The sequence below is a fragment of the Lemur catta genome, chromosome 6, assembly GCF_020740605.2.
Source record: "Lemur catta isolate mLemCat1 chromosome 6, mLemCat1.pri, whole genome shotgun sequence".
Classification (NCBI taxonomy): Eukaryota; Metazoa; Chordata; class Mammalia; order Primates; family Lemuridae; genus Lemur; species Lemur catta.
Genome location: NC_059133.1, coordinates 18,565,695 through 18,637,783, shown reverse-complemented (window position 1 = coordinate 18,637,783; position 72,089 = coordinate 18,565,695). Strand labels below are relative to the sequence as shown.

General features: G+C 35.4%; 1 protein-coding gene across 2 annotated transcripts; it reads right to left on the bottom strand.

Annotated features, from left to right (window-relative positions):
• Positions 1-18,106: 18,106 nt before the first annotated feature.
• Positions 18,107-71,752, bottom strand: WASHC3 (WASH complex subunit 3). 2 transcript variants are annotated; one of them, XM_045553109.1, is made up of 7 exons: positions 71,542-71,752; positions 70,869-70,967; positions 55,486-55,551; positions 53,443-53,550; positions 49,205-49,312; positions 32,023-32,087; positions 18,107-18,352 (listed from the first exon to the last, which is right to left on the bottom strand). In XM_045553109.1, exons 1-7 carry the CDS (start codon positions 71,590-71,592, stop codon positions 18,268-18,270), a joined length of 582 nt encoding a protein of 193 aa, XP_045409065.1. In that variant the 5' UTR covers positions 71,593-71,752; the 3' UTR covers positions 18,107-18,267. The 2 variants fall into 2 exon arrangements, with proteins under 2 accessions (XP_045409065.1, XP_045409064.1); XM_045553108.1 differs by having other exon boundaries at positions 49,205-49,315; positions 71,542-71,747.
• Between the last annotated feature and the right edge of the window lie 337 nt (positions 71,753-72,089).

The following is a 72,089-nucleotide window of genomic DNA, read 5'->3' as shown; positions in this document are numbered from 1 at the left end:
ACTCTATGTTCCCATGAGCAAGAGTAGAAAAACTTCCTAACACATAAGGAACTAAGTAGAGCCATCCAGTGGGTATTGTCTCAGCAGTAATGTCAAATTACCCCTAGACTAATGACTGTTCTGTACCCACCAAACAAATCTCAAGAGCAAGACTTGAAAGTATCAGACTGTTTCCAAGTACTATAACTGGATTCCAGTGCAAAGATCAAAACCATTTAAAGGATTACACATCCAGCACCCAAAAATATTAAACGTACAATGTCTGACATTAAATCAAAATATACTAGACATGTGTAGAAGTGGGGACATAAGATCGAGGCACTCTGATGAGGAGGAAATCAATAGAAATAGATTCAGAAGTGACATAGATGATGGATTTAGTAAACAAAGACATTATAGCAGCTATCATACATACACCTCATATGTTCAAAGAGTTAGAGGAAAGCATGAGCATGACAAAAAGAGAAATGGAAGCTATCAAAAAAGACCCAAGCCAAACCTCTAGAGTTGAAAAGTGCACTGAATATGGCTGGAATTAACAGCAGATTAGACATCGCAAGAAGAAAAGATCAGTGGACGTGAAGGCCACAATAGAAACAATACAAAATGAAACTCAAAGACTAAAAACACTAGGAAAAAGAATGAATAGAGCATCAGTGAGGTATGGGCAACATAAATCAGTCTAACATATCCGTAAAGTCCCAGAGGGTGAGGAGAGGGAGGTGGGGACAAAAAAAATATTTAAAGAAATAATGGCTGAAATTTTCTGCATTTGATAAATTTGCATCATGGCTTGAAAAGGCACTCTTTTTCATTACAAAGCACTGCCTCTGTAGACCTCTCGCCTAGAGTGCTCTCCCTCTGCTTTTTCACCTTCTCCACCTAACACACAGGTGAAGAACCATAGCCTCCAAAACACATTTCCAGACTCACACAAATGATTTCACCCCTTCATGAACACTGAACCTTTTTGACTATCAGCTGTTTGACAATTAGTCATGCAATGACTGATGGTCATTCCTTTATAGTTGTTTCTATACTTAACTTTTTTTTATGCAACTATTTCCACATTTATGTCCTTCTTCTACCCAAGCTTTGGATTCTGTCTCCTTCCCCATTCAGAGCATACTCCTTCCATCAATTCTCTCCTTTTCCTGTGTAGATCTCTACAACCTTTTGAAAAATAAAGGGTTTAATGGCCAAAAACTTCCCATGACTTTTCTATCCTACTTGACTTCTAGTTATTGTTTTATCCTTTCCCCTTTACAATCAAACCTCTGAAAAGATTTTTCTCTTTTTTTTTTTTCTACACTACAACCTGCTGCTCTATGGCTTCCATCCCCATCACGCCTCTGAAATTATTCTCATCAAGGTTACCAGTGACCCATTTGCTACCAAATCCAGAGGATTCTTTCAGCTTTAATCTTTGTTTATTCAATGAAACTCTTAAGCATCTTCTGTGTACCAGGTACTGTACCTGGAGCTGAGAAGATGATGTTAAGAAATACAAATGCCCTCTGAGAGCACAAATTTAGCAGGAAAGCCAATTAAGAAACAAAATGTGTAAAGTGCTACTTGGCATTTGTTGATGATGGCCACTTCCTCCCACTTGAACTTCTCTCTGATGTTGGCTTCTGTGATACCATCCTTTCTGGGTTCTCTTCTACTCCTGATTCTATGTCTTAGCAGCCTTCATCTTGCTGCCTTTCTTCCATTTGTCACATGAGTAAAGTGTTTTCCCCCTGGTTCCTTCTTCCCATTTTATATCTCAAGTTTCCTCCATGATCTCGTCCATGTTGATGATTTCATCTATTATAGGCTGATACTTCCAAATCTATATTGCATGTCCAGATTTTTCTCCCAAGCTTCAGACTTGCTCTATCTCCTGGACAGCTTCACTTGGATGTCCACAAGTGCTCCAAAGTAAACAAGTCTCACATGGAATTATTACTTCCCCTAAACCTGTTCTCCTCTGAGCTCTTTCATTTAGTAAATGGGTCCTAGTCACCATAGCCTTAAATCTTGGCATCATCCTTGATTTCTCTTTCAAATCCCACATATAGTGAGTCACTAAATCTTGTTCATTTTCTTGTAAGCATGTCTCAAATGGATTTCCTCTCTATCCTACAGCCAGTGCCTTAAATTAGACTTTATCGTTTCTCTTTTGGATCTATTAGTCATATCTCTCTGCTTCTGGTCTTGGTTCTTTCAATCAGTTCCATACTGCAAAAAGTGACCTTCCTAAAATAGAATCCAATTATATCACTTCCATGCTTAATATCTTTTGATAGTTCTCCAGAGACTTTGAGATAAAACTCATGCACCCTCTCATGGCCCCAATCTGCCAGCTTCATCTCTCACCTCACACTGAATTACTCAGTTCCCTGGATGCCCCATGACATCTCATGTACCCTGGTATTTGCACATGATGCTCCTTCTGCGGGATCTCACCCTTTCTACTAATGCCTCTTCATGGCCTTTTTTAAAACTTGGATCAAACACTTCCACATCTAAAAAGCTTCCCTGATATTCCCCTTCTCCAAGCTGAGATTAGATGTCCCTCCTGGTATATCCAAAAAATATTCCATATATGTTCTTTGTGAAGCAGTTTTATTTTTAAAAAGCATCTGTTTATGTCTTTCCTATCACTAGATTATGAGTCCCTCTCCATCCTCTGGCAATTCTCTGTCCTTGCTTAATTTTTCTTCAAGCACTTATCAACAACTGGCACACTATACACTGTACTTATGTGTTTGTTTCCACCCCCAATAAGAATATAAGCTACATGAAGGTGGAGACTTTTACCCAGTGTGTTCACTGCAATATCCTTGACACCTAGAACAGCACCTGGGATGCAGTAAGCACTCAGTGGTCATTGTTACATAAACAAATCTGTGCCATGAGCACTAAGAGCAGTATCTAGAGCATGGGATGGGTTGTTACGCTCTACTGCAACCTTGTTTATTCATCTCTCTCCCCTATAAGACTATAACTCTTCAAGGTGACTATATTTTATTTATCTCAGTATCTCTAGAGCCTAGCACAATTTCTGGCTTATGCTACGGTCAATAAATGAATCTCCCCACCACACTGCAAGTTCATTGGGGCATGAGTAAGGTCCCACAAAACCTAGAATAGTGCTTTCCACATAAAAGATATTCAGTGAATGTGTGTTTATTGCAAACTGAACGTCTACCGCAAACAAAATGCTTAAAAAAAACGAAGTGTAATACCAGGTTGTGTGAATAGCATTATAAATACATAAAAGATAGTTTCCCAAACTCAACTTCAGGGTCTTACCACTTTGAGTTAAGAATTAGTTGCTCCCACTGTTTAAAAAAAGTGACTATCATCAACAGGTTAGGGTATACTTTAAAATAACTAAAAGAGTGGAATTAGAATGTTCCTAACACATAGAAATATTAAATGCCTGAGTTGATGGATACCCAATTACCCTGATTTGATTAATTCACATTGTATGCCTGTATTAAAACATCACACGTACCCTATAAATATATACAACTGTTATGTACCCATAATAATTAAAAATAAAAAATTTTAAAAAATCTATGAGAGAAATGTAGTGAATTGGGATTGTTTCACAAATAATTTTATGTGAATAATACAAAGATTTATTAAGTGTTACAAAATGGTGATATTCTATCTCTATTATTTCTTGTAAGCTGAAATGTTTCCATAAAAACAAACTTTCCCTGCTATTTAATTACCCTAAGGTACAGTTTGTATGGAAAAGGCAGGCAGGATAAATTCTTTTTTTTTCCCTTTTGGTTTCAAAATAATGAGTTAGTTCATTTGCACCCTTCAAAGAGCATCAGCAAATTTTTATTTTAAATTTCTTGTACCATTGTGAAATAATGGATTTAAACATATTTAAAATGTTTCAACTCATTGCAGTTATTATCTTTATTGATACTCAAAATTTCTTATTTTTGGTCAGTGGAAGCCTATTCAAGCTGGTTCTTGGGTCTTTTTGACACTAGCCTCGTTTGTTTCTAATAGCTTCCTTGCTTTCTGATATAGAAACATCTTGTCTAGGCTCAGATTGTATATTTTCTGCCTTAGGCTTAAAAATCAACCATTTTTCTCAGGAATCTTGATTCCTTTAAGTAGGAAAGGGTAAGAAGTCATAATCTAGGTACCACGGATGCTCACTGATATTGATTTGGTCATGATTTTTAGGTCTTTCAGCAGATAGGGCAACAGTTTTCATGTCATATCTCTGCAGTTATTTTGGTAGTCTGCATGTCATTCTTCACTGGATTCCTAAGGAAGGTCTTATGGGAAAACTATTCTTTAATTTGGTTCTTACATACTCTTACTAGTTTTTTAAAAAAACTGTTGTAAGATATAAATAACATAAATGTTAATTTTTTTATTATTTTTTATTTCAAAGTATTATGGGGGTACAAATATTTTTGGTTACATGGATCACTTTTATAATGCTTGAGTCATGGTTATAAGTCACCCAGATAGTATTCATTGTACCCATTAAATAGATTGTAGCTCATCTCCCTCTTTCCCCTCCCCACGGCTTGATTTCTGTTGAGTTTTATTTCCCTCTATGCACATGTGTGCTCTTTGGTTAGTTCCAATTTAACAGTGAGTACATGTGGTGTTTGTTTTTCCATTCTTTAGATACTTCACTTAGGATAATGGTATCCAGTTCTATCCAAATTGTTGCAAAAGGCATTAAGTCATCCTTTTCAATGGCTAAGTAGTATTCCATGGTATACACACACCACATGTTGTTAATCTACTCATGAATTGATGGGCACTTAGGTTGATTCCACACCTTTGCAACTGTGAATTGTGCTGCAATAAACATTTGAGTGCAGGTTTCTTTTTGATAAAAATGACTTCTTTTCCTTTGGGTAAATACCCAGTATTGGGATTGCTAGATCAAATGGTAGTTCTACTTTTAGTTCTTTGAGGTACCTCCATACTGTTTTCCATAGAGGTTGTACTAATTTGCAGTCCCACCAGCAGTGTATAAGTGTACCTTTCTCTTTGCATTCACACCACATCTATTGTTTTTGGAATTTTTAAATAAAAGCCATTCCAACAGGGGTAAGGTGATATCTCATTGTGGTTTTAATTTGCATTTCCCTGATGATTAGTTATGTTGAGCATTTTTTCATATGTTTTTTGGCCACCCGTCTCTCTTCTTTTGAAAAGCTTCTGTTCATGCCTTTTGCCCACTTTTCGATGGGGGGTTTTGCCTTGCTGATTTGCTTGAGTTTCTCATAGATTCTGGAAATTAGCCCTTAATTGAATGTATAGCTTGTGACTATTTTCTTCCACTCTGTAGGTTGTCTATTTACTCTGTTGAATATTTCCTTTGCTGTGCAGAAGCTTTTTAATTTAATAAAGTCCCATTTATTTATTTTGTTGCTGTGATTGCCATTGGGGTCTTCTTCATAAATTCTTTGCCTAGGCCAATGTCTGGAAGAGTTTTTCCAATATTTTCTTCTAGTATTCTTATGGTTTCATGCCTTACACTTAAGTCTTCTATCCATCTTGAATTAATTTTTGTGAGTAGTGAGAGATATAGATCCTGTTTCATTCTTCTGCATGTGGCCAATCCAATGTTTCCAGGACCATTTATTGAATAGGCATTCTTTTTCCTGGTGTATATTGTTGCCTGCTTTGTCAAAGATCAGTTGGCTGTATGTGGATGGTTTTATATCTGAGTTTTCTGTTCTGTCCTATTGGTCTATCTCTCTATTTTTTTTATTTTTATTTTTATTTTTATTTTTTTTTATTTCAGCTCATCATGGGGGTACATAAGTTCAGGTCATATACATTGTCCCTGTCCCGCCCATCCCCCCGAGTCAGAGTCCCAAGCGCGTCCGCTCCCACTCTCCAGACAGTGCGCCTGGCACTCGCCATGTATTCATACCTCGATCCCCTCCCCCCCCACCTCCCCGGGTCTGCACCCTCAAGCATGACCATTCCCCAGAGGGTGCGCAATGCACTCGTCATGTAGGCATACACCCATCCCCTCCCCCCACCCCCCCATCCCAGTCTGATATCCAATTGGTATCCTTCCCTGATGTACATTTAGGTGATGATCAGGGAAACCAGAGAAGACCCCGTATAGCAAAAGCAATCTTAAGCAATAAAAACAAAATGGGAGGTATTGATTTGCCAGACTTCAAACTATACTACAAAGCTGTGGTGCTTAAAGCTGCTTGGTATTGGCACAAGGGCAGGGACACAGACCAGTGGAACAGAACAGAAAACCCAAATATAAAACCATCCTCATATAATCATCTAATCTTTGACAAAATAGACAAAAACATACTCTGGGGACAAGAGTCCCTATTCAATAAATGGTGCTGGGAAAACTGGATAGCCACATGTAGAAGACTGAAACAGGACCCACAGATTTCACCTCTCACAAAAATCAAATCACGGTGGATAACAGATTTAAACCTTAAATGGGAAACGATTAGAATTCTAGAAGAAAATGTAGGAAAGACTCTCACAGACGTTGGTCTAGGCAAAGAATTTATGAAGAAAACCCCTAAGGCAATTGCAGCAACAACAAAAATAAATGAATGGGACCTGATTAAATTAAAAAGCTTCTGCACAGCCAAAGAAACAGTCACGAAAATAAACAGACAGCCTACAGAATGGGAAAAAATTTTCGCATACTACACATCAGATAAAAGACTGATAACAAGAATCTATCTCTCTATTTTTGTGCCAATATCATGTTGTCTTGGTTGCTATAGCCTTGTAGTATAGTTTGAAGTCTGGTAAAGTGATGCCTCCAGATTTGTTCCTTTTGTTTAAGATTGCTTTGGCTACTCGGGGTCATTTCTGGTTCCAAATGAAGTGTAGAATTATTTTTTCTGGATCTGTGAAATATGACATTGGTATTTTGATGGGGACTGCGTTGAATCTGTAAATCACTTTGGGCAGTATGGACATTTTAACAATGCTGATTTTACCAATCCAGGAGCAAGATATGTTTTTCCATTTGTTAATATTTTAAACATTTTTAAGTGTGCAGTTCAGTGGCATTAAGCACATTCCCACTGCTGCTCAACCATCACCACCATCCATTTCTCAAACTTTTTCATCTTCCTTAACCAAAACTCTGTATTCATTTAACGCTAACTCCCCATTTCTCTCTTTTCCCTGTTCCTGGCAGCCAGCATTTTCCTTTCCGTCTGTATGAATTTGACTACTCTAGGTACCTCATAAAAATTGAATCATAAAATATTTGTCCTTTTGTGTCTGGCTTATTTCATTTTCTTTTTTTAATTTCTATAGATTTAGGAATACAAGGGATTTTGGTTACATGGATGAATTGTATAGTGGTGAAGTCTGGGATTTTAGTGTACCCATTACCTGAATAGTGTGCAGTTGTACCCAATAGGTAATTTTTGTTTTGTCTTAGGGTTCATTCATGTTGTAGCATATTCCAGAATTTCCTTCCTTTTTAAGACTGAGCAATATTCCATTGTAGCTATATGTCACATTTTGTTTATCCACTCACCTGTATTTTACACCTCTTGTTAGATTTATCCCTAAAAATTTCATAGTTTTTGATGCTATTGTAAATAATATTTTTTAATTTTGATCTTCAATTCTTCATTGCCAGTACAGTATATAAAAATGAAAATTTTTTTTGTATATTGATTTTGTATCATGCAACCTTGTCAAACTTACCTATTAGTTTTAGTAGCTTTTTTATGGATTACAATAGATTTTCAACATAGATAATAATGTCATCTATGAGTAAAGGTAGTTTTACTTCTTCTTCACAGTCTCTATGTCCTTTATTTCTCTTCTTGCCTTATTGTACTGGCTAGAATCTCCAATAAAATGTTGCATAGGAATGGTAAGAGCATCCATTGTTGGCTTGTTCTTGACCTTAGGGGAAAAGCATTCAGCTTTTTACCACTAAAAATGATGTCAGCTCTAGGATTTTTGTCAATACATTTTATCAGATTGAGGAAGTTCATTTCTATTTTTAGTTTATTGAATGTTTTTTTGAAAACATCAGCAGTAGATGTTGGATTTTGTCAAATGTGTTTTCTGTGCCTATGGTTTTTTTTAGTTTGTTAATATGATAAATTATATTGATTTACAAGTATTAATCCATTTTTGCATTCCTGGGATAAACTCCTCTTGGACTTGGTGTATTATCTTAAGACAATAATCTATTTTCTTTTTAGTGCTGTTCTAAATTTACAGAATAATTGAGCAGATGGTACATAGAGTTCCATATATCCACCTCACCCCACCACCCCATTTTTTTATTATTAAATCTTGCATTAGTGATACATATGTTGCAATTAATGAACAAATATTGATACATTATTAACTAGTTCATAGTTTACAGTAAGGTTCATGGTGTTTTACAGTTCTAAGGGTTTTGACAAATACATGAGACATACCCATCATTATAGTTTCATACAGAATAACTTCACTTTCCTACGAATCTCTTGTGCTTCATCTATTTATCCCTCTTTTCCCTCCCCTCACATCCACTGACCCTTTACTTTCTCTATAGTTTTGCCTTTTCCAAAATGTCATTTGTTTAGAAATGTGCACATTTTATGAAATGTGCAACTTTTTCAGACTAGTTTCTTTCAGTTAGCAATATTCATTTAAGTTTCCTCTGTGTCTTTCTGTGGCTTGATAACTCATTTCTTCTTGTTGCTGAATCATGTTCTACTGTATGGATGCACCAGAGTTTGTTTATCCATTCACCTACTGAAGGACATCTTGGTTGCCTCCAGTTTTGGTAATTACAAATAAAGCTGCTATTAAAATTCAAGTGCAGGTTTTTGTGTGGATATGTTTTCAACTCAACTGGGAAAATATCTAGGAGTATGACTGCTATATGGTAAACTTATGTTTAGCTTTGTAACAAACTGCCAAACTGTTTTTCAAAGTGGTTGTACTATTACCACAATGAATGAGGGTTCCTGTTGTATTGTATCCTCATCAGCATTTTAAATTATTAGTGTTTTGGATTTTAACGTTTCTAATAGATGTGTAATGGTATCTCATTGTTGTTTTACTTTATAATTCCTTAATGATATATGATGATGAACCTCTTTTCATAAGCTTATTGATGTCTATATATCTTCTATGATATTTGATTTGCTAAAATGTTTTCAAGAATATTTACGCCTGTTTTCATGAGGAACATTGGTCTATAGTTTCTTTTCTTGTCATGTCTTTGCTCTTGGTATCAGATTAATGCTAATCTCATAGAATGTCTTGGGAAATAGTTTCCTCTTTCCAATTTTCTGGAAGAGTTTGTGTAGAAGTGGCATTCTTTCTTTCTAAAATGTTTTGTAGAATTCACTACTGAAACCATGTGGGTGTCCAATTTTCTTTATGGGAATATTTTTAACTATACAGTCAATTTATTTTATAGATATAAGGCTGTTCAAATTATCCATTTATTTTTTAGTAATTTTTGATAGTTTGTGTCCCTGATGAAATTCTGTCATAGGTTTTACCCTTGGAGGTTCTGATTTTGCTATCTAGGTATTCTCTGTTACGGCTATTTTAAGTTTCCTTACCATACACGTGCATACCAAAAAAATGGTAACTACAGGTGATGATGGGTGTGTTCATTAATGTCTACCTATACCAAATTATCACATTGTTCACCTTGAATATATACCATTTTACCTGTCAATTAAATATTTTAAAATACACAAAAAACTGTTTCTAGCTTCTTAGAATTTTCTAAGTTTTGACTTCTAAAACCAGAATGACAGTATAACAAAGTATAAACCAATATGGTTAAGAAGTCCCTACGAAAATGTAGAAGTAGCTTTACTTGACTGTTGCAGGGTCACATATTTTAACGCAAATGAAAAATTGAGAGATCAATATTACAATGTCCTTAAGAGATGTATGATAAAAACATTTTCCAACTTCACTTTGCAGACTACAATGTGAAATTTTAATAAGATCAGTGAATGTTAAGCAATTTGGTTTTATACAGATAACTAAAATCATTAATATTTAATATAAAAATATTACTGGCAGATTAAGAATTTTTATTTATATTAATAAACCTCTTTACTTTCTTACATTTCTTGGGGGAATCATTCAACTCCTCTGGGCCTCAATTCATTCACTGGTAAAAATGAGTCAATTAGGCTAGATATATTTGTTAAGATTCCTTCTAGAGTTAAAAATGTTGTTATTCTAATTCTTAGAACTTATTTCAAAAAAGTTTGCAATTTTAACTGTGAAACAAAGTGTTTGATTCTAAAATGTTTTAATTTATCAGTTTGAACATAAGTATATGCAGATGCCTATAAATAATTTGTAGATATTGTAAAATGAACTTTTTCCCAAATTTGTTTATTTGTAAGGCGCCAATCTAAAGTAACATTGTTTTGGGAAGAAAGGAAATCGAATCACAAATAAAATCTTTATACTTCATGTTCCAAAGGAAGAAAAATGTCTCTTGCTGGAGCTATCTACCCAAAATTCAATTCAGAGTGAGACCTGCTTTAGTATTAGCTCTTTCATTTACTAATCTTACCAAAAAGAAAGGTAAAAGTGAATGTTTTTGAAAAGAGACCTTGGCACTGTTGCAGCAGCTATTAAAGTACAGGATTAAATTGTGGGAATTCAAGTTCTTCACGAATTCTGGAAATAAAGCTTGTTTTTGTGAAGAACTTGATCAGAAACAAAAGAGTTTTACTGAATATTACGTTGTCTGGACACTCTTCAACAGCACATGGACACAATTTATTCTTTAACAGGAGCCATGCTCTGGTTCAGATATAAAAGTTTCACAGTAAAACTCTTCTTGGGTATGTATAAAAGGAAACATTTAAAAATTGTATTATAATTATAACAGTCTATAAAGATATAGGTTTAGTCATTGTTGATCCTTTACTCACTCTCAGAAGATTTTAAAAACTAAAATTTTTAATGGAAAAGTTCTGGAAATCTGGAGTACGGCTTACCATCCAACTTGTCTTTATATCCAAGAAGAATATTGTACATTTTAAATAAAGGTAAGCTCAGGTCAATTTGGTGTTTTGGAAGCAGCACTGTGTGTAGGTACCCTGAAATATATCCCCAGGCCCACCTTGGATTTCAGCCACAGCTGTAGTGAAGAGTTCCACTCAATCTCAGATTCACCTTTTGGTGGTAGCAACCCACCGCAAGTGAGTGCCCCATTTCTCCACTTTCTGACCTGGTGTCCTTTCTAAGGCCATGGGAGGCCCCTAGTCCTGTTGAGCAAATAGATCCCACATTGTAGAGCAGTAATGCCTCCACCAATGGGTCAAAGCTAGTGGACAAATGCTTCAGGTTCCAGTTCTTCAGGTGGACAATTCTAAAAGCACTGCTCATTCCTAAGGAGGTGATGGTCCTGGAATCAAGTCCCAAGTGCCCACAATGGCAATCTCAGTGATATGTCCTTTATTGGATTTTATCCCCTCTCTCATTCTTCCTGCTCTCTCACTCCTGCTTCCTGGGATTACCTCACAAAAAAGCAACTTGCACCAACATGTTCGATGCATGCTGTGCTTTAGGAGGAACATACAACTTGGTATAAGGAGTGACCCTCAAAAGCAGATCCTTAGGTTGGGATCCTGGAACTGGATCACTCACGTTTATTGCTAGGATAAGTGGATGGTGATAACCCCTGGTACGCATCATTATTCCTACGAATTGCACCCCTGTGGTGGATCAGGATGAGGAGCATTGGGTTATAAGGTTGTTCTTCACTAGAATGGAATGGAGGCAAAGAATTGTGGTCTTGGCTAGCATTTGTTAACCACCTTGGAAGCCCTGAAAAATGAAGGTGGCAGGCCCAGATCAGCCAACTATCAACTTGGAGCACACTGTGAAAGCCAAAAGCCTCCTTGTCAGTGTTTAAAGAGACTATTATCCCCTAAGCCATAGAGTGGCTGTGCTAAAAATCAGACTCAGAGTGTAACTGTAAGGAGAGCAGGGTGGGAAAGGAGATGAAAGATGCAGCTTCAACACGACTCCTTTGCTAAAGTCAGGGCCCTTATATCAAATGAGAGGAACTCTGAGACCTGGGATGGGAAAATTTCAGTGAATACGCTTGAGGAGCTTGAATTCCTGGTTTCCTCTGAACCCTCCATCCCAGCCAAAGCAGCTCCATCTCCTACACCAGAGGGTAGCAGCCTCCCCTCGTGCAAAGTGTTTGCCTGAGGTAGATACCTTGTAAAATGACTCTTATCTCTTCAAGATATAATTCTGCCTCCCCCCATTGCTTTGAGATCAACTGATACAAGGTTTCGGCTGAGAGGAAAAATATAGTCCTTGACCTGGGAAGAAATAGCTTATTCACAGAAAGAGTTTCAGGTACTGGTTAATAAGCATTGGCAGTAAGGTGGAGACTATATGTGAGAGGTGCCCTTGAGGACGCTGGACCAGAGAGGCAGAATATAAGGCTAGCTGGAGGAGAGTTTGTTGATATGGGAGCATTGTTTTATGACAAGAGTTAGTGTCTTGGTGAGGACACACGAGCTGGCCTTAACAGGCTGTGGGGTTCATGGCTTCTTGAAACTTGCTCATGATGACAGCCTACACTAAATGAGGCAGAGATGCAGGAACTGCCTGGTCAAGGTATTAAAGAAGTGGGTCAAAGGCTCAGAAGTGGATATGTTAGAATGATTTATTTAATGTGTCAAGAGAACCAACCTATCATTTTCCCAGGAAGGGTCCAGAGAGCACTCTCTTTGCTAAGACAATAAAGGTGTACTAACAAAGGTGGCACCAACAACTTTGAGAAAATCAGCAGTAGCTGTACTCTGTAGGCCAGGATTCACAGTAGGACATGATGCGTAGAATTGGGCTCTCTAGTACTAGTTGAGATGATAGAGTTCCATAACGGCAGGGGACAGGTAGTGTTATTTAACCATCAGCAGCAAAGTAATAGCAAGGCTGAAGTGAATGCCACTTATGCCACCAGGAGTATATACAATAAACATTCACCCAATCTTTCTCCAAAGACCTTAAACCACTTAGCAAAGAGGGATTAGTGGAATACTCAATCCTTTCAAAGATTGCATACAAGGCTCAGTTGACTTGATATCAAGTGATCTAAAATGTCAGCATTGCCCCTCAATTAAAGTGGGGGCTTATGAATATCAGGTAATAAATGGAGGCCTGGCTCCAGTCAATGTCACAGTAGTTTCAATTGCTCCAGAGGGGTCCCTGCGATTATTTTCCAGGTCTCTAGTGAATAACTGGAATAAATATCCTTAACAGCTTCACATTAGTTTCCTGACCTATGGAATAAAATCCATTAGGGTAGGGAGGATCAAGTGGAAATCCCTAAAATTGAACCTCCCTACCCTAGCCAAGATAATAAACCAGAAACAATATTGCACTCTGAGTGGAATTTCAGAGATTAGCACCACTTTCAAAGACCTCAAGGATCAGCGGTAGTACCTTCTGTACTCACCTCTACGGCCCCTGCTAAAACCACACAGACCATGGTGGAAGACAAGGGACTATCACAAACTTAACCAAAGTGGTAGAGTTGACCAGGGATGCCATGCTAGATGTGGTATGTGTCCTGGAACATATCAACACAGCCTCTATGTGGTATGTGGCTGGTGATCTGGCAAACTTTTTTTCAATCATTAAGAACATCAAAAGTGTTTTTATATTTATGTGGAAAGGCTAGCAATACCTATTAACCTGATTGTCCCAGAACTGTGTTAGCTCTCTCTCACAGTGTAGTCTCCTGGGATCCTGTTCATCCTTACATTACACTAAACCTCATGCTGGTCCTCTATGTTGATAACATCAGGATATTTGTATCTGATGAACAGAAAGTGGAAAGGACTCTTGGGGTCCTATAAGATGCACACAAGCCAGAGGATGTCACAGTAGCAATCCATTATTCAATGGAAATGATACATTTGGGATCAAGTCTGGATAAGTCCAGAGGCACATGTATTATAATTCAGACCCCTGCAGATTTTAGGGGTCCAATAGTCTAGAGGATGCTGGGACATCCCCTCCAAGGTAAAGGACAAGTTATTGAACTTGCACTTTTACCATGTACCTTTACCAGTAAGAAGGAGACACAACATGTTAGGGACTACTTTGGCTTTTGAAAGCTTCACATACCTTCCAGTTATATTCTTATATAACTGGAGCTTCCCTTTATAACTTAGGTATTATCATAAAGTCAGATAGTCACAGTAATGATCCATTATTCAATGGAAACGATACATTTGGGATCAAGCCTCAAGAAGTCCAGAGGCATACGTAATTACAAGGACAAGTGGCCTGTCATTTACCTCCCATAACATTTACATCTCTTGCAAATGTCTCTCCTTCAACCTACTCTTGTCTCATGGGGAATCCCCTATGGCAAACTGTATCAGTTATTTATTGCTACAATAATGCTATAACCAAAACAACCAAAAAGTCTTTATGACAATTAACAATGAAAATTTATTACTCACACATCCAGGGGCAGCTGGGAATCAGCTAGGCAGATTTTCTGGTCTTGGTTCACCTATGTTTTGCATTGGCTGGTAGATGAATGGAACAACTCAGGTCTGTTCCACACATCTCTCATTTCCTCATTCTCTATCAGACTTTCCCAGTCATGTTCTTATGTCAATAACAGAGGCACAAGAGGAGGCAAGACCAATCAACTAAGTATTTTTCAAGTCTCTGCTTGGATCACATTTGCTTACATTTCATTGGTCCAAAGCAAATCATGTGGCTAAGTTCAGAGTTCAGAACTGAAAGCTGATGCAGAATGCTCTACCCAAAGTGGGAGGGCAATGCAACATTATAACTCATAAGGCATGGGGATAGGGAGAAATGAAAAACTGAAGCTCTTTTTGCAATATTAGCATATCACCCGAAAAGGAGGAAAAAAGTAGGTCTTGTTCATGAATGAAGCAGCTTGATATGTTGGTGTGAGCCAAAAATGGCTGGTTACTACACTACTGCCTCAGTAGAGGTGGCCCTAAGAATTAGTGGTGAGAAAAAAATAAATCTTCCTGACGGGAAGAACTTCAAACAGTACACTTTGTCATCACGTTGATGGAGAAAGACACGGCCTGAGTTAAGAACACAGACTTTTTGATCCTGGTAACTGGCTTGGCTGGTCAGGGGCATGGAAGGAGTAAGTTTGGAAGATTAGAGAAAGAGAAATCTCAATATGAGGCATGTGAACAAAAACTATGGTAATGTGCACAAAGTTTGAAGATTTCTGTGTCATGGAATGCCAAAAAGCGAACACTTACCTGAGGAGGCAAACATTAGGTGGACAGGATGATTCCTCCAGTAGGTTATCAGCCAGCCTTGTCCTTGGATCACCCCAAGCTCACACAATGAGCCCATGAATGGAGTAGTCATGGCGGCAGAGATGGAGGCCATGCATAGGCCCAACTGCTCCGGCTTCCTCTCACTGAGGCTAATCTAGTTACTACCACTGCTGAATACTCAATCTGTCAGCAGCAGAGACCAAGGATTTGGTAAAATTCTATGAAGAGATTAACTGGTCACTTGGGAGCAAGTTATTTGCATTAAATTCCTTCTACCCTAGAGGAGGAAGCAATTCCCTCCTATTGTAATTAATTCTTACTCTTAATATGGGCCTTCCTTCCCTTCTAGGAGTACCTCTGCCTACACTATTATCTGATAGCCTGCAGAATGCCAATGTAGTATACCAACATAGCATTACATTGCCTCAGATATATGGATTATTTTGTAGCAAATGAAGAGCAACAATAGGTGCACGAATTATTGGATCCACTGGTCTTACCACATAAGTAGTATCCAGAAGAAATCAAATAGAACTATGGAATTGCCTATCATAGGCACAGCACCAGCTCAGAGATAACATCCTGTAGGGTTGAGGGGTTGTTCTCCAGGATGTGGTACAGGCACTATATCAATGGCTAGTATATGATGCTTATCCTCAATTGCTAGAATTCATGGATCCATGGCCCTTCCTACCACCATTCCCAGACACCTACTTTCATAATTGTGTTTCCCATCCCTGCCACCTTAGACTTTGTTGGGAATCCTGGTTTCCAGACAGGGTAGGAGGAAGGAGCCAGCACACTTCCATGAAGGAGCACAGTGAAGATTCCACTAAACTGAAGCTACTGCTGCCAATTGGTCCCTTTGGACTCTTCATGCCTGTAAGACAACAGACAAAAAAATGAGTTAATATGTTGATTAACAGGAGGAGCTAGGATTGTGATTATAAAATGAAACAGGCAGAATGTGACTGGAACGTAGGTGATTCACTGGGGCATGTCTTGGTTCTTCAATGCCTGGTGTAAACAGCAAACAGATAATTCTGACAACCATAACCTAAAAAGGGCAAAGTAATCAAGGCCTTGGACACTTTAAAAGATAAAGGTCTGGCTCACTGTACTAGGGAAACAACCTGGACCACCCAAATTTCTGGCAGAGAGCAAGAGAAATCTAAAATGGGTGGTAGGAGATCATGAATATGAGTTTTGGCCTTGGGTTCAGTTGCAGCAATAGTAACTGTAGCTTGTCCCACTAATCCTCCCATGTAGTATTTTAGAGACTATAGCTGGCCATCACCTTGAAGATGTGGTGACAGAGTAGACTTAACATGGGACTCAAGCAGTTCTGAATAGTCAAAGGGTAGACAGCAGCAGATACCTCTTGTGTGTGGACATCACATCCCTTTGTTTACTTCTAATAACAGCCACAGCTGCACTGGACAGTTCTAAGTGACCTTAGACTTGTTCTTGTTGGTGAAATCTCACTGCAATCGTAATCCACACAGCTTTCTGCTTTCTGTTCCAAGTCCTTCTTCAATGTTGGAGGAGACTGTTTTCCCACACAGAAGCACAACCCAGAAGTTCAGGGGTAGTTAACATCCCTGGAGGCAACTCTCAACTAATGGGGGATGGAAACTGGTTAATGAATGATCCCAGCTCTATTAAGTGGACAATCTGGGGAGGCATTCTGAAAGCTTCTGAGGTCTTAGGACACTCAAGCCTCACCTTAATAACACACCTTTATAGTGGTTTCCTCCCTCTTGCTCTCCCTGTTCTGTCACTTCTGCTTTCTGGGACCATCTCACAAAGGACCATTTCTCAGGTTCTACTTCCAGGTGACCTAAACTAAGACGAGCAAAATTAATCAAATGCAATATATGTCTTTCCACATAAGATTTTAGGGATTTTCTATACTATGTGTAAATAATTACTATGAACAATTATTTGTAAGGTGAAGTGAGAAAATTTTAACCCTATGAAAATTAAATTGTTTTGCTTAGATAATAAAGTTGATGATAATGATTGTTGCTTATTCTGAACCACATTGTAACTACCTTCAATTCAATTTCCATCTGATAATATAGTCATGTGCCACATAACAGTGTTTCAGTCAATGATGGACCACAGATATGACAGTGGTCCCGTAAGATTAAAATACCATGTTTTTACTGTACATTTTCTATATTTAGATACCTAAATACTACCACTGTGTTACAATTGCCTACAGTATTTAGTTCAGTAACATGCTGTACAGGTTTGTAGCCTAGGAACAATAGGCTATACTATATAGCCTAGGTGTATAGCAGGCTATACCATTTAGGTTTGTGTAAGTATACTCTATGTTTACATAACAACAAAATCGCCTAATGACACATTTCTCAGACCGTATCCCTGTCATGCATGACTGTATTATAAGAATATCTGACTTAAAAAATATCTGAACTAATGGCCAAGTGGGGAAAAGTGGTATATGCTAGTAAATACTATCAATAAATTCCATATTCAAATAAGTTTCACATTGTCATAGATAATTTCAATTCAGTATTACTTTCTACCATAAATTTAACTCTTATGATATGAATGCACATATTTTTCATGCCAAAATATTTACAAAAATTGAATAATTCACTTAGCCAAATTCACTTCTTTGCATTCAGTCTATTACTGATCACTAAATTCACATTGACTTCATTTTTAAAATGCTCATTGCATCCCTGAAATATTTCATCTAAGTGTTTGTAGCAGTAATCATACTTTATTTAGGTTATTCTATTTTTCATTTCAGGGCCCTTTATTTTAGTAACAAGACACACTGGCAGGTTATAAATGTTTTATTATTTTGTTGACATAGAGGAAGGTTGGTGATGGATATGTGGCCATTGATGTTTTTATGCCTAAGTTAGAATTCAGGCTCTCTTTCTTATAGAATGCAAATGCTACATATATACATATGTAATTGTTATCAAAATTAAGCTTAGTCACTAAAAGATGATTCACTATCTGAACTTTCTTCTGCAGTTTTTTCACTTTCGCCATCAGGCACTGGAGCATCTGGCCTCCTGAAAGAAGAAAAAAAAATTTTAAGGTTTTTTCCAATTGAAAAACACATTTACAAACTGTAAATTAAGGTCATCTTAGAATATTGCTGCTAATAAATCTGCCAAGTATGTGTCTTTAACTGAGGGAGTCTCCCGCTCTACACCACAGCGTGCTTCTCTCTGGCTTCTTCGGCACCACGGGGATTAAATGCTATTCCTGTAGAGGCCACGGCACTATTTTCTCTTGCCAGTCCTTACACAGTATGCTATTTCAGCAACTTCTGCTTCTCATTACCATGGAGACCCAACTATAGACAGAGATGCAATCTGTAGAGGCTGGCATGAGCAGTGCTAAATCCCTGAAGCCTTGAAGTGTACATGAGGTACAGAGAAAGGAAAGCTAGAAATGGAAAGAAAAGGAAAATCTTCATGTTCAGGAAAGCTGCAGGGAAAAACTTAGAAACTGAAGAGAGTTCAAGAATGGCTATTAAAAAACATAGGCAATATAGAAATTTTGTGGGCAAGGAGAGTGCCTAGTCAAAGAAAGTTCTTCGTGTTTGAATGTTTTCATTTACACAGTTTATCTTTAGAGAATAAATATAAAAAGTATGAGTTGGCAAAAATACTGATTCCCTAGGCACAATAAGGAGACATGAGAATTGTTAAACTTCATATTTGCATGGATGTGCTATAATAAACCAAAATGAATTTTAATGTTGTTATTAAAAGTCAAATAGATAGGCCCCAACAGTGTTTGTGCTAGTAAATCCTTTAATCAATACAGTGGCACTATCACTCAGCTTCCATTCACTCTCACTAAGAAAGTAAATTAAGCTAGGAAAGTATACGTTGGGAAAAATTAAGAGGAAACAGAAGAATTATATAGCTACTATATCTTAATAACTAAAAAGTATAAGACTTATTTCTCCCTCAGGCTCCTTGAGTCCTATTAATGATTTAGGACACTCAACAAATAAGACTTTTCATTGCTACAAATAGAAATTACTATTTCTAAAATAAGAAAATATACAGTCTAACAGTTACTTTTAGGTATTAAAAATAATGGCTTATATTTTTAATATATTTGCCATGCTACAAAACAGAAAGAAATGCTGGCATTGCTCCCTTGCTGTCAAATATAAACCCATTTGCTCTGCTGAACAATTTTAGATTATGCCTATAAGGAAGCCATATATACCCAGTACAGTGAAAGTTTAAAGCTGGGCACAGCATTTCTAGGTTTTAATTGATGCTCCATCTGCCTAAAATCCTAACTTGGGACCATCATCCTCATCACTCTTCATTGGAAGTAACAACTCTAGAAGTAGTGGGCATGAATACTGGGCACATTTTTCCCAGTAAATTTCTCTTTGCTATATAGTTGATTTCTTACTGTCTCCACTTTGTTAAAAGGGAAAACATTACCAGAGGGAATTATTTCAAAACAATATCAAAATTATATTAGTATCTATGACAACTCAAACAAATAAAACAATGTATATATAACTCCCTAAAATAAATGCTACTTAAGGGTAAAAAAAGCTAGGTCTAGAAGGAATGAAACTATAAAACTCATTAATTTATGTGTGTAACTATTTATTGATACATGTGATACTGTATCACACAGCAGTTAAGAACATAAGACTCTGGGGCCAGATTGCCTGTGTTCAAATCTCAGCCTTGTTTCTTACTTGTTGGCCAACTTTGGGGAAGTTATTTAACTACTCTGTGCCCAACTAACTGATTGGATTTTTGTGATGACGAAGTTAATTAATAAATGTAAATTATACTGAATTATATCTGGCACATAATAAGTACTAAATAAATGTTACCTGTTCTATTATTATATTATTCTCATCACGATGCACCTATTATTTGCTAGAAACTGTGTTAGGTATTGGAGATACAGAAATGAATAACAAGTATCTTCTGCCCTGAAACACCTGATATTTTAGTGGAGGAGACAGAAACACAAATTCTTGTTATACAGTATGATATAGCCATGTGCCAAACAATGTTTCAGTCAGTGATGGACCACATATGCAACAGTGGTCTGTTAAGATTAATAGAACTAAAAAATTTCTATCACCTAGTATTTACTATACTATACTTTTAATTGTTATTGTAGAGTGGACTCCTACTTACTAAAAAAAAAGTTAACTGTAAAACAGCTTCAGGCCGGTCCTCCAGGCGGTCTTCCAGAAGAAGGCATTGTTATAGGAGATGAGAGCTCCATGTACATTATTGTCACTGAAGACCTTCCAGTGGGACAAGATGTGGAGGCGGAAGACAGTGATATTAATGATCCTGACCCTGTGTAGCCCTAGGCCAATGTGTGTGTTTTTGTCTTAGTTTTTAATAAAAAAGTTTAAAATGTAAAAAAATAAAAATTTTAACCATAGAGAAAAGCTTATAAAGATATAAAGAAAACATTTTTTGTACAGCTGTACAATGTGTGTTTTAAGTGTTATTACCAAAGAGTCAAAAAGGTAAAAAAATTAAAAATTTATAAAGTTACAATAAGCTAAGCTTAATTTATTATTAAAGAAAAATATTTATTTTTTAAGGGACAAGGATCTTGCTCTGCCACCCAGGCTGGAGTGCAGTGGCACAATCATAGCTCACTGCAACCTTGAACCTCTGGGCTCAAGTGATCCTCCCACCTCAGACTCCCAAGTAGCTGGGACTACAGGCATGCACCACCCCACCCAGCTAATTTTTTTTGTTTAAGAGACAGGGTCTCACTATGTTGCCCAGGCTGGTCTCAAACTCCTGGTTTCAAGTAATCCTCCTGCCTTGGCCTCCCAAAGTGCTGGGATTACAGGCATGAGACACCATGCCGGGCCAAGAAAAATTTTTTTTTTATGAATTTAGTATAATTTAAGTGTACAGTGTTTATAAAGTCTATAGTAGTGTACGGTAATGTCCTAGGCCTTCACATTCACTTACTACTCACTGATTCAGCCACCACAACTTCCAGCCCTGTAAGCACCATCCATGGTAAGTGCCCTATGCAGGTGTATCATTTTTATCTTGTATACCATATTTTTACTGCCTATCTTTTCTATGATTAGATATACAAATACCTACCTACAGTATCGGGTACATAACATGCTATACAGGTTTACAGCCTAGGTGCATAGTAGGCTATACCATCTAGGGTTGTGGAAGTACACTCTATGATGTTCATACAATAACAAAATCGCATAACAACACATTTCTCATAACATATTTCTGTTGTTAAGCTGTATATATAAATACAGTTGAACTAACAATGTTTGTGTGAAAAGAAAAAGTAATCAACTCTGCTAGAGTTGGTCAGAGAAGACTCCAAGGAGGTAGAAACATTTGTGAAGAGTTTTGAGATATGAACAGGAGTTTGTCAGAAACAGAAAAGGTAGAAATGAATGAGAATGAGAGTATTCTGAGCAAATAAAAAAAATGGTAATGGTGTGGCATGCTGCATTTGGGAACTGTAAGTCATTTGGTAACTAGAGTGTAAGGTATATTGGGATATAAAAAATAGATGAGCTTAGACCATTTGGCAGGAGCAACAGGTGAAGTGTGGGCAGAAGTTATATAAAACGTTAAGTTTTTTACTGAAATGGCACAACTAAGCTTGGGATTCTTAAGTACTCATTTATTTTTAAAATTAAGATATATAATTCATAGCATAAAATTCGCCATTTTAAAGTGTATAAATTAGTGGTTTTTTAGTATATCCACAAGGTTGTACAACCATTACCACCACACAATTCCAGAACATTTTCATTATCCCAAAAAGAAACCTGTATCCATTAGAAAACACTCTCTATATATTCCCCTTTAACCCCAGTCTCTGACAACCAATAATCTACTTTCTATGGATATGGATTTTCCTATTCTGGACATTTCATATAAGTGGGATCATATGATACTTGGCCTTTGTGTTTGTCTTCTTTCGCCTAGCACAATGTTTTCAAGGTTCATCCATGTTGTAGCATTTATCAATACTTCACTATTTTTTATAGTAAATATTATTTCACTGTATAGATATACCACATTTTGCTTATCCATTTATCAGCTGATTGGACATCTGAACTGTTTCTATTTTTTGGCTATTATGAACAATGCCGCTATGAATATCTGTGCACATGTTTTTGTGTGAACATATGTTTTCAATTCTCTTGGGTATATACCACTTAGGAGTGGAACTGCTGGATCACATGGTATCTCTGTTTAACTTTCTGAGGAACTGTCAAACTTTTCCACAGCAGCTGCACCATTTCACATTTTCACCGGCAATGTATGAGGGTTTCATTTTCTCCACATTCTCATCAACAATTGTTTTTTTCTTAAATTTTTTATTACGGTAAAACACATACAACATAAAATTTACCATCATAAGCATTTTTAAGTGTACAGTTCAGTAGTGTTAAGTATATTCACATTATTGTACAACCATCACCACTCTTAACAGCGCATGAGGGCTTCAATTTCTTCTATTATTTTTTGTCCTCATTCATTTAAAAATAAATTTTATGTTACTTTGAATTGGAATCACCAGGGAACAAAAGAAAAAGTGCACACTAGTTCTCTTTGAGTATAAAAAGAGAAAAACTTCAAAAAAAATGACAATCAAATGAGGTAATATATAGGAAAGCATTTTATAAGTTATAAAGCCTTACAAATGTTAACAGTAATAATAAAATTCACAGCAATGCCATCATTTCCAGCCTTGATATTCATATGTCTGGGGGAAACAGAAATTTGGCTCTTTATATATTATGATCAGAAGTACCCTTACTTGATCATAGATAGATAGATAGATATGAAGGATATATAGAGGATATTAAGAAATTGGAGCTCCTGTACAGATATAGAAATATGCATATATCTGTATGTGTGGGTGTATGTGTATCTTTCATTTTAACTTGTTTTTCATGGAAAGAAGTTTAAATACATGTTTGAAAAGGTTGCTACTTTAAACTACTGAAGTTTAGCTTTTCCAAATTGAAAGGAAACACACTTCACTACTACAATCTGGAAATGAAGACTTTATAATAAACAGTCTCTCACTACTTTAAATATGTAAGTGAATTACTAAAAAAGAGTATATCAGCAAAATAAAGAAAAATATATAAAGTCATAAGTATATTCATGATGTATATGCATATTTTTAACAATCTCAATCATTAGTGGTTACAATAAAAAACATTATCTTGGTAGATACATTTTTAGAAGCATTTTTATATTTATGACACCAAGATTGTCAATAAAATTCTGAATAAAAGCAAATTTTTAAAGTTTACATTTAAAAAGTCAAATTATCTCAAAAAAAGATCTTTTCAAAGAAGTTACTAGGTTGATCTCAACTAAAAATGAGCTAAAATACAGAAAGGAAAGGAGCAGTAGGAGGGACTAAATAATACACAAATTGGTACTTTTTAGCATATCAGATACTGTGTGCATGCTAATTTTGACACCCATCCTTCTCCCATTTATGTGAATTAAGGAAGGCTGCCCTCACCCTTTCCCTATCCACTTCTTTGTTTTAGTCACATAATCCAGGCCTGGCCAATCACAGGAAGCTATTTCCTTGGAGAGATGGATTCAAGGGAGGGCACATAACACAAGAAGGGCCAATCAGACTGCTTCCCTAGAAATGAGCTATGGGTTGTGGAGAAGGGGTTGCTCTCTTTCTGCTCAGTTGGAAAAACTAGCAATATCAAAGCCTGTTGGGGGCTGTATTCCCTGGCTTCAGAGAGGAAGCTCATTAGCAGTAGGAGAGACATGGTTTACTATACCAAAAAAGTAAAGATGGAATGAGGTGAGGGGAGAGAGAACTTCAGCCAGCCAGCCCAGGTGACATTTAGACCCTAGATGCTGTCTTACACCTAGATTTCTCAGCTATTTACGAGACAATAACTTCCCTTTTTGCTTAAGCTAGTTTGAATTGGTTTCTGCAATCCTGAACATGAAGAGAATCCTAAAATACAAACATTGTTGGTTTAATTTGTTTTCATTAAAGGAAGATTTGTATATTTGTGTTTAAAGACATAGTCTCTTTAAGGATACAAAAACCAAATCAATATCCTTTGGGAAAATATTTATTTTTGTAGATAAAGAGTTTAAAAACAGTTTTCATTTTCTTTACATTTAAAATAGCTGAATGTTAAGCAGATTAAGTACCAGAAACATTTGTTAGTAAAAATATTTCTGAGTAGGAGGTGGTAGGGAGAGGGTGTAGCAGTTATTCAACTCACTTTTCAATGTAAACTACAGCACACATAAAATTATTAATATGTCATATGACACTGTTATATTACTGGTGGCTTGTCAAAGGTCTATGTGAAGGCAATGGGTAGTGTTAAGAAAAAAGCAAAACACTAAAGTTCCTGACTAAGATTGTACCTACTTCATAAAGACCTCTGGGGTAATTAAAAATATAACAATTTGAACTTTGATATTATATTAATAGTAGCTAGTGAGACTTATTTCATTTACTCAAACTACATACACTTTGGTCTTTTCCCTTCTGAATTCTTATCAAGACAGGTATATCCTGTTCTTTGTCTTGGTAAGTAGGCTCCTGCAACCAGAACAATTTAATGCCTAATAAAATAAAGAAAAAGAAAGCCAGCTGTTCTAGGTAGGATGGGCTTCTGCTATTGATCTTGGATCTTTTACTTCCCAGCAGTCCCCTGTCTCTTGCTTGTTAGCTACTGACAGACCACACTGTTTTTTAACACCAGCTCTTCGATATTTCTATTATCTCTCACACTTTTGTGATCAAGGTCTCCAGCAATGACCAATCACAATTTTTGACATTTCTTATTTGTCCTATATTTTCTAGCCAGCGTCTGCCAGCCAGTGACTTAGGACTAGTAATTATACTAAATGGAGAACCCAGCTCAGCAAAAACTAAAAACAAACAAACAAACAAACAAAAAAAAACCAAAAACATCCAGTGGCCAGGCAGTGGCTCACACCTGTAATCCCAGCACTTTTGGAGGCTGAAGCAGGAGGACTGCTGGAGGCCAAGAGTTTGAGACCAGCCTGAGCAACATAGCGAGACCTCATCTCTACAAAAAATAGAAAAATCAGCCAGGTGTGGTGGTGTGTGCCTATAGTCCCAGCTACTCAGAGGCTGAGGCAGGAGGATTGTTTGAGCCCAGGAGGTCAAGGTTACAGTGAGCTATGATAAGGCCACTGCACTCCAGCCTGAGCAACAGAGTGAGACCCTATAATGATAATAATAATAATAATAATAATAATAATGATAATAATAAATAAAGCCAGTAAAAAAATCTATTTTTTGAATTGTCCAGTTGTGGAATTGAAGTCTACTCTATTCTCAACTAGCTGAAACTCAATCTTTAATCCATTATGCTGTTGTGTAGCAGGAAGTAGATAAAGATCATTGGCAGATAAGGAATTCCCTTAGAGCTCAGGAAAATCTGCTGGACATGCCTTGTAAAAGAAAGTTTTGCTTTCCAGTATTCTTTTGTTTAACACTAATAAATCCTCTCTTGTCTCAGTGATAAGTAGGCTGAGGTGGTTGCTTTATTTCTGGCAACCATTAAGAGTGGTCATTCCACTGTCTGGGAAGATGGTATAAATGTCTTTTGAATAGATATCTCTAGGACAAATGCCATCTGAGCTGGTTCTGTTCAAAGCCTGCGTAGTAACTTAGTTATATCCTTTCTTTAGCCAAATCAATATACTGCACACTGCACCCTCCCACTAAGGTTAAGAGTATGACCAGTTGAATTTCAGTTTCAGTAATCTGTTGTTTACTGCAAAGTTGAAAATACAGGTTTTCAGTTTGAGAAAACAGAAGTTAAAAAGATAACTATTCTATGTAAGTTAAACATACCTTTGTTGAAAACATAATGGTATACAGACAACTACAGGATTATAAACAAGCTGGGATCCAAAAGCCTGGTAAATCTGCTGTTTAGAATTTGCTACAAAGTCCTCCGTTAAACCATTCATAAATCACAAGTAATATTTATTGAACATTTACTCCTTGTCCAGAGCTGTGCTAAGTGCTTACATCATTATCTATCTTAGTCTGAACAACTCTATGAAGGGGTGAACTCTTCTATTTCTTATTTTATTGATAAGGAAACTGATGCACAGAGAGGTTAGGTAATCAATCCAGGATCATACAGCTAGAAAGTGGCAGGGTGTAATCTAAACTCAAGCAAGCAGACCATCCCTAAAGTCTGCCCTAGCCTAAGCCTTAACCATCATGAATTTCATCTCTTGCTGATGAGCAGGTCCAGAGTCGTAAAAGCAGTAATTACTAAGTAATAAGAGTAACTTTAGTTCTGGAACATAAATGTCAAAGTACAAAATAGGATAGAGGAAAAACTTTTTTCTTCTTTTCCTGGCAAGGAAATCTAGGCATCAATCTTTGATTGAAAGATTTTATAAGGCATGATTTATCTATTCTATATTTCTGAATGCAAAACTAAAGCAGATTAACCTTTAGACAAAGACCAATTAAAATGTCCCATTTTCTTTCCCTTTAAACTCTTTTGAGTATGACAAAGGTATTTTTTCACATATATTTTTATCTCAGTGGTATTAAAACTGATTTTTAGAAACTAAACAGGACTAATTCTTGGTTATATAAGAACTATTGTTATTTCAAAAACTTGGATTTTTAAAAATAAATAACCACTTAGAAGTATCAAACAAATAACATTTATTTAGTAATTGTCAGGCATTTTCTTCAGTCTAAAATTCTATGATAGTCAGTTTTCTAGGAAAATTGCTAGGCTCTCTTCCCCCTTATCATGTAAACTTTTTAGCTTAAAATTGTGTACTCTTAGCTTCTAATTTTTTATACACACAATCCAAATAAATAACAATGTATTTTCTGATCAGTATTTATTTCTGTTTTAACCTCAGGTTTGCCCTTTGCTCAGTGCAGACAGATCTAGGCTATTTCTTCTTACAGTTATATGAGTTTTTCTTACTACCTAAAATTAAAAAAAAGAAGGTGTATGTTTACACTTTAAAAGAAAAAAGGAAACAGACAATCTTTACTGAAAGTTCTCAGCTAAGGCTTAATATGTACCTAGGATTCGAAATAAAAGTGCACTCTTTTCGTGGATGGCACATTTTCTTCTCTTTCATCATCTCATACTTTTCTTCCAAAGTGAGGCTCCTTGACTTATGTAAACATGATTCCAAAAGCACCAAAATTCCTCTGTTAACAAAGCAGTTGATTCTACTTATCATATCTAGCTAAATGTATTAAGAGTTGGAACTGGTTTCTTACTTGTGGTGATTAGGTTATAGTGAGTCACCCCCTCTCCAACCAGTGCCCCTGGTGACCAATGGCATGTATTTATGAGGTAATGGGTCAGAATTCAAGCCCCAAGCTGTGGTTTAGGAGTAGCTTTTCTGTAAGACAATGTTAACTGTTACTGGAATTCTACCCTAAAATTTGGCACCACCTCGAAAATGAATGTTTCTCAACATTTATAGAAAATGACATACCTCTCGTGACAGTTTCTTTGTCTGTGCAGAAGCTTTCTAATTTGATCAGGTTCTATTTTTTTATTTTTATTGTTGCTGTGATTGCCTTTGGGGTCTTCTTCATAAATTCTTTGCCTAGGCCAATGTCTATAAGAGTTTTTCCTACATTTTCTTCTAGAATTCTAATAGTTTCACGCCTTAGGTTTAAGTCTTTTACCCACCATGAGTTGATTTTTGTGAGAGATGAAAGGTGTGGATCCTGTTTCAGTCTTCCACTTGTGGCTATTCAGTTTTCCCAGCATTATTTATTGAATAAGGATTCTTTTCCCCAGTGTATGTTTTTGTCTGCCTTGTCAAAGATTAGATGGCTATATGAGGATGGTTTTATATCTGGGTTCTCAGTTCTGTTCCACTGGTCAATGTCCCTGTTCTTGTGCCAATAACAAGCTGTTTTAATTACTATAGCCTTGTAGTATAGTTTGAAGTCTGGTAAATTGATGCCTCCCATTTTGTTCTTATTGCCTAGGATTGCTTTTGCTAAACGGGGTCTTCTCAGGTTCCATACGAAGCGTAAAATTATTTTTTTCCATATCTGTGACAAATGATGTTGGTATTTTAATAAGGATTGCATTGAATCTGTAGATCACTTTGGGTAGTATAGACATTTTAACAATGTTGATTCTGCCGACCCACGAGCATGGTATGGTTTTCCACCTGTTTACGTCCTCTGCTATTTCCTTCCTCAGTGTTTCATAGTTCTCCTTGTAGAGGTCCTTTACTTCCTTAGTTAAATATATTCCTAGGTACTTTATTTTCTTGGTTGCTGTTGTGAAGGGTATTGAATCTTTGATTTGGTTCTCAGTTTGACTATTGTTGGCGTATATGAATGCCTCTGATTTGTGTGTATTGATTTTGTATCCTGAGACTTTACTGAATTTATCAATTCCAGGAGTCTTTTGGTTGAATCCTTGGGGTTTTCTAGATATAATATCATATCATCAGCAAAGAGTAAGAGTTTGATCTCTTATGCTCCCATTTGGACGCCCTTAATTCTGTTCTCTTGCCTAACTGCTCTAGCAAGGACTTCCAGCAACTATGTTGAATAGAAGTGGAGATAGTGGGCAACCTTGTCTAAACAGCCAAAGAAACTGTCACAAGAGCAAACAGACAACCTACAGAATGGGAAAAAATTTTCATATGCTACATATCTGATAAAGGGCTGATAACTAGAATCAATTTAGAACTCAGGAAAATCAGCAAGAAAAAAATCAAACAACCCTATCAAAAAGTGGGTAAAGGACATGAACAGAAACTTTTCAAAAGAAGGCAGAACAATGGCCAACAAACATATGAAAAAATGATCAACATCTCTAATCATCAGGGAAATGCAAATCAAAACCACAATGAGATATCACTTTTCTCCAGGGAGAATGACCTTTAGCAAAAAAGTCCCAAAACAATACATGATGGCATGGATGCGGAGAGACAGGAACACTCATACACTGCTGGTGGGACTGCAAACTAGTGCAACCCCTGTGGAAAGCAATATGGAGATACCTTAAGGTGATACAAGTAGATCTACCATTTGATCTAGCAATCCTGTTACTGGGCATCTACCCCAAAGAACAAAAGACATTCTATAAAAAAGACATCTGCACTTGAATGTTTATAGCAGCACAATTCACAATTGCAAAGATGTGGAACAAAAGTGCCCATCAATACATGAGTGGATTAATAAAATGTGGTATGTGTATACCATGGAGTACTATTCAGCTATAAGAAATAACGGTGATATAGAATCTCTTTTGTTCTCCTGAAAAGAGTTAGAACCCATTCTACTAAGTGAAGTATCCCAAGAATGGAAAAATAAGCACCACATGACCTCACCATAAAATTGGTTTCACTGATCAACACCTAAGTGCACATATAGGAATAACATTTATTGAGTGTCGGGCAGATGGGAGGGGGGAGAGGAGATGGGTATATACATATATAATAAGTGCGATATGCACCATCTGGGGGATGGACAAGCTTGAAGCTCTGACTGAAGGGGGGGCAAGGGCAATATACATAACTCAAACATTTGTACCCCCATAACATGCTGAAATAAAAAAAAAAAAAAGAAAGAAAATGACATACCCTCAAACTTGCTAAGCCAGATAGAAGGGAGTGTTGGGGATGTTGGAATTTTCCCCCTGGTAGTCACCTATGGACTTCAGGTGGTGATACCTAATGAAGTCTTGAAGAGTAAGAAACCAGCCAGGCCAATATGATGGGGGAAGGTAGTTCCATAGAGAGGAAAGAAAACATTTAAAGACACCAAAAGGGAATAGGAAAATGATACATTCAGGAAACTGCAAAAACTTTGCTATGGCTGCATGAGAAAGACATGTGGAAGAACGGCAAAAGATGAAGCTAGTGAGAGGGTTTGGGTCTTTATGATAAAAGCATTTATATGCAATGCTTGGACTACATGTTGAAGGCGGTGGAGAGTCACAGGAAGATGTGAAGTAAGAATGAAGTATGAACAGATCCACCCAGACTTTAGTGGATGCCTTGAGTTGAATAGGAAAACCAATTAGGAGCTACTGTAATAATTCAGGTGAGAAATGATGAGGGCCTGAACTAAACAGCAGTGGGTATGGAGGCATGTAGTCCAATGTGAGAGATACTAAACATGAGAAAATCATGTTTAAAATCATGTTTAATATCATGTGACTGACATGGTAGGGGGTAGAAAAGAGGGCAGAATCAAGGATTTTCAAGTCGCTAGTGTAGGTAGCTGCCTGAGGTAAAGAATAATGAAGTAGTTTAGTCTGGGTAGGAATGAAACGAAGCCAGTAGTGGGTAAAAGGATAGGATATCCAGAGTATCTGATGCTTACAGGGCAGTAGTTTTCCATTTTCTCTAGAGAAATATAATAATTTTAAAGGTCATTTTAGCTGTTATTATAGACAGTCTACTGTGTATTTCCAGAAGCAAAAAAAGAAGTCATGGTTAATGTTAAATGTATTTATAACCTATATATTCCAATGAGTATCAAAATGGATTGAACCCATATGTCCAATTCACATTAAAATATATGTCACAATCCAACTGTTTTTAAAGTGTGTGTCAGAAACAATTTCCAGAACAAATGCCAAGTATCCCGGAGATGCAATAGTTCAAATTACCAAGTCATGCTATTGTACTTGAACTGTTTGCTACTTGGATATATATCAAAATGTAGATACATGTTAGAAATCTGTTCTTGCAGACTTAAAAAAAAATTCTTCAATTTCATATTTTGGAAGATAAAATATGAGAAAAAGACTGCTTTATGTGTTTTACCTCCAAAATGTATACCTTTTCTTGGAGGGCTGGGAGCCAAGAAAAATTCCAAAGTATACTTCTAGTACAGTATGAATGCTTGGATAACATAGTTAAATACATTGGGGTGAATTAAAACACCAAACAGGAAAGACTCTTTATGAGTACCTAGATACTTGCAAAATAGAATTCTTCTGAAGAATCCATTAAGATATATATCTTATACAGGATGAATTATGTAGCCAGGTTTGCTTGGATGGAATGAATTATTGTCAAATGTCTGAGATACAATTTTTTAGCATTTCTCAAAAAACACTTTCTAAAACTCACACAAACTGGTATATAGTTTCTTAACAAAAATTAACATGACCTATGGTAACTTTATCCTATTTATTTCTCAATGTGGCTTAATCTAGATGAAGGTAGAATAAATTTCCTATACACTAAGGTGTTAAGTAAAAAGCTGGTAGATAATCACCATTGCCCCTTCCCCACAAAAAAACAAGAAAAAGGTATCAAACAAGAAACTAAGGTTCAAATATAGAGCTTATAGGTTCAAGTTTCTATTATTCTCATACTATAACCAATTCCATGAAACTAACATTAAAATAGGAAGCTTATCTTCCTATTTTACAAGAAAAGCAAAAAATCATCAAATTCCAATTCCTTTGGATATCTAGATTCAACACTGGGCTACTGAAATTGCTCCTAAATTTTACAAAGGTTTTATTATAAGCACAGGATATTTTTCTTTTTGGTAACACAGCAGAGAGACTATTTATGAAGATGGTTTCTTCAACCAGAAAACACTATATAGGAAAAATACAGAGAGCGCTTGCAATATTTTTTTCATAACTGAAAAATTCAATAGCTGGCAGTAACATCATTATATTAGAAGATTTACTTACTCAAGAAGATCTGGGTCTAGTCCTTCCGATATCATTTTGTTTCTTATTGCCATTACTGGAACACCCTAAGTAAAGGATACAAGATAATTCAATCATTAAAAACGCCTCCTTTATATGTCTCCACACTTTACCTAAAACAAGACCTTTAGATGTCTATTTAAAATAGTTCTTAATTTGCTTTTATATTAGTTTGTGCACTGCACTTGAGTAATCTAAAAAGGTACATATTTTATACTGACTTAATGGAATCAGTGCTATCCAGTACCACAGAAGCCCAAATTAAATCCTTTGAGCTTATTCATTACTAACTCTGATGTATAGAAGGCAGAGATCATATTCTCATTCTTATTATAACACTAACAGAAAGAACATATTGATAAATGATTAAAACACTGGCTAGAGTGATACAATGAATACTTAACAATATGAATAAATGTGATCTCAAAGAATTTAGAGCTTTCTACTCTTAAGTATAGCTATGCTTATGCTCTTTTCATATTAAAATGGTCCAATTCCATTTGAACACTTTAGGCACAAAAGTCAAATAGAATTCAAGAACCCTCCTGGGACTATATTAAGCATAGCAACAGTGAGAAAAGGATAAGACGGAAATAAATATAAATTTACTTGTAATAAAGCAAGAAATGAAAACTAACACCACTTGAAAAATATGTTACCCCAAAGTAAGACTGGCTCGAGTGAAATATATTTAAAAACACAATTTACTTAATAATAAAATTAATTTTAATTGTAGAGGAGTTCGACAGTCTGGACAACATAGTGTGACCCCATGTCTACAAAAAGTTTTTTTTTTTTATTTCAGCTCATTATGGGGGTACAAAAGTTCAGGTTACATATATTGCCCATACCCCCCCATCCCCCTGAGTCTGAGCTTCAAGCGTGTCCATTCCCTAGACAGTACTCATCGCACTCATCACGTAGGTATGCACACATCCCCTCCCCCCTTACCCCCCAGACAGAACTTCAAGCGTGTCCATTCCCCAGATAGTGCACATCGCACTCATCAAGTAGGTATACACCCATCCCTTCCCCCCAGCCCCCACCTCTGTCCGATACCCAATTGGTGTTATTCCCAAATATGCACTTAGGTGATTATCAGGGAAACCAGTCTGCTGATGAGTACATGTGGTGCTTATTTTTCCATTTTTGGGATACTTCACTTAACAGAATGGGTTCCAACTCTCTCCAGGAGAACCAAAGAGATGCCATATCACCGTTATTTCTTATAGCTGAGTAATATTCCATGGTATACATATACCACATTTTGCTAATCCATTCATGTATTGATGGGCATTTGGGTTGTTTCCCCATCTTTGCAATTGTGAATTGTGCTGCTATAAACATTCGGGTACAGGTGTCTTTTTTATAGAATGACTTTTGTTCTTTTGGGTAGATGCCCAATAATGGGATTGCTGTATCGAATGGTAGGTCTACTTGAATCTGTTTAAGGTATCTACATATTGTTTTCCACAAGGGTTGCACTAGTTTACAGTCCCACCAGCAGTGTATGAGTGTTCCTGTCTCTCTGCATTCACGCCAACATGTATCGTTTTGGGACTTTTTGATAAAGGCCATTCTCACTGGAGTTAAGTGATATCTCATTGTGGTTTTGATTTGCATTTCCCTGATGATTAGAGATGTTGAACATTTTTTCATATGTTTGTTAGCCATTTTTATGTCTTCTTTTGAAAAATTTCTATTCATGTCCTTTGCCCACTTTTTGATAGGATTGTTCGAGTTTTTCTTACTGATTTTCCTGAGTTCTAAATAGATTCTTGTTATCAGTCTTTTATCTGATGTGTAGTATGCGAAAATTTTTTCCCATTCTGTAGGTTGTCTGTTTACTCTCATGACTGTTTCTTTGGCTGTGCAGAAGCTTTTTAATTTGATCAGGTCCCATTTATTTATTTTTGTTGTTGCTGTGATTGCCTTAGGGGTCTTCTTCATAAATTCTTTGCCTAGGCCAATGTCTGTAAGAGTCTTTCCTACATTTTCTTCTAGAATTCTAATAGTTTCCCACCTAAGGTTTAAGTCTGTTATCCACCGTGATTTGATTTTTGTGAGAGGTGAAAGCTGTGGGTCCTGTTTTAGTCTTCTACATGTGGCTATCCAGTTTTCCCAGCACCATTTATTAAATAAGGAATCCTTTCCCCAGAGTATGTTTTTGTCTGCTTTGTCAAAGATTAGATGGCTATATGAGGATGGCTTTATATTTGGATTTTCTGTTCTGTTCCACTGGTCTGTGTCCCTGCACTTGTGCCAATACCAAGCAGTTTTAATAATCACAGCTTTGTAGTATAGTTTGAAGTCTGGCAAATTAATACTGCCTATTTTGTTTTTGTTGCTTAAAATTGGACCCAACAGGAGCAGCCTTCCAGCTGAGGTAGCAAAATCCTGAACAACACGTGAAGGGCTCCCCCTAGTGACAGAGGAGGCAGCTTACCTGGGCTGCTGCACAGCCCAAGATCAGCACGCAAGCCGTGCCTCTATCCAGACTAAAGCTGAAAGAAGGGACCTAGCGATTGATCCAGATGGGAAGGGCTCAGCGAAAGAACTCTGGGAGTATAAAGAATCAAGCTGAAATCTTGCCCTCAAAGAGGATGACTAGTTCTCTACCAATTGACACAAACCAGATTCAAAATAGCAACATGTCACAGGAAGAATTTCAAACATGGATCATAAATAAGCTGAATATTATGCAAGAAAAAATGGATAACCAACACAAAGAAACCACAAAAAAGATCCAGGACTTGGAAGAAAAATTCACTAAAGAAATCGAAATATTGAACAAAAATCAAACTGAACTACAAAAAGTTTTTAAAAAATTAGTAGGGCATGGTGGCGCATGCCTGAGCCCAGGAGTTCGAGGTTGCAGTGAGCTATAACCACAACACTGCACTCCAGCCTAGGCAACAGAATGAGGAGAGTAGAGGAGAAAACTAACTACTTAAATGACAAGGCTGGGAATTTAACTTGATAATTAAATGCCATTCAACTATTTAGGATAACACGGAAAGTTGGCAGTTTGGAACATTTCATTAAAAAAAAATGGAAGTGCTTAGTAGAAAAGGGGAAAAGAAAGCAGAGTTAATGCCATACTTCTTTAAAAAGACCTCTCAGCTTCTATTAGCTATGGTTTCATGGTATAAAGTCTTTCTATAAACTCAACAATGTGATTTACTTATTATACTTTAGCATAATCCACAGGACATCATTGGAAAGGTTATACAAGCAAGTTACAAAGCCGAGAAAACAGAAGCAAGGAGAAATGAAGTTGAAATAAAACATTTCCTAAAATATAGCAAAGAAAGTGTATATGGGGTGGAGGTGAGGGGAAGTAGTGGGTGGGAAGGAAGGAGTGGGGAACAGGGAAGTTGGTGGAATTAGATAAGCTTCCTATTTTAATGTTAGTTTCATGGAATTGGTTATAGTATGAGAATAATAGAAACCTGAACCTATAAGCTCCATAGTTGAACCTTAGTTTCTTGGATTGGCTTACAGCACAAGAGTACAAATACACATACACAAAATTTGGTGCCTTTAGTCATTTCTGTATATGGCTATAGGTAAAGGGAAATACAGTTAACTTCTAATATCCCACATTAAAGACTTATTAACACCACTTTAATACAAATCTCATAAAGCTTGATAACAAATAATTTGGCCTGTGTTCCAAAGAATGCACTCCAAAGGGATTTGCCATTGTTTCCAGTGATGTTGCTTAGAAAATTTGTTGTTTTCCTGTATTCTTCCTTAGAGGTCAAGTAACAGAGTCTGGTTTGTTAAACACCAAAATGAAGTGTCCAATTTCTGATTGCCAAGAGACAAAGCTACTGGTGGTCTAAAGAGGACATGAGAGACCTCAAAACTGAAGTCTACTGAACTGTGGGATTTTTTTTGGCAAGTGAAAATGGCAGTTTGTCCAACATAAGTAATGAAGAAGAGAGAAGGCAGCCATAAGTCTGATGTTCCAAAAAATCACGTCTGTATTTGCGTCACTGGAGAAAGTGTGTAAAGAAGCCGCACTAATGAAATTATGATGGCAGCACTAATAGTGAAATACTAAGTACTTATATCACAAAAACTGTTGCGAGGTTTAGAGGCCTGCCAATATTTACATTTACTTGTTATTGTATTAATGAAAGCCAAACTATTGAATCCCTCAATAAACTATGTTAAAATTTTCCTCAAGTTTTAGATTAGAAGGGGGAAAAAAAGCCTTATTCAATTTAAGAGATATAAATGACCTTTCTTTTTTTAAAATTAAAAATGCTCCTTATATTTTAGAATGTTTCCTCTCAGTTTATAAGTTTGAATCACAATTCAATTATGAAAGAAGGAAAATATGAAGTTTTTTTCCTACCTAAGGCAACAGTAAAGAAAAGCACTATTGAGTTGATAGGTAGATAAAACTTTATTTGTAGAGAGCAGGAACAAGCAGGAATTGAAAAGATGCTATGGGTTGCTAAAAGGCAGCCAGTCCTCCAATCAGGCTCCTTTTATTTAAAATTTAACTTAGTAATATAGACTCAACCATATCCTTGCCTTCTGATTTTCAATAGTGCTATCTTTAAAATATCTATACTGTACTTCATGAATTATATTAGAGTGTTATATTTAGGATATAATTTTGAGATAAAATATTATACATGATAGATAATTGTTTACTGAACAAATCACAACACAAATGAAAGCACATGCTCAATGATCTTTTCTCTTTCTGGAAGCTTTCAGTGAAGGGATACAAAATTAATTTAAATAAATCTCTTAATCACTGTAAAACGAATATCGCTATCTAAAAAAGGAGCAGCTTTATTTCTAATGACCTGTACAGATCTAGGAAATGCTAGACTCTGATGTTAACTCTGATAATGTTACTACCAAGGGTTTTTAATTTGAACCGAAATACATGGGCCAAAGAGTCTCACATATCTTGATTAGTACTATACATAGTGGTTTCTTTTGGTTTCTATGAAAGCTAACAGTAAATTATTCCTATTTCAAGAATTATCTCAAGGCATCAGTTTCACAATAAGTATTTCCCACTGACTGCAATCAGGTATCTTTAAATATGAAGGAATAAATCGCTTGAATAAATGCGCAAAAATGATATCAGCTGTGACTAGAGCCCCAGGAAGTTGGTAAGGCAATTACTATTGCTTTATTCATAAAATAAACACATTTTAGCAGTTTCAAAAAGTGAAGGATCTATTGTTGAGACACAATTCAAAACACAGCTGCATCAATTTCCCCATGTGATTGATTCTCCTCCCTATCTCTCCTATAAAATACACTGTAACACTATAAATATGAGGTGTCAATGACCAAAAAAGTGGATGGTGTTTTCTTTGCATTTTGTAGCTACTCAAGTGTTTGCTGGATTTAAGAATAATTTAGGGCTATGGAGGACCCATTTTCCTCTCTTCACTATGATGCAAATGCAATATCTAAAATTGAAAGATTCACTTTGATAGGCTAATTCATGGTAGAACTCCATTTTTAATATATAGCTCATTTGGTTCAAATGATACAGTATTTGTTCTTCAAAGAATATATTAATTAGAAATTTCTAAATTTAATTATACTTTTACTTTCTAGGAATAAAAACTTTGAATAAAAATTTCCGAAGACTTTTTACAGCAAATCATTTTGGAATTTGCTACCTAAGGGTATAATAAGTTCAGATGGTCTCCTGAACAATTTTTGAAAACTTACAGTTATTTGTACCTGTTCAAGAGGATTTAAAGAACTATCTCTAAATACAGCAATAAAGGCTAGAAAGAATAGAATTCTTAGTAATTAATAATGAAGATTATTCTAATGACTGAAATCACAAAATATTCATTTTTAAATTAATTTTCCAATAGTGGTAATGTATTTGAACTGGTATATTATGCTTCTCTCTCTCAATGCCCTTAGGGATCTAATAGGTACCCATTTAAAGAGAGATGGCCAGGATTAGGCATTCCATGTGTCTACAGAACCACAATGAAGCGCCCTGGATCTGATAACAATGTGTCATCAGCACATGGTCTAACCAATTAATAAAAGTCATTTGTGAACTTGGGCTAGAAAAAAAGCAAGAAAAAATTTGGAATGCTTCACTGAATTATAAAAACCTTCAGTAAATTGTACTTAGGTCTGAAAATATCTTTTAAAATTATAATATTAAGAAAAATACGAAAATATAACTATCTTCAAGTAGAACAGATAATTTTCATTCATTTTTCCCAGTAAAATTCAATATTTTTAAATCTACTTTATTTCTTTTAAAACATACAGTTAACACATCAGCATTTTCCTCTAAATGGTAAATAATCTTTAACAAAAAATGAGTTTACAAACGTATGTAAGTTGCATCTTACATTGCTGTGATCAATTCAAGACAAATTATCTTCTGACCTAGGACTGTCACATTATGAATGCTTACACTACTTGAGATCCTAGTTAGCATGTAGTGCTAAAAATGCCTTCCTCAAGTTATAGTCCCTACAACCTCTTAGGCACTTCTCTCCCTCCTCAGGTGAGCTCACTTCCTTATTATACCTCATTTGCGTCTTTATTCCTTACTTTTTCTCTCATCAATTAAACACAATCTTAAACAAACAAATTTACAGCTAGGTTGAGAATCATGATATTTCTAAAAAGAGTAAATCTATGTAAATGACTACTTAATTTATGACTATTATTTCCTCCTCACCAATTTGGAAAACTTTTAAGTGAGGCCCCTCCTTATTTCTGGCAGAGGTGGTCAGTGAGAAAGATGAAAGAAAGGTACTGAGAAATTAAAACTGGATAACTGAAAAATTATAGTTGGATCAGAGCAAAAGGACTATACCACACATTTCAGCAAGCATAAAAACTGTTATTGCTAGTGTATATCTTCAAGAGCTTCCTTATGAGCCTTAATAGAATGCTGTTCCTTTTGTCACAATTTCTGAAGAGTTAAGAAGCTGTTTAAATGAGTTAGAATGAAAGATATGAAGTCAAACATTAAGATAGTTTTCTGCTAATGCCTTTTGTTATCATTTTATATATCATAAAAAGGAAATTCTTATGAAACTTAACACTATTAAGCTAATCCTCTAAACATTCCCTCCCTTGTGTTTATTTGTTTCTGTCCCCTCTTTGTCTTTCTGTCGTGGGGAAAGGGAGACAGAGGTAGGGCATAGTAGCAAATTTAAGGCAGATAAAATAACTTTTTTGACACAGTAAAATAAACAGAAATCAATAATTAAACATTTTGGCTTGAAAGGACTGTTACAGAGAAGTCATCCTACACACTGTTTAAATTATTTTAATTATAATACCAACGGCACAAAAATATGATGTGGAGAACAAATTCCTGAAGAAATACATTCTCTTCTAACACACTCTGAAAACTGATTTGACAAACTGAACATCCTAAGTTTATTACCTTCTCAATTATTTTTAAAAGATTATTTTGCATTCTCAATTCTCTTACATTTCACTTACTCCCCCCTTTAAATTATTTTTTAAATTAAAATTAATTTCAATTATCTGATATATTATAAGAAAATAGAGTACTCAAGTGTATAGTAACTAAATACCCTTCTACAACTCTAACGGAGACTGGAGTCTGTATAATATATTAGTTTGTTGGTATGTGACTATTCTTCAAATATGACTGAGAATTCCAAAACTTCCTGAGGCTCACAACTCAAAATATATGTTCCAGAGACAGTACGCACTATAAATAAAAATAGTCACGGTAACAACTAGTTCCTGGAAACAAATTATTCACAAATGGATACTTTCACAGCAATTGAATGCCACCTAAGGATAGCTATAATGAAAAATATGTGATATTAGTATTAAAATATTCTGATCTGTATATCAACAGCGGTATTAGTGAAGAACAGATGAGAATCAAGGGTGGCATGTATAATATTACCATCTAGATATTGGCAACCATATAACTTACTAGGTACCTGCCTACTACATGGCAAGTACTTCCTGTCATCTTCTATATCACCCATCAAGAAAAGCAAGAAATTTAAAACTTGGACTTAGTAATATCATTGTTTACTGCTTTCTAACAAAGAAAAATTTAAAAGAAAGAATAAACAGAAGGGCAAATACATAATTTAAAGGCTGTCTTCTCAACACTAAGAAATTGAGAAGATTGTGCACAGCATGACTAGTTCTAAGTTCCCTAACTTTCAAGGCATCATGGGGAGAGTTCAAAATGCAGCCAAAATGACTGAAAAATAATAATCTGCAAAACTGGCATAATAATTCTTCACACATGGTTTCCTTAGAGGCCGGTTTACTGACTTTAGCAGAGAATAAGTAATTTTTGTACTTCTTTTCCAAAAATATGACAAAAAGTAGTGTGTTTCTAGGTTCTCTGGATACTCAGGCCATGGCAAAGCATAGGTAACACAGCAGGGGCTTCCAATTGGTGGCTAACTGTCAGTTTTCTGGTTAGGGGGAAGCTCTATCTAAACTTTGTTGTATTTGATATAAGATAGAATGTAGAGGAAGAAGGCTAACTGTCAGAGGTCACTTGAATTTCATTTATTCCAACTCAAAGTTACTTTACCATTCTGCTAAGCTTTGCTTCTTTCTTTTAGTTATATTCAAATAGACTTGGCTAACTATGTACCTGATGTGAAGGATAAAATATTTTTATTTACAATTTTCAAGGTTGGCCACATTATGCAATTAATTAAAAAGACAAATGTTTATTTGCATTTCTGCTTTATCTACATTCATAAGTGTAGAAAATCTGGTAATTGGGCATGAAGCTTTTATTTTCAATAAACAGAGTGAGGCTAAAACAACACAAAAAAATTATCTCCCTATCCCCCAAACCTTCATGTGCTCAAAAACCATTAACATTAATATTGATTAGTAAATCTTAGGTATCATAAAAAAATGAAATACATACTAATGTAATACATGTAGTTTTAAAACAATGAAACAAATAACATATAGTTAAACTACATCCATACCAGTGTTTTTCACAGCTGTGATTATATACGAACCCAGTAATTCCTCCTTTGGACTACACTATTGATCTGTGATGAGGAACCTACCCTGGGGTTCCCTAGACCATGGAAAGCATATGACTAGGGTCATATCCAAAAAAGGTTTTAAAGACTTTAATTGTTCTAACAGTAACTACACCTTGTTTGGTATCTAAAGAGTACTCTACTCCATGCTTGATTAGTTTCACGAGGTCCAAGGTGCGTAACTTCTTGAGGAACATCTTTAATAATCATTTGGAGCCTCTTCATCCTTAGGTAATGGAAGTCACATTTCTCCAGGCCAACATCCATGGCTGGCAGCAGATACATCAGAACCACCAGAACCAAAGAGATTATTCAATTCACATTTTAAGCCAGCCAAAGAAAACAGAGCTTTAAAAAAGTCTAAGTATCCGAAGAGACTGTTTTGGCAAATATGGTTTCAAAAAATACAAGTCATTAGCTTCTTAATGTGGAAGTCGGACTTTCCCAATGCACGATTTATTACTGGCAAAGGATTCACCAAACTCTGCCAGTAAAAAGAGGAGAATTGTTGGAAAAGTGATCTATGTACACAATTCCAGTTAAGTTATAAAAGCAATATGTAATTTAGTAAAGGCTTGTGCTGCACTATTATGACAACAAACATTAAATCAGAATCAATTATCTGCCACATTTGGAACACAACGGTATTACTTACTGAAAATCTTGTATAAAACTTGTGTAAAAAGGAGAAAAAAATGTCAGAAAATGCCAGCAGGTGTTACAGGAACATTCATTAATAAAAAGATTCACATTTAGGGATCAATTAATAGATTACAAATCTAAAGAAACTTTAGATTTTATTTTATGTATGAGGGAACTGAGGCCTTGAGAAGTGACATGACCTGAACATGGTCACATAAGGAGTATATGACAAAGCTAAGAAACTATACCATGTTGCATCTCAGAAGTACAGGGTAAAGATCTGGGTATACTCCTAGGCATTCAAATTGTCTCTCAGAGAAACAACTACTTTCTGGAACTGTAATCATTCTTTTATCTCACAGAGGATAATCCATGAGTGACACAAAAAGGCATGGAGACGAAAGAACAAGGTAATGCTTATTACTCTTTGAATTGTTACTTGTGATAAGTGAAGGACTGTGTTGGCTTCTCTTCAGAGGAGTTTATATTAAATGGTCTTAATTATCTAGGCTCTAAAATAGATTCACCGGTGTGTGACAAGAGAGGCAAGGCAAACATAAAAGTAGGACATTCCAGGGGATAGCCACGACCCAGAAAAAGGAAGCCAAAAAAGATGGTAGCTCATCCTGATATCCAGGAAGTCTGAAAATTAAAAACAAAGCCTGTTTTTTTAATAATCTGCAGAATTTTCTATGTCTACCTACCTAAAGTGAATCACTACACATTGGTAGTCTGCAAATTCAAGCTTTCTATACTAGAGAATAAGCTTAAAGGGCTTGAAAAACACTTTTCCACTGTCTTATTATAGAGGATGAAATGGTTCTAAACAATAATTCAGGAAGGAAGTGGTAGAAAAGATTAAAAGATTGTTGAGGAGCTATTACATATCAAGATGCTACTGAGTGGAAGAATATTATATTTTAGAAAATAAGAAACTCAGCATAATTGGAATATAGGTATAACACTCTGCTTATGGAACAGTAATTCCTACTTTTAATGACAAGAATATAATGGTAATTGAAAAAGGATAAATCCTATTAATGCCCTTTCACAAGGTAAAAGACCTTGTAGTACTGTTAATTCCCTTTTGAGGGTATGGAGATGGTTTTTTTAGGATCTTGAGAATAGATTTTTATACTCTTTGCATAAATACAGTGATTTTTTTTTCAGAAAGATAGGTTTTTTTTTTGGAGACCATGCTATTTTCCCTTTTGTTCATACAAACAATTCCCTAAAAGTTGGAACGTAGGCTTCTAAAATTAAGCTTTTATAACCTGTAGTAACATGTACAATGGGTGGTAAACCACCCAAGACTACACTTATAGACAAAGTAGAACTCATTTAATTAATTATGCTGATATTAGTATTTCTCTACATTCACAACTAAAGCTAAATTTCGAGTGGTGGGTAAGCAAGAGAAACCTTACCACCCCCTGAAGTTGAAAAAAATTGGGTATTTTAATGAAAATCTAAAATCTTGTTAAGATTCATTATTATTTTTATTCCATTGTGATCTGAGAAGATGCAGGGTATGATTTCTATTTTTTTAATTTTTTTTAAGACTTGCTTTATGACCTAGGGTATGGTCAATCTTAGAGAATGTCCCGTGAGCTGATGAGAAGAATGTATATTCAGTTGTGCAGACCCGGGGAGGTGGGGGGGGGGAGGGGATGGAGGTATGACTACATGATGAGTGCCAGGCGCACTGTCTGGAGAATGAGAACAGACGCGCTTGGGACTCTGACTTGGGGGGATGGGTGGGACATGGAAAATGTATATAACCTAAACTTATGTACCCCCATGATGAGCTGAAATAAAAAGGAAAAATAAAAAATAAAAAAATAAAAATAATAAAAAAAATAAAATAAAAAAAAAATAAAATCTTGTTGGGAAATGAAATACTTTTCAATATTGATAAGGCAATATGTAATGAAGCTGCCCTCTAGAATTGGCTGGGGTTAGGCTCCTTTTTATGGCCAGTGGTCAATTTTGTTTTTCTATCTATATCCCTCTGAACCCTGTTTGTTCTCAGATATACTCAAGGAACTGAACCACCTTATCAGAGTTTATACTCAAGGAATTGAACCACCTTATCACAGGGAACTAGAAGACTAACAGAAAATAGACTAACTAGAAGACTAACAGAAAATGGGAAGGCATATCACCATCCTAGAGTACAGAGATACAAAGCTGTCTGGATTCTTCCCATCTCAATGATAGAAACTGAATGATGCAATGGCACAGACTATAATGTATCTCTAATGACTCTTCTCCATTCCTGTGAGGCATTTTCTAAAGCAAGGTGCCACTGTCATCTGTTCTTCCAGTTAAAACTTACAGTTTTATAAAGGAATGGATATAAGAAACACAACTAGCTATGCAGATACTACTGAAGAACAATATTTTCGGTGATGACTTATGACATTAGAATAATTGTACTCCTGGAAAAGTGCTAAGTAGTTCAGAAAAACCAAAAGATTATGCTTAGCAATACCCACAGGTATGATCAAGGGGCTTGCGACTGAAATCAAAGGATAAAAAAAATCCTCAATTAAAACTGTAAGATTAGATCTACAAATAACAATAATACAATAGAGAAGAATACAAAGTGGAAGAACTATTAAAAAATTATTAGGAGGAAAAATGTAAACAGAAAATAAATCCAACAGCCTAAAGAAAGTGTGTGTGTTTCTGTGTATGTGTGTAGTTATACAAAGGAAACCTGAAATTTCAAAATAAATAAATCTTGGGAATTGCTAACACTTAGTCGGAAGAAACTTGTGAATGAGAATGAGCATTTCAAAGGAATGTCTTACAATGTTTACAATAGAAAGAGGACAATAACTATAAATCAACACATATACACATATATGGAAATTCTTGAACATGGGATAAAGAAACTCCTAAATGAGGCTAAAATAAGGTAAAAGTTGTATTATGAGATAGGGCATACTTTTTGGCCACCACACCAGATGGAGGATTTAGATAAGGCTTTCCTAAAACATTACAAACAGGCACAAAGATAAGACACAGATATGATAGGGGGACATTATCTATCTATATGTACTAGAAGCTTAATTTTAGCCAAATCAGAACATCAGAAAATTTATCATCTGATAAATTCCTATGTTTCTTTGCTGAAAATTTCTTTCTTTTTGTTTTTTTTTTAGATGGAGTTTCACTCTGTTGCCCAGGCTAGAGTGCCATGGAGTCAGCCTAGCTCATAGCAACCTCAAACTCCTGGGCTCAAGAAATCCTCCTACCTCAGTCTCACGAGTAGCTGAGACTACAGGTGCACACCACCACACCTGGCTAATTTTTCTATTTTTAGTAGAGACACGGTCTTGCTCTTGCTCAGGCTGGTCCCAAACTCCCGACCTCAAGCGATCCTCCTATCTCAGCCTCCCAGAGTGCTAGTCAGCTTCTCAGAGTGCTAGAATTATAGGCATGAGCCACTGTGCCTAGTCTGAAAATTAATTCTTAAACAGACAAAGGAAGCAATGAGGGAAATAGGTTTAACTATTTTGTACTTAAGTTTGAACACAAAGGCCAAAATGAATGATGATGCAGAAGTGTCAGGAACTCCGGTAGTGACCATATGAAGATTTGACAATCCTGGGCATTGTCAAACATGGAGCCTACATCTGCTGTTGGAAATTGACAGTCACTCATGATATACTTAAGAAATAGAAGAAAAGGTAGATTTATAGATGGTTCAATATTACAATCCAAAGAATAATGACTGGCAGATTCATGTCAACCTTGAGGAAGACTTCTACTTGGTCTATTCTTGTTTTGGTACTACAAAACATTTTAAACTGATAAACTGAAGAAATGAGAGCACATTTACACATTTCCAGGTGATACAAAGCTGGGAAGGAGAGTTAATATGCAGGATTAAATAGTCCATTCAACAAATATTGATTGGATACCTTTATGGGTGAGGGGTTAAAATGAATATAAAGATTATTCAAGATACCGTTCTTCCTCTCATGGTTCCATTTTCAACTGGGGATGTAAAAATATGGACAAATAATCACAGAACAAGGTATGAATTCATAAATTCTAGAAGGATTAGAGATAAAGTGGTTGGATAGGTCAATGAAGGGAGATATTAATTCTAGCTTTATGTGCTGGTAGGTTTAGAATCTGGGATGATTTAGTGGAAGCATTCATAAGAACATGTTAGATGAGTAGAATTTGGACATGTAATAAGGGGAATCTAGATTCAGGAGTAGAAAAGCATGGAGCTTATATAGGGAAAGGTTTGTGGTTTTGTCTGACTACAGAATGGAATTCAGGACAGGGAGCAGCAGGAAATAAAAATTGGGTAATAAGATTCTGGGATACAGGCTGGCACAATAAACTAAAAACAATAAAATTCAATTTAACTTGGATAAATTTCTAGTTTTAGGATGGCAATTTGATGTTGTTCTCCCCTTTCTTCTTGCAAATCACCCTCAAACAGTAAGAAACAGAATATAACCTCTAGCTTTACTGATACAGATGCATATATGAACCACATCACAGGACAGTTTAGAGCAGATATAAGAATGATTGATGACTTAGCATAGCAATGGAAGGTCAAGCCCATGTGCCTGAAGAGGGAGACACCATGAAGTAGCAGCACTTCCAGAACCCTGAAAATGCTTAGGAAATAAAAACAACTGTACCAAAGAAAGGAAGGAGGCAAAAGGCTGAATGTAGGAAGACTTAGCTAAAATCAGAAAAAGGCTGAGGCAGAGAAGTTGAACCCTTGATCATACTCAGTGACATCAAGCAAAAAGGATGGACTGAAGTTAAGTACCAAGTACTGCTAGTGGGTTAAGACTTTCTTTTCTTTTCTTTTTTCTTTTTTGAGACATAGTCTTGCTCTGTTGCCTGGGTTAGAATGCAGTGGCATCATCATAGCTCACTGCAACTTCAAACTCCTGGGCTCAAGTGATCCTCCTGCCTCAGCCTCCAAAGTAGCTGGCACTACAGGTGCGTGCCATCATGCCTGACTAACTTTTTAAGTTTTTTTTTGTACAGATGGGCTTTTGCTATTGCCCAGGTTGGTTTCAAACTCCTGGCCTCAAGCAATACTCCTGCTTCAGCCTCCCAAAGTGTTAGGATTACAGGTGTGAGCTACTGCGCCCAGTCAAGGCTTTCTTTTTTAAATAAAACAATTTATTATTTTCTTAAATGTTTTTAAATTTAAAAATATGTATGATGTAATATATAGTTTATAATATTTTAAAAAGTTCTTAATTAGAAGAGCTTTATTCCAAAATACAGATGCTCTATATGCCAAGTACCAACACTAGAGATTCTAATTTTGTAGTGTGGGGCCCAGGAACTTATATTTTGCAATTTTCTCATTCTGAAAGCCACTGAGCTAGTGTGAAAAAGAAATCTATCATCAAAACCTATGAAAAGGTAAAATGGCACAGAGAAAAATATAGGCATTTTCATTCATAACTAAATACTATGTGCTAGGTATTGTTCTAGGAATGGGAATAAGGCAGTACACACAAAAAATTCCCTGTCCTCGTTGAGTTTTTGATTTAGTAGAGGAAAAGACACAAAGTAAATATGTAAAATACGAACAATGCTAGAAGCTGATATGAAGAAAAATACAGTAGGGAAGGGGTAAAGAGAATTGGGTCAGAGGACACTACAATTCAAAATAGGGTGGTCAAGGAAGGCCTCACTTAGAAGGTAACATCTGAATAAAGATCTGAAGGAAGTAAAGGAATAAACCATGAAGATATGTGGGGAAGAGTATTTCAGGCAGAGAGACTAGCTGATACAAAGGCCCTGGGACAGGAGACTGTCCATATACTTATTCAAGGAAATCACGGAGGCCAGTAGACCTGGGGAAGAATGAGTGATGATATGAGATCATAAAGGTAGCATGGGAACTACATTGTACAGGATCTTATGGGCCTGCCTATAAAAAAGACTTTGGCTGTTACTCCTAGTGAGATGGTAAACCATATGATTGAAAAAAAGAATATTTAAAGGGCCAATTATATATATTTACATACAAATACATACGAAAACAATGGAACTTGTTTAAGTAATTAATAACAAAAATTAAAATTGCAAGTCGTGTCTGGAAACTTTGCTAAATAAATCTAGACACTACCTAATATAGTAGCTTAGTGTTTAATAAATATTTCTAGAAAAAATGGACAGTAGATTTACACTGAAAAGGAGAAAGAATTTTTGAAGTTCTTGTAAAATCAAAGGCAATGTATCAAGAATATAATAGTTTTCCCAAGATACAGTCTTTCATAAAAGATTTCAGGGCATTCAGATACCACGCAGTAGATTTTCCTATTTCCTATTTTACATAGGTAAGACAAGAAGGGATTGACATAAAAAGCCTTTTTTGGAGTCATTTTGAAGCTTTTTCACTTTTGTTTAAAAGACTCAAACACACAGTTTTTAACAAGTCTATTTTCAAGCCTAGGCTTTCCCAGGTTCTAGCTTTAAAAATGCATTCATCATGATTCATACTCCAGCTGGCTCTGCTTTATTCTTAATTTAAAAACTTCATATGTTTTCCCCAAAGCCTTTTTTTTCCCCCCCCTGGAAAGCCTAGAGCTTTCCTGAGACTAGAGCTTCAGGAAAAAAATAGAGGGTTAAGAAAAAAAGAAATTTTTAAAGTGACAAATCCATTCCTTCTGATAGGTAGGGAAAGTACTTTTCTCCCTGCCCACCCCCCCTCTAGCTTCTAAATGAATCAATCTATTCTTTCTGGTTGTCAGAGAGTATTTGCTTTTAAATGATTTTGGTGATAAACAATGTGATGGACAGCAAAACAAAAATGTTCTTCTTTAGTATTAGTACTGTACTTCTTTTGCCTGATAATAGAATTTTATAAAAGCATTAATTTTTTGATTAACAGAAAAATGATGGACAGCTACCTTCTTCAACCATCAAAATAGAACTTTCTACAAGAATGAAAAGAAATTAATTTCTGCTGTCAGAGACAACTGCAAATATTTTCGGTATCATACCATGTTATGATTTCTTAGAAAAAAATATGAATTATGAAGTCAGACATTAAAAGCATTACTTTACATGGCCAAGAGATCACTGATAGATGTACATCAGAAAAAAAACATTATTTGTGCTAACATATGGGAATTAAGCTAAAATCAAATGATTTACTAAATGAATATTCTACTTCCATTCCTTTCTGATACAGCCAAGATTTGCATTGATAACTTTGTGGAAAGCAAGAAAATTTACATAAATGTTCATTAAACTATGTTAATTTGAAAATATGTGATCAATTCTAATTAGAAAGATTTGATTTCTGGCTACTTTTTATCAGGGTATTAATTACAATAGAAAAGAAGTAAGAGAGTAGAAAACTTGGTCACTCAGTTTAGCAGTTTTCTCAGACTGATAAAATAACAATGAAACCTCCAGGGTTAAGAATTTCAAATGAGGCTGCTAGACAGAGAAGACAGACCAAATTAGCTTACCACTTGAACCATTTTGAGATATCTGGCATATCTTGGATCCTTGGCTACAGTTAAGATATTTTCTGCTGATACTTCACTTTCCTGTGGTCCAGAGTCTTGTGTACTGTTCTGCTGTAGAGAGTATTTTGTATAAATCTTTAGACAATTCACAAAAGGGGTCCATTATGTTACTTAAAAGGGACGTTTCTGTCTATAATTCTAAGGCAATAAATATCAGAAAAAAGTCATATTTCTAAATTTAAATACTAATAATTTAATTATGGGACGTATGTTTCTAAATATCTACAAATACTTAAATTTGACTTCAGAGGAAGCTACACTTAACATCAACACTGTATTATTCCTTAAAATGCAAATATATTCATGCATTAAAAAAATTAAAATTCTGCTTTACTTGTCCTCAGGGTGCTGATATAAAGCATGAATTATAGGTAGATATATTATTTTAATAAAACTTTTAATAAAGCTAATAAGACTATTTGATTCATCAACTCTAACAGAAAGTGAATTGATTTCCTAGGTATCTACCATCTACCCAATTGAACTCTTTATTTACTGAATCATCTTATTCTAAGGGGACATGGCTTTTCTAATTTTTTAGAAAGTGATTCCTGGAGAATTTTTGGAAGAGAAGCCAGTTTCTCAGACAAAATTATCGGGTTTTGTACACTTCAGCTACTAATGGGACTATTAATGGTAACATTGTCCAGGGTGGTTAAGATTAAATACTAAATATTTACAGTGAAGAATACTGGGGAATGATCTTTTTAGATAAAAATGCTTTTGTTACACAAGCAGTCCTTACTTCACATGGTACAGTGTTAACTGAAACTTGTCCACATGGAAACCCTACCCTTAAGTGCAAAGCCAGGACGCTTGTATACAGTACTTGATTTTCCTATCAAACTGAACATTTAGAATAAGCTTACTTTTTTGAGTCTCGCTCACTATCTGTATATAAGTGTTAAGAGGAATTTCTTTAACAGAATGAAATCAATTTTATATGTCTACACTGAAATATAGGTAAAATTAATTTTAGGTAAAATGTAAATAAATGTCTAAATCTTCATAGTCTTTAGAATATGAGTATGAATTACATATTAAAGTTTTTTTAAATCAGATAATTCAAATATAAACTAAATCTGTCAAAAACTCTGAAGCAAATAAAACATCCCAAAATCTTTTATGTTTCTTCTGTTATATGATATTGTTAAGTAAACAAAAGTAATTATATATATATTCATCTATAATGCATATACATTTAAAAAGTCCAAAACAGTGTTAATTAATAAAAAATTCAAATGAAATCTAAATTTTAAAAAAAATTTATGGACATTAAACTCATATAACAGCACAATAGAGCTAATGAGAACTACACCCCAGCCTAATAGATTTCAACTCTCAGCTGTTAACTTTTGCCTAATAAGCAATACCTCAACAAGGTTTAATTATGTAATATCTTACACCTTTGTTACTTGACTTACCCAATAAATCCTCTACCATATCTCTCAACTGTCCTTCATTTTATTCTCAAATTAATCTCAATCTGCACAATTGGATACTCTATTGTGAATAATGATAAAATCTGAACCATGAAATTAAAGTTGCAAAAAAATCAATATACAAACCTTAGGTCTTTGACTCATGTATACATAGTGATAAATGAATGGTTTTTTAAAAAGTGCATAATTATACTTTATCTGATAATTGAGTTGATGGTAATGGCAATGTAAACTCAGTATTAAGCAGTACTTAAGCCCATTTTAAAACATTTTATGCAAAATATACCAATTAATAAAAATGAAGAAATGAGAAGTTGACTTTGAATATTAAGAACACACTGAAGTTATTTTATTAAGGTAATCAACACACAACTTTATCATAATTTGTAAAACTTTGCAAGCCAACAGAACTTTATAAATCCTCTAAATAAATTAATATGGTATATAATTTTAAAATAAAATTGCCAGAGATATACCAGGTCATTCAGAATTTGCAAAGCAAATTAAGAAATTCAGCTGTGATTACTGGTATCAGTTTTTCAGGATCTTAAATAGGTGAGGACCAAAACAACTGCATAAAAGTTTTAAAAAATATAGATGGCATTCACAATAGCACCTGGAAAAATTAATATTCCAAGTTAGATACCACTTAAAAATTTTATAGAAACATATGACAACTATATCCACCAAAGAATAACTACTAGGTACAGTAGAAATACTCTCTTAATATTCTTTACAGATGTCTTGTTTTAGAAAGAGGATAGTTTATATTCAAGTGAGAGAACTTTATAAACTCCTCTACATTTGGATTTCCTCTTGTGTATTATATATATTTCAGTGTCCATCATAATGGAATTAGTTATATTAATTAAACAGGTGTTAAACTTCCTAATATCTAATTATTAAGCAAATGATTATCTAATCCATTGCCCAAATACATACTCTATCTAAATTTATGGCTTTGTTCCCAGGGCCTCACACCACATATCCTCAATATGTTTGATGAATTGAGCATAGCTACTCGAGAAAGTGCACTACAGCATAGCAGGTAAGAACTAGGGCTCCTGGCATCAGTCTGCCTCAGTTAAAATTCCAGCTCTTCCATTACTACTTAACCTTCAGCAAGTTACTTAATGTCTGTGAACCTCATTTGATCCATTTATAAAGTAGGATTGATAATATAGTGCTTATATCATAGGGTTATTGTGAGAATTAAATGAGTTAATTTGTGAAAAGCACTTAAAAATGTATGTGCTCTGGCACACAGTAAGCACCCTTCAAGTGATAGCTATTACTATCATTGTCAACACCATCATTTATCTAAAAAATATCCTGTGAAAAGTATCTCCAGGTACAAATGTAGAATTCCACTATATAGGAAGTATACTTGTTTATTATTACTTTGGTAGGCCAACATTTTAGTGATTATTTTATTCTGGATTTATTATTATTATTTTGAAGACAGGGTCTCACTCCGTTGCCTGGGCTAGAGTGCAGTTGCATCATCATAGCTCATTGCAATGTCAAACTCCTGGGCTCAGCTGCCTCAGCTTTCCAAGCAGCTGGAGTAGCGGGCCACCATGCCCAGCTAATTTTTGTATTTTCTGTAGAGAAAGGGTCTTGATATGTTGCTCAGACTTGTTGCCAACTCCTGGCCTGAAGTGATCCTCCTGGCCCTGTCCTCCTTAAGTGCTAGGATTACAGGTGTGAGCCACCACACTCAACCTTATTTTGGATTTTAATAACTCACTGAGATACAGTAGAGATTGTCTGTTCTCAAACAAATAATTTGCATTTTCTGAAATAAAAAATAATATAAAATTTAAATTTATACAGAAGCACAGATGAACATTAAGACCTAAAAGCCAAATGTAAAGTGTGGCTCCTACTAGGATGCTGATTTGAACAAATCAATTTTAAAAACACACTTTTTAGACAATTGGTATTTCTAAGAACAGTAGCTCTCAAATTTCAAGAGCCTACAAATCACCTAGGGGTCTTGTTAAAATGTAGATTCTGATTCAGCAGTTCTTGGGGGAGCCTGAGGTTCTTCATTTCTAATAAGCCCCCAGGTGATGTCTGTGCAGCTGGTCCACGGGGCATACTTTGAGTAACACAACGTTGGATAATACCAGGGAATTATTGTTAATTATATTGTGTATGATAAAGCATGATAAAGACATTTAAATAAGAAAAATATTATACAAGAAAATGTCAAAACTTTTTAGAGATGCTCAAGGAATTATGTAAGGGTAAAATGACATGATTCTGGGGGTCATTTCAGCAAGTGACAAGATAGGTGAAGCAATTGTGACGTAATCTTAACTGGGAATCTGGGTAATAGGCATTGCGTATTCATTGTACCCCTCTTTCTATTTTTGTGTATGTTTACAATTTTATAATAAAACATTTTAAAAGTACATTTCTTATAAGAACTTAGAAAAATTTCCATAGGGAACTTGAAGAAAATATTTGTATTCATGATTTTTTCTAGCCCTATACAGATTTATTTTCTTTTTTAAAGGCAAAAACAAAAATACTAACTTCAGGAAGCCCTTCAAAATAATAAAATAAAACAGCTAACTTTTTTTCCTACAAACTTCATTTTCTACTTAAGGTTTTATAATTTTGCTATTAAAAGTTTTACATTTTTGTTTAACTTCTTCCTTCCAAACTGCTGCTTAGGTCTATCAGTTTCAACCAAGATCTGCTCGTCCTTGGAACTCAAATACTTACCTGTGATTGCTCTGAAGTGACTTCAGAATGTGATCCATTTGTGACACTAGTGACATTTAAAGGAGCTACTTCAAATGTGACATCATCTAGGCCTGGGATAGATGACAACTGAGAAAAGGAAATTGGTGTTGGTATACAAGGATCATATTAGGTGTATAAATAAACACTAAGTTTCTAGGTGTGAGTACGAGGTCTGTTTGGAAAGTATTCAGCCACTGTTAATGTAACGAAAACGCAAGAATGGTTACATGGCTGAATACCTTCCAGACAGACCTTGTATTTTTAATAGCTGTCTTAAGTTCTAAGTCTATACAAATAGGTTCATAAAATCTCATCTTTAATTCTCCATGTCATAAGCTAAAAGTGAAAGACAGTCACAAATAAAATACTTTTGAAGAATTTCTAATTTAGTTATAACTAAATTAGAACTTAGCTAAATCTAATTTAGCTTATAACCATTCTTTTCCCAGAAATTATTTTTAAAATACAGACAATCCTAGTGTAAGGACTGGGAGCATGAGCTTTGGAGTCAGATTAACTAGGTTTAAGTCCCAGTTCTACCATTCATAGCTGAGTCATATTCTGTACATTTTCTCACCTGTAAAGTGGGGATAAGAAAATTTACCTTACAAAGTTATTGCAAAAAGATTTTTATTAAAAAATTTTCTTTAAAAAGTGCTATGTAGCACATTTTAAGTTTGAATTATCTGGAAAATGACAAAACTTGTCTTTATATTTTCATGTAGGAAACAGCTCATTCATTTTTCTTTAGCATTTACCACTGTTATTAAAATATGTTGTTTCTTATACACAAAAAATAGGCATACTGTCAGCATTTCAATATGCAATGATTAAGCATTTGAACCTGAAATAGTTAAGCTTTTCAGGTTAGATTCACAAGATCCATGCAAACCTTCTTTTCTGATTTCATTTAGATAACAATGATACACATTCGTCAGATGTTTGAATGACTTTGGGGATTGATTCTAAGGCCATGGAAATAACCAAGGTTAACTTGCCCATGTGGGATCTTAATGTGTGACCTTGGACTCTAACTCCATGAGAATTCCCCAAACATTAAAAATGGTACATACTCATAATAAAGAATAATGAAAATATCAATGGTAATAAGATCTTAAGCAGCAATATTCATTGAGAACTGATGACTGATGACAGTACTTAGCACAGTGGCTACAGCCCAAACAGTTTCAAGTGGGTATGGATGTTAGGAGAATATCTTGAACATGTTCAAGGCTAGGTATTCTAAATTTCCAAGCTAGAGAAACGTTATAAGAAAAATATAGTTGTTGAAGTCCATTAAGAAAATATAGAAAGCATAAACTAGATACTTTAGTCCTTATTCTAAAGATATTTCATTTTTTTATTCCTCATAAATATTCAACAAATATTTTTTAGATCATTTTTTTTTTGGGACAAAGTCACAAAAAAATGCAAAGTCACAAAAATACACTAGGGTCTCCATAACTTTATAAACAGAAAAAAACCCGCATGTACAATATTTTAAAAATGAAACCAAGTTAAAACTAAATATGCCACTCTTATTCAACAATATCTTTAAGCTTTCAAATCAGAACCATATTCTATTTTTCCTAGTCATCACTTGTAATTTCTGACATCAAAAGTGGTATTCTTCATTAGCATTTAAGATATTTAGAAATGAAAGAGGTGATATTGTTTCTACATTTTGCTCTGAGACATCTAAAGAGTTATATAAGTATTATTGTATTATCTGTTAAAATAATTTTGAATTTTCCATCAAATGAAGTGAACTATATACTCACATGATGCTTTTGCCTAGCATAATGAAAGTAATCTTAATCCATGTGCACATTTTGATTAATGGTTCATAAAAATATCATTTCCTTTGTAATTATATTTTTTAAAAAACAAATCATCATACCACTTCATAGATACAGCAATTAAACTGAATTCATTCCCAAATGCAATTAAAGTTAGGTATGACTCAGAAAGTTGGTATATGTACAGCAAAGTTTATACTATAAATTATTCAGAAATACAAACCTTTGCATCTAAAATATTAAGGGTTGTTTCAATTTGTTGGATACGAAGAGAAAGGTCTGCCAGTTTCTGGAAAAGAAAAATTAGAGACATAAGACTAAAGTCTTTGGTTAAGGCCAGGCGCGGTGGCTCATGCCTGTAATCCTAGCACTCTGAGAGGCCGAGGCGGGAGGATCACTCAAGGTCAAGAGTTTGAGACCAGCTGAGCAAGAGCGAGACCCCATCTCTACTAAAAATAGAAAGAAATTAGCCAGACAACTAAAAATCTATATAGAAAAAATTAGCCGGGCATGGTGGCGCATGCCTGTAGTCTCAGCTACTCGTGGCTGAGGCAGAAGGACTGCTTGAGCCTGGGAGTTTGAGGTTGCTGTGAGCTGGGCTGACATCACGGCACTCTAGCCCGGGCCACAGAGCAAGACTCTGCCTCAAAAAAAAAAAAAAAAAATTTTTTTTAAAAAGAAAAAAAAAAGTCTTTGGTTAAGATAGACTGTTAACAAGAACAACAAAGGGCAGATTTGAAAATATTACAAACCATGGTTGTATTTGTCATTTTCTAATATACTACTGTGTTATTTACATGACTAGGAATGGGAACTCAAGCATTCTACTATCTTTATTAATATTCACCAATATGAAAGTTACATTTCCAGCTTTAGAAAACTCATTATCAGAGCAGTAAACAATCACTCGGACTGGAATATAAACTTAATCCAGGACAGAGTCTTTTGTTTACTGCTATATCTCTAGTGCCCAGAACAGTACCTGACACTTAACAGGAGCTTAATAATTATTTGTTGATGAATGAAGGAATTCTTCAGAAAAAACAAGAATAAAAATTAGCCAAAGATTGCCTACAACAGGGTCCGTCTATTATAAATCACTTAAACATATAAACGTATATAATTTGTCTCAAATTCAGACTTCTTAAGTGTGAACAGTAAAAGGAGATGAAATTGGAAGATGAGTAATTCATTTTGGAAAGAATTAAAACAAAAGATAAAAAATTAGGAAGAGTACTAAAGAAGCAAAAAGAAGCAATCTACCATCAAAATGCAAGATAAATCAGATCGAAGAGCTTGCCATGCTCTAGTTACTTTGTATAATTAAATTATCCATATACATATACACCTACACAAATAAAAGTAACATCATAAAATATGATCCATATGAACATTTTTTTAAAACTCCCTAATCCTAAACATTATTATATTCAGTCATGTAGTCCAAAAGCAGTTAGTCAGTTTACTATAACAGTTTCAGATATACAGCATTCTGACTACCTTCTGGGATATTATTAATATCACAATCATGACCAATAAGAATTTTAACACCCTGAGAAATGGTCATTTTACCCACAATGAGAGGGGGAAAAACTGAAAGTAGGCATAGAGTAGTTAGTGCTTCTTTACAGGGTACTTATTTTTAAGATGAGCATCTTGATATCCACAAGGATATAATCTAAAAATAAAATATTAGAATCTAGTATTAATGACATCAAAGCTAAGTTTAACCATGACTTCTAGAATTTGTTCACATAAAGGTTTTATGTAAACATAAATATAGGTTTACAAAATATATCATGGATAAATCCCTCTTCAAACAATAGCTGTATTCCTGAAAATCATGGAAATTTAATTTTTGGCAAATTTAATCAGTCTTAATTCACTAGAGCAGAAATCCTACAGCAAATTAATTTGTAAAGTAGCTAATAATTTCCAACTTACTTAAAAATGAATATATTGGTTTGGTTAAAGTGAACACAAAAAGAAACAAAAAGCTGAATTAAAAATTTTTGTTTTCATATACTATATAAATATGTACTTTTAAGCAAGTCAACATAAACATTTCAGTGTTTACCTTACTATGTATGCTACACTGTATATGCAACACATCATTCGAAATCTCATACCATATCCCTGAAGCAGGAACTATTATGCCAGTTTTAAAGATGAGAAAACTGAGTATTCATACAACCCAAATAACCTGAACTCAAACCATCCAACTCCAGAGGCAATACTCTTCATCAGATTTTCAAGAGAATTTTACATTGTTAAAAACATGATAGTAAATTCCTGTGTATTGCGTAAGCAGAATTTTTGTTATCCAAAGCTAATAAATGATCAATCTGTTTCTCACTAAAATGCTACTGTGCTATATACTGGTAATCAAATTTTTCTGATCTTGGTGAATTTCCTAAGATAGATATTATGTATTTGGAATTATTTTAAAAATTGGTATTGAAAAATTTTCAGGGTTAAATTATAAAGCAAACTTATCATTAAATGGGCACTCCAAGGTTCACATAGTATAGGCTGAGGATTGAAATATAGATCTTAGTAAATAAGGGCCTAAGAATGAAAATGTTTATTAAGAAAATTATTGTTGATAAAGAAGACTGAAGAGGCTTGGAGAAAAAAGTTATACTTTCATGTGCAGTAATTCTTGTTTTTTTTTTTGATACTGATTAGTTTGGTATGGCAATCCTTTGCTTTGTCATTCATTTTACCTACTCTCATCTAATATAATCAAACCCTCACCAAAATGAAATGATCTTTTTTTAATAAAACAAGATTATATGGATGATTTATTCATGTAAGATAAGACAGTGATCTAAACATTGATATTTTAATTTGTAAAAACTTATCTGAACATCTTTGAGAGTTTGAGAATAATTTTTCTAAATTTAAAATAATTATGGGAATTGGTTATCTCAAATAGTAGTTTTTTGCTTGCTACTGCTACTACCACCTATGTCACAATCACACTGATAAATGTAAACAATATTTTAAAAAACAAATTTAGTTTTATATTGTATATATTAAGTTTCAGGAATTTTCAACATAGTCTTGTTATTAATGTATAAATTCATTTGAATGGTGCTGGGTACGTTAAGAAATAATTCTTAAAAGTGATATGTAACACTGGTAAGTATTTTATATTTTCAGATAACATTTAATATTTTAGACTCTTAAAAACCAGCTGTAAAGAAGATAGATAATACCTTTATGGATAATAAAATAATACCTTAATTTATCACAACAAAGATCTTCTCAAGCCAAGAGGAAAAGCCTTTTTGTTGATCTGATTTTGATAAGATAATTTACAAAGTGGTTCTGAACCTAAATGAACCTGGATGAGAGAAAAAAATTCTATATTTTTACCTACCTCTAACTTAAATTTGGCATTTTCTTTAAATTTAGTGAAAAAAATCATAGCAGTATTAGGACCTTATGACTCTGTCACCAATAAAAATCACAGATTTTTTAATTGCAATTGTTGCAGATTTATACTTCAAAATTATGTTTATTAGACATGCTGACTTAATAAAGAACCTACTACTATATCACAGTTTTGAGTTTTTTTAAGCATATAACTAGTTTCTTTTGTAATCTTTGATCCATTTGAAAACATTAATTTGGTTTCACTAAACTGTCAAAGTGTGCACAGCATAATTAAGAAAGAACTTCTGCTTTTCAAGGATAATTCAGCTTAATATATGCTTTTGGGTCTGTTCCAATGTAATTATTGCTGTAACACACATGAATGCATACTTTTTAAAGAGTCATTGTCACTTGAGAAAGTACACCTGCCTTCATTTATGGGTTGCTGAAGTTCATTTTGAAGATGTTTAGGCCTACTGTATTTTCTTTCTATTATCTCCAGACCACTATAAAGCAGGTTTCTCAGTCTTAGCTCCACTGACATTTTGGGCTGAAAAATTCTTTCCTGTAGGAGGCTGTTCTGTGTAGTATAGCATGTACAGCAGAATCTCTGGTCTCTACTTACTAAATGCCAGTAGCACTACCCAGTTGATAGAATCAAAAACACCTCTAGTGCTCTAAACTGTGGATGACTATGGATGTAAGTAACAGGATCAATGATAGCAATTGTCCTCACCTCTGAAAGTTTCAACAAGAGGGAGTAGAAAGCTACCAGTCTTCCCCATCCATTTAACCATCCTCTTTATGTGGATTTAAAATAAACTTGAAATGTCTTGGTTTGGGAAAATAGGGGAATTCACAAGGTACCTGATATTTATCAGATGAACTGAAAACTTCTTGATTTATTACCCACTTATTTCTAACGCAGTACATTTTATTAAAGTGGAAAAAAGGACAAAAGAAAGAAATATGGAGTTAGTAGTTGAACATGGGAACAAAAATATACTAGTTTTTCATGGCTGTGAAATATCCAGCTTACATATCCAATTCTCTAAAAGGGAAATAGTATTTTAAAATAACAGATCTCTTGGTATATTTCTCAGTGCTTTTGCTTGTTCTTAAAGATTTTAGAAAAATAAAAAATTTCAGAAAATTAAAAAATCATTTAAAAATCCAGTATTCTAGGCATGTAACACATCTGAGTCAAAATAATACATCTGACATTCCTGTTTACAAACTACCTTTGACCTTTTTTTATTTTGGCTTTCAACCTTGTTTTTTGCTTTTTAAAGAATGTTAATAGATTTAGGGCATACAAGTTGAATTCTGTTACATGTACATATTGTACATTTGACTTTAAAGTTAAATGCTCACATTTTACCTGCAATATGCAATAGATCTTGTGTTCCTCCCCTCCACCACCCTTTTTTGAAATCTGCAGTCCTAGTGGATCACTACAACATTTTTCTGACTGGGGTAAGAATAAAAAACACTTACTGGGGATTGTGAAGGAAGAAGAGATGACTCTAAGTACCTTCATAACTTGAGTATGACTCAACTACTTTCCTTTCTTTCTCCTCTAATTTCTCTTTTACTCTGGTGCCAGTCATTAGAAGAGTTACAAAGTAGCCTAATATGCAGAAAGTTTTTAAAAAGTTGAGTTCTTCAAAGAATACAGTTCTATACTCTTCCCTTTATTACAGAACTCGAAAAACAGCATTAGTGATGAAGAAAGAGCCCTAGCAATTTGTTTCAAATTTAATTCTGGTTTGAGTTTAGCTGTGACTGAAATTGTTAGTTTGGGTTTGGTTCAAAGATCATGTGGGGGAGGGACGGGGGAAGAAGTTTTCTTTTCCCCTCCAGTTCATTTCTAGTTCAAAAAATAACAGTTGAGGTTCATTTTTTTTGTTGAGGGCAAGTCAGTTTGGTTTTTGTTTAAGGCTTTAAATATAAATAAGCACTACAGGCCAATTAGGTAATATTAACAACCTAAAAACCATTTCAAAACATTACATTGACCTTAACTCAGGAAAAAGTGATACTTTATGTTTGAATATATGAGTCTTCAAAAAGTTCATCGAACATAAGTATTACGAAAAAACTATGCATGGATTTCAAAATTTTTTTGCACATTAAAATAAACTTGTACTAACTTGTTATAACACTTTTGAACAGGATCTAGTTTTAAACACTAAGAATAGGACATCAGTTCCCTATCAGAGGCCCTATCAGAGCAAACGTGAATTTGCTAAAATTTAAGTTAAAAGAAACACGAGATTTATGGTGAAGCTTAGGTGGGAGAACAGTGAAATCACTGAAGCTTTAAGAGAAGTTTATGGAGACAATGCCCCGAAGAAATCAACAGTTTACAAATGAATAACTCATTTTAAGAAGGAATGAGACAATGTTAAAGATGAAGCCCCTTGCAGCAAGGCTATCCAGATCAATTTACAAGGAAAAATTAATCTAATTTGTGCCCTAATTGAACGGGACCAATGATTAACAGCACAAACAATATTCAACACCAAAGACATCTCAATTGGTTCAGTTTACACAATTCTGACTGAAAAATTAAAGTTGAGCAAACTTTCCACTCGATGGCAGCCAAACAGTTGCACCCAGATCAGCTGCAGACAAGAGCAGAGGTTTCGATGGAAATTTTAAATAAGTAGGATCAAGATGCTAAAGTACTTCTTCAAAGAATTTTAACAGGAGGTGAAACATGGCTTTACCATTATGATCCTGAGGACAAAGCACATCAAAGCAATGGCTACCAACAGGTGGAAGTGGTCCAGTCATGGCAACACTTTTTTGGGATGCTCAAGGTATTTTGCTTATTGGCTTTCTGGAGGGCCAAAGGATGATATTATAACATCTGCTTACTATGAGAATGTTTTGAGAAAGTTAGCCAAAGCTTGAGCAGAAAAACGCCTGGCAAAGCTTCACCAAAGAGTCCTTCTGCACCATGGCAATGGTGCTCATTCCTCTCATCCCTGCTCATTCCTCTCATCATACAAGGGCAATTTTGTGAGAGTTTTGACGGGAACTCATTAGGCATCCACCTTATAGTTCTGATTTGGTTTCTTCTGACTTCTTTTTGCTTCCTAATCTTAAAATGTCTGTAAAGGGCACCCATTTTTCTTCAGTTAATAATGTAAAAAAGACTGCATTGACATGGTTAAATTCCCAAGACCTTTAGTTCTTTAGGGATGGACTAAATGGCTGCTACCATCACTTACTAAAGTGTTATGACCTTGATGGAGTTTATTCTGATAAATAAATTTTATATTTTTTATTTTTAACTTTTAATTCCATTTTTCCACAAACTTTTGAAGTCTCCTTGGAATGTATATCAAAAATATATTACATCAAATAGACTCAGCATAGCAAAGAAGTGAATATAAATCTAAAAAACAGATTTTAAAATAGCTATGTGACAGGTACTGTACTCTCTTGCTTGAAAATAGCAAATATCCTTCTTACTTAGATAAGAAAGTATACCATAAGAGAGCAGTAAGACATTATTGGCTTTTCCAGTTAACAGACCAGAATTGGAAACCCAGTTCTGCTACGTTCTATCTGTGCGAGTATGGACAAGTTAGACCAGCTAATGCATAATGCAGCTACAAATACTAGGCACTCAAATATATGTTGAATGAATGAATAAGCAAATTATTTAAATCTCTCTGTATCTCAGTTTCTATATCTGTACAAGAGGGATAACTGAACCTCTCTCAAAAGGATAGGCTGTGATGATTAAATACATATAAAGCACTTACTATGATGCCTAGCACTGAGTAAGCACACAATAAATATTAGTTATTGTCATTTCACTTAGCAGTCCATAACTGACATAAATATCCAAACTTCTAAAATATAAATTGTAAATAATAAGTTACAGTCAATCCCAGATTATCATACATAAAGGAGAAAAAGGCAGGGCATCAGCAAGATGACAGAATAGTATTTTCTAGTACTCATCTCCCCACAGAAACATCAATTTGAACAATTATTTACTCACAAAAATACCTTTACAAGAGCTAAAGAAATAAGGTGAAAAATTATAGCACCTGGATGTAGTACAAAAATAAGAAAAAGCACATTTAAGAGTGTAGAAAGGATAGTTTTATATTACCCATGTCACCTTTCTTGCCAATCCCAGACAACATAGCATAGAGAGAGACACCCTTTAAGTGGAGGCAAAAGGGGGAAGTAAGCATAGGACTTTGCCTTGGACCCCAACACTGGCCCCACTCCAGCAAAACCCTGTGCTGGGAAAGCCCCCTCAGCCTCGGACTTCAGGCTGATATCTGTAGACTGAACCTTCAGGCCCTCCTCAGTGCCAGGCTGGATCATGCAGCACCAGGCTCCAGGTCTGTCCTACTGCCAGGCTGACCCCAGTAGTCCCAGACTCTGAACTACCCCAAAGCTCAGGCCAGTACCCTCAGACTCAGTCTCCAAGCCCATACCAAGGCTAAGCTGGCCTCAGTGCTCCTAGGCTCCAGGCTGTTCCCCCATGGATACAGGCTCTAAGCCTACCCTCAGAGAACCAGGCTCACCCTTGCAGAGTCCAACAATAGGTCCACCCCAATGGATCCAGGCTCCAAGCACAACCCCACAAACCTAGGTGCCAGGCCAACCTTCCCAAAGGCTCTAGCAGCAAGCTTGCCCATAAACCATGCTAGATGGCCCACCTAGAACCTCTAGATGGGCTTACTGGTTGAAGAGCTTTCCCAGAAAGTCAGTCTGCAAAGACTAGAATAAGTCCCTACTTCTTCAAGGGCACACACACCAACATATAACCACAAGGATCAAGAACAATCAGTGAAACATGTCACTACCAATGAAACAAAATAAATCATCAGTAACTGACTCTCTGCCTGACAAAGAATTCAAAATAATTTTTTTAAAGAAACTCAAGAAAGCACAGAGAAACAATGCAATGAAATTAGGAAAGCAATAAATGAGTAAAATGAGATTTAACATAAAGATTGAAATATTATTTACAAAAACAGAAATGCTACAGCTGAAAGATACAATGAATGAAATGAAAAATGAAATAAGGGAGCATCAATAGCAGAAATGATCAAGGAGAAGGTAGAATCTGTGAACTCAAAGATAGTTATTTGAAAATATACAGGTCAGATGAGAAAAAAGAAAAAATAATGAAAAGGAATGAAGAAAGCTTATGGAATTTATGGAACACATTAAAAGAGCAAACTTTCAAGTTACTGCAGTTTAAGAAGAGAGACAAAAGTGGTAGAAAGTTTATTTAGAGAAATAACAGAAGAAAATGGTCCAAATCTGGGGAAAAATGTGCATTTCCAGGAACAGGAGGGTCAAAGGTCTCCAATCAGATTCAGTCCAAATAAGACTAAATCAAAACATAAAATCCAACTGTGAAAAATCAAAGACGTAGAGAGGATCCTGAAAGCATCAAGAAAAAGAGGCAATCACATATCAAGGAGTTTCAGTAAGGCTAACAGCAGATTTCTCAGCAGAACCCTTACAAGACAGGAGAAAGTGCAATGATATATTCAAAGTACTGAAGTAAAAAAAACCCTTGCCAACCAAGAATACTGTGTTTGGCAAAGCAGGCCTTCAGAAATGAAGACAAGGTAAAGACTTTCCCAGACAAACAAAAGCTGAGGGAGTTCATCATCACCACATCTGTCTTACAAGAACTGGTAAAGGGAGTTCTTTAAGCTGAAAGAAAACTATGCTAATTAGAAACAAGAAAACATACGAAAGTATAAAACTCACTGGTAAAAGTATATAGTCAAATTCAGAAAACTCTAATACTATAATGGTGTGTAAATCACTTATATCTTACCTATCAATAATTACTTTGAATGTAGATAGATTAAATTCTCTAATCAAAAGACATATATTGGTTGAATGAACACAAAAAGAAGACTCAACTATGTGCTGCCTAGAAGAGACTCACTTCACCTTTAAGAATGGGCAAATGGAAAATGAAAGCATGAAAAAAGATATTTCATGCAAATGAAAACCAAAAGTGAACAGGGGTACCTATTCTTGTATCAGATAAAATAGATTTTAAGTCAAAGACTGTAAAATGAGACAAAGAAAGTCATTATATAATGATGAAGGGATAAATTCATCAAGAACATGTAACAATTGAAAATATACATGCATCCAACATCAGAACACCTAAATATTTAAAGCAAACATTAGCAGATCTGAAGAAATACAATGCAATACAATATTAGTAGGGACTTCAATACCCTACTTTCAACCATGGACTGATCACCCAGACAGAAAATCAATAATGAAACACTGGATTTGAACTACACTTTAAACCCAAAGATAGTAGAGAGGAGAAAATAATAATGATCAGAACAGAAAAAAACCTTTAGCTAGATTAAGAAAAAGAGAGAAGACTCAAATAAAAGCAGAAATGAAAGAGGAGACATTACAACTGCTATCACAGAAATACAAAGGATCGTAAGACACTAGTATGAACAATCATATGCCTAGATATTGGACAACCTAGAAGAAATGGATGAATTCTTAAACAAAAACAAGCTACCTAGACTAAATCATAAAGAAACAGAAAGTCTGAACAGACAGGTAACAAGAGACTGAATTAGTAATAAGTCTCCCATCAAGGAAAATCCTAGAATCTGATGGCTTCACTACTGAATTCTCCCAAACATTTAAAGAACTAATACCAATCCTTTTCAAACTATTCTAAAAAAATTGAAGAGGAGAGAAAACTTACAAATTCATTTTAGGATGCCAGCATTACCCTGATAGCAAAACCAGACAAGGACACTGTAAGAAAAGAAAATGACAGGCCAATATCCCTGATGACAATAGAGGCAAAAATCATCTACAAAATACTAGCAAACTGAATTCAAAAGCACATTAAAAGGATCATTCCACCATGATCAAGTAACTCAAGTTTATCCCTGAGATGCATGGATAACTTCATAAATGAGTATGTATATGAGTAAGTAAATGTGATGCATCACACTAACAGAATGACAAACAAAAACCATATGATCATCTTAATCAATAGGGAAAAGGCATTTGACAAAATTCAACATCCTTTGATGATAAAAAAACTCAATCAATTAAGAAATAGAAAAAACAATCTTAAAATTCATATGGAATCATAAAAGACCCTGAAAAGCTAATGTAATCTTAAGCCAAAAGAACAAAGCCAGAGCCATCATACTACCTGATTTGAAAATGTACAAAGCTACACTAGTCAAAACAGCATAGTACTGGCATAAAAACAGACCAACAGACCAATAGAACAGAATACAGAGCCCAGAAATAAATCCATGAATTTATGGTAAATCGGTTTTTTATTTTTTTTTCACTTTGTCTGATTTTTATTGATTTTTTCTTTCTTTTTATTATTTTTTTTTACATTTCAGAATATTATTGGGGTGCAAACATTTTGGTTCCATATAATGCCTTTGCCTCGCCCAAGCCAGGGCTACAAGCTTGCACTTCCCCCATACTGTATGTACCACATCCATTAGTTGTCAGTTTCTCACCCCCAGCACCCCCTTCCTGTGTGACTGGCACCCAATGAATATTACTTCCATGTGAGCACCTTAGTGTTGATCAGTTAGTACCAATTTGATGGCAAGTACATGTGATGCTTGTTTTTCCATTTTTGTGATACCTCACTTCAAAGGATGGGCTCAAGCTCTATCCAGGATAATATAAGAGGCACTAGTTAGTTCACCACTGTTTCTTGTAGTTGAGTAGAACTCCATGGCATACATATACCACATTTTATTAATCCACTCATGTATTGATGGGTACTTGGGTTGTTTCCACATCTTTGCAATTGTGAATTGTGCTGCCATAAATATGTGAGTGCAGATGTCTTTAATACAGAATGTCTTTTTTTCCTTTAGGTAGATGCCTAGTAGTGGGATTGCTGGAGCAAATGGTATTTCTATTTTTAGCTCTTTGAGACATCTCCAAATTACTTTCCACAGGGGTTACACTAATTTGCAGTCCCACCAGCAGTGTAAGCATGTTCCTACCTTTCCACATTCATGACACACAATTTGGAAATGACAGTCTTAATAAATGGTGTTGGGACAAATGGATATCCATATGCAGAAAAAGAAATTAGACCCTCATCTCACACTATACACAAAAATCAACTCAAAATGGATTAAAGATTTAAATGTAAGACCTGAAACTGTAAAATTATTAGAAGAAAATATAGAGGGAAAGTTCTATGACATTGGTCTGGGCAATTTTTTTTTTTTTTTTGGATATGAATCCCAAAGCATAGGTAACAAAAACAAAAAGAGGAAAATGAGATTATATCAAATTAAGAAGCTTCTGCACAGTCAAGGAAACCATTAACAGATTAAATAGACAACCTACAAAATGGGAGAATATATTTGCAAACTATACATTCGATAAGAGGTTAATATCCGAAATATATCAGGAACTCAACTCAATAGCAACAAAACAAATAACATTAAAAAATGGGCAATGGACCTTAATAGACATTTCTCAAAAGAACATACAAATGGCCAAAAAATATATGAAAAATTGTTCAACATCACTAATCATCAGGAAAAAGCAAATTAAAACCACAATGAGATATCACCTAACATCTTTTAGAAGGGCTGCTATTAAAAAGATAACAGGTAAGTGCTGATGAGGATGTATAGAAAAGGGAACCTTTGTATACTGCTGGTGAAAACGTAAATTAGTCATTTTAGAAAACAGTGTGGAGGGTCTTCAAAAAATTAAAAATATAAGATTATTAATATATTTAAAATAATCTGGGCCGGGTCTGGTTGCATTTTTGGTCTTCCTTCCTGCAATATAGTAAGATAACAGAGAGGGGAAGGGAAGTCAATTGATCTTTTGATGGGTCCATCTATTTTATGCAGATAGAGGGAAAACCCCTTTCTCCAAGGGCCTTTAATTCAAAATATTCTTTATACTAAAGAGTCATATTTTGGGTTGAAAATTCCTAAGTGCCTTCAATTATAAGAAAATAAATACATGAAAGGGAAAATTCCCTTTCCATTTTTTCCAGATGCAATCACATTCCCCTCAAGAGTTAGAATCTCACATACATACACACTCACACACCCCTCCTCAAATTGGGCATGAAGAAGTTATATCAAAGCAGTGTTTAAAAGCAATATGTTCTTACATTAAAAATAAACCAGAGGACTTACTCTCAAAATTATGATGGTGTTAACATAACAAAATGCAATTCTGATTGACTCACTCCACTGGTCTAAAATCTTCATGGCTTCCTGTCATTTACAGGATCAAAATTGAAGACTTAGGTCAGCCTCCCTAAAAGCAGAGTGTGAGGCAGGGGCTCTTTTGCACGTGATTTAGTGAGGAACGCTCTCAGGTGGAAGGATTTACAGGAAGCAGGTGGAACAGGTATAAGGAGCTGAGCAAGGATGTGGGCTTCGCTGAGGTCTAGGCTCAGCCTGATCCCAAGGGGAAGTCAGAATGGTGAACAGCACAAAGAGTTACCTCATCCTGAAGCAAGGAGCAGGCCTCTATACCCCACAGATCAGCCAGCTATTGGCTGCAGACTGCCCCGGGAAGTGAGGGCTATGGGCTTTCAGGCGACTCTGGGTGAGGTGGCTCCTACAGACCAAGAGAAATTCTCTGGAGAAGGAGGAAGGACTGAGCTAACACTCACAGCAGCTGAAGGAAGAACACACTGGCCAGGAAAAGCAGATTTGGGATTTACAACAGGGCCTGGAGGATAGCAGATGCTCCGTGACTGATTGATGAATAAATTGATGGCTACATGAGGACAATGCTTTTCCTTGTGGAAGAACAAGGTGGGGACACAGCAAGAGGTGGCATCTATGAAGCAGACAGCAAGCCTTCACCAGACTCCAAATCTGTTGGCTCCTTGATCTTGGACTTCCTCACATCCAGAACCATAAGCAATAAATTTCCATTGTTTATAAATTAAAAAAAAATTAAAAATAGAAATACCACATGATCCAGCAATCCTCCTTCAGGTTATATATACAAAGGATATGAATCAGAATATTGAAGAGATATCTGCACTCCCATGTTCATTGTGACATTATCCACAACAGCCAAGATACAGAATCAACCTAAGTGTCTATCAATCCAATGGATAAAGAAAATGTGACACATACATACATACATACATACACACACACACACACACACACACATAAAAACAATGGAATACTATTTGGCCTTACAAAAGAAAGAAATCTTATCATTTGTGACAACATAGATGAACCAGGAGGAATTATGTTAAGTGAAATAACTCAGGCACAGAGAGAAATCCCACATGATCTTACTTATATGTGGCATACAAAAAAGTCAAACTCATAGAAATTGAGCTTAAAATCCTGATTATTAGAGACTGGGGGGTAAGAGAATTTGGGAGATATTGGTCAAAGGATACAAAATTTCAGTCAGACCAGAGTAAGTTCAAGCAATCTACTGTGCATCATGGTAATTTCTGTTAATAACACTATACTTCATAGAAAATTGATGAGAGAGCAGATTTTAAGTGTTTTCACTACAAAAAAATAAGTATGTGAAATAGTACCTATGTTAAATAGCTTGATTTAGCCATTCTATAAAGTATACATACATCAAAACATCATGTTGTACACCACAAAGATATATAATTTTTATTTGTCAGTTTAAATAAATAAGATTCCCCCTTCAAAAAAAAAAAAAAAAGGAAAAAAAGGCAATGGACTACCTATAGTTTTGGTGAACAAACTTTTCTCTACAGTTCAAGAAAATACAGTGATATAGCCACAACAGCTGTGGGGAAGTTAAGAGGGGAATAGAAGGAGGTTAAAAAGTGAATCATGAGTCTTTTATCAATCATAAGCTATCAATAAATGATATTATTATAGTTTACTTTGATCTAGTTGTCAGTAAACTAGTTTATTTAAAAATTATTAGGCATTATAAAGGTGAGAGGCTATCTCTTTTTTAGGGCAGCTTAACCAAGTTGCTGTGTTTGCTTATTTTTTTGTGTATCTTTTAAACTGATGATGAGGACTATAGGCATGGAGTAATTTGCTCCTTTCAGCTAACAATCCTGGGATAGTCCTCTATGTACTGCTCTACCTTGCTCTGGCATAAAATTGAAGGGTGAAAACCTTCGCTTGTTATTGTCATTTCTATATCCTGTTTAGAGAGGTAGCAGTATAACATAAAATTCACTGGAAGCAAGCAGCTAGTCTTTGCCCATTAACACATGAAGTACACTGAATTGAGCCCCTTACTCTATCATCATATTCCACTTTTGTCTAGAAGGCAGAAGAAATTTTGGTAACAACAAAAACAGTTAGAATCTTACACAAGTAAAAATAGTTTTCCTGTCTCCATGCAATTTTTATTAATAGTAACACACCTAATAAAAACTCTACTTGCTAAGACAATACCTTACATAAGATAGAATGTTCAAGTGACTCATCTGTGAATTACCTAAGTCCCAAGCTTTACTTTTTTTATCTTTCCCCAAATCCAGTTTCAACCCATTTTTCTCATTTCTCCCCCCATCCTCTTTTTTGGCTTTTTAAAAGACATAGGTCCTTGGATCTTGTACCTAATCCCTAATTTGGTACTTAATGTTTACAAGTCATTTGTAGAAAGTATTTTTATTTTTCCACAATGGTGTGTGTGTGTGTGTGTGTGTGTGTGTGTGTGTATGTGTGTGTGTGTAGATAGATAGCATAATAGATATACATACAGTTTTTTTGTTCTGCTTCGTCCATGTTGAGAATCCCTAATGATATTTGATGCCAAATTTATGTTTCTAGGCTACCTCCCCATGCTATGTTTTGGATCAGGAATGTAAAATCATTTTAATATCAACTGAAACAATGTGTACTTAAAAATGTAAATCTTTGGGGTAGGAAAACAAATAACAAATTTCAAAATAAAACGTTTTGAACTGTGAAATTTTGGATTTCCTTTGTTCTCTTTAATCACAATAAGCCTGACTAAACTATCTCAAAAAGACCTGTAGAACACTAAGTCAGTAGAGGAGGGGTGCAGGATTGATTGTAATAGAATCAAAGCGAATTTAGGGTGTATTAACACAATTGGGTGACAAGAAGTCATGGTACATGAATACATAAAGACTGTAATTCTTGTTTTACTCCATTTGTCAACCTCAAAAGTGCAAGGTGATTTCTAGGCTATTTTATAAACCGGTATCACAGAACCTACCTCCTCACAAACTGTAGAAAAGCGGTTGAGGAACTGCACAGTGTGCACCACAAATTGGTTTAGAAAAGCCACCGTTCGTTTCTGTTGAATAGCTGGCACCTGTGTTACGTAAAAACAAACGTGATTCGTACAGGAGAACTGTACACCATGCAATTCTCTTGATATTTGGACATAATAATGAGGCCCTTTAATGTGTGATACGAAGTTCTTGAAGGACTATGAATGGTCATTAACTTGTTTTCCTAAACTCTGGGTGGGGTGTCCAAAGATGACAGATGAAGCATGGAGTCTGAGAACAGGGTCTAGGTTCACAAATACAAATTTCAGCAGGTAAAAGCAACACACATAAATACACAAAAACTTGAAGGCTGAATAAAAGAGGTAGGGTCAGAGGTCGTAACCGGACTGTGTCGCCAGCGGGTCAAACTTCGGGCACAGAGACACGTGACATGGGAAGAGAAGGTTGGGAGAGGCACATCATCTCCTTAATCACCTAAGGAGGGACCCTTTTTCAAGGTTAAGTGTGGGGCTCTCTCTCCTGAGGCCGGCGGAAGAGGGGCCCGGAGCCAGGGACAGGGTGGGGCCTGGAGAGGTGGGGTCTCCCTGTGAACCGGGCGTCCCTTCCCCATCCTCCTCCCCGGTCACCGGAAGTTCAACTCCGTCTTTTACAAACCTTGGTCAGGTCTATGCCTGACCCCATGAGAGGAAGCCCGTCCTCATCCATCTCCTCAGCGGGCGGGGGACCCAGGACTCACCCACAAACCCCTCCCAAATAGGACCCGCCCAACCCGGTAATCCGGTCCCAACACTTCCCTGTCTCTCTGCCACCCGGGCCTTCCCGCCGGAAGAAAACGCCTCCGCTCGCCAATCAGTCGGCGGACTCCGGAGGGGCCGCCCCTTTGCTTGGCATCCTGGGATCGGTAGTTCTTGGTCAGGATTGTGACGTCATTCTCGGGGGGGTGTGGGGTGGAAGGAGGCCTCTGTTCTAGCAATAAGATCTTAAAAGAGGGGCAAAAAAAAAAAAAAAAAAGTCAGGAATTATGTCCGTTTGAAGTTATCCCTGCTTAGTCCTGTGTGTTATATAAATAGATATGTCATTCGTTAAACAACAAAATTTCTTTTTTTATCCTACTAAATGCTGGAGACTGCTAGGCCTTCCAGGGGATACAAAGATTGAGTCAGATTGAGCCTGCTGCACTGGGGAGGCTTATGCTCTGAAGA

Bases quoted from the DNA above. Each gene is read 5' to 3' on its own strand.
- WASHC3 (XM_045553108.1), bottom strand. From the start codon at position 71,592: ATGGATGAGGACGGGCTTCCTCTCATGGGGTCAGGCATAGACCTGACC. The intron at 70,968-71,541 runs GTTTGTAAAAGA...TACGTAACACAG, and splicing joins CAGGCATAGACCTGACCAAG to GTGCCAGCTATTCAACAGAA. The intron at 53,551-55,485 runs GTTTGTATTTCT...TCCTTTTCTCAG, and splicing joins TTAATATTTTAGATGCAAAG to TTGTCATCTATCCCAGGCCT.